Source organism: Pipistrellus kuhlii, unplaced genomic scaffold (assembly GCF_014108245.1).
Source record: "Pipistrellus kuhlii isolate mPipKuh1 unplaced genomic scaffold, mPipKuh1.p scaffold_m20_p_4, whole genome shotgun sequence".
Classification (NCBI taxonomy): Eukaryota; Metazoa; Chordata; class Mammalia; order Chiroptera; family Vespertilionidae; genus Pipistrellus; species Pipistrellus kuhlii.
Window position 1 is genome coordinate 52,046,355 of NW_023425540.1, and position 60,948 is coordinate 52,107,302.

General features: G+C 36.9%; 1 protein-coding gene across 1 annotated transcript; it reads right to left on the reverse strand.

Annotated features, from left to right (window-relative positions):
* Positions 1-3,786: 3,786 nt before the first annotated feature.
* On the reverse strand, positions 3,787-59,461 carry SLCO4C1 (solute carrier organic anion transporter family member 4C1). Its single transcript, XM_036410355.2, has 13 exons — positions 58,940-59,461; positions 52,913-53,176; positions 24,469-24,651; positions 22,689-22,785; positions 21,776-21,897; positions 19,036-19,151; positions 17,590-17,734; positions 17,009-17,204; positions 14,004-14,157; positions 10,310-10,500; positions 9,174-9,238; positions 7,540-7,677; positions 3,787-5,785 (listed from the first exon to the last, which is right to left on the reverse strand). Exons 1-13 carry the CDS (start codon positions 59,274-59,276, stop codon positions 5,625-5,627), a joined length of 2,169 nt encoding a protein of 722 aa, XP_036266248.1. The 5' UTR covers positions 59,277-59,461; the 3' UTR covers positions 3,787-5,624.
* Positions 59,462-60,948: the final 1,487 nt, after the last annotated feature.

A 60,948-nucleotide genomic window follows, 5' to 3' on the forward strand; every position in this document is an offset into this window, starting at 1 on the left:
ACGTGCCGATTTTTAACAATCTGTCCCGTGTCCAACGGCGTTTTAAAAAAGTCCCAATAATCTTTCCAAAAATCGAGACTTTTTTAAATCGCTGCAGGACGCAGGACAGATTGTTAAAAATCGGGACTGTCACGCCCGGTCAGCTTATTTTAAGGTCACCTAGAAGATTTTGTTACAAGTGAATTTAATTGGTTCTGGAAGGGGCTGAACAGGTGACTTCAAGTTTAGGATTGTTGTTAATCACTCAACCCAAACTCTAGTTAATGATTTTCAGAGTTAAAGAGTAACTTTTCTCACTAGAGAAAAAGAAATATACTAAAAGCATAGTGTTATTTCCTTTAAGTAATAGGACACAAAGATAGTAAGGGAACTAGAAACGGTGGAACTCATGCAAACAACCTCATCCCACTGCTACCTCCAAATACTTTCTGTAGCATCTATTCGCTCCACCCCTTGACAACATTCTTGGGACAGATTCCATACCTGTGAGGCCTGTGAAGTATCTGAAAGGTCTTGGTGATCTCTTGCCCCCAGATTAGAACTAACTTGTCCTATTAGAAAAGGGATAATAAACTCACTAGTCCTTCTCATCTTCTGTATTCTCCTGCAGAGGAGTGGGAAAGAGGCAAAAAGCTGACACCACCAGGACTTACATAATCTTCTCTTATAGACCTTGGCTGACCTCCATGCCCTCCTTTCTGGCAGGCCTGTAAAAATGCTGGCTTAATTATAGGGTGCAATTGTAGGTCCATAGTGACTTCTGAAGTGATCAGTTCCCAGACAGGCTGGTGCTCCCTTGAGCTGACTGCTTATACTGATGGAGAATGTAAGACATTTTTTGCGGGGCTAGCAATCTGAGTCTGTGCCAGTAACCTGCCTCCTAGGGCACACTCTTGCTAGCTGGTAATTAACTCCATTGATGCCTGTCCTGCCTTGCAGAACCTGTTTTCCCGGAATACTCCCATTTTACAGAGGCCATAAACCAAGAACCATACACAAACCCCAGAGGTTATCAGAACTGGGCCCAGGCTATGCCTTTGGGTGTGGTCTCATCCCCTATCCCAACTCACAGGGCTTTCCCCAAAGCCTGCAAAAGGTCCAGAAGCCTGATCCTCATTTGGCGGACAGACAAGAAACCAAAGGGTATAAAAGGAAAGCTTTCTCTATATTCACTCACTCAAGATTTGGAAACAGGCTCCCCTTGGTCACTATGCTAGTATATCTGAAAATAAATGGTTTTTTCCTGAATCTCTGAATACTCCCTGTGTATTTTTCGGTCGCCTGGTAAATTCTGTAACAACACACATACTCACACTAGCTCCTGCCTAGACAGTTGCTTACCCACTGAAGATGAGATCATGTCCCAATAAACCCATCATAAATGTAAAATATCACAAGTGGAAAATACATTTAATACACTTTATCTACTGAACATCATAGCTTAGCCCAGTGAACCTCAAACATTCACAGAACATTTACATTAGCCTACACTCGGGCAAAGCCATCTAACACAAAGCCTATCTTATAAAAAAAAAAAAGTGTCGAACATCTCATGTAATTTATTGAATACTGCACTGGAAGTGAAGAACGGTGGTTTTAGAGGTACTCACCATTGACATACACAGCTGACAGCACGCTGGGCCTGAAGAATGTTTGAAGCATTCAACTACAAGACACCCTGGCAACACAGTGCACTGTGGAGTATCAGGGTTTACCCTACTGATTGCCTGCCTCTTGCTTCCACTGACCAGTATCACTAACCTGGGAAAAGATAAAAAATTATCTTCCTAAGAATGTTTATTGCTTTTCAATCCTCACAGAATTGAAAAATCGTAAGTCAAACCACTGTCCAGTGAGGGAGCCTCTGCCGGACCTCACAGTGGGCAGCTCACTTGGGCAGAATCCCATGAGGGCTGCTCGAAAATGTTGTTTCCTGGCCTCTCAGGGCAGAGAAATTCTTGTCTGCAGGTCAATGCAGCTACTCCTTAGGCTTCCTGTCTGGATGTGGTGCTCTCTTGGCTTAAGCCAGGAACCCAATTCTGTGATCCTTTCTTTCCTTAACACAGTGGGGTTCATACCCTTTTCTGATGGGAATGAACTCAGCAAACGTCCAATTAGGGGGGAGATAGCAGCCTCCTGAGAAACATCTTCATCACTGGCATGATCCCCAGCGACGTTTTTTTGTTTTTTTTTTTAAATACTGCTTCTAATATTTCTTCTTTAAAATCAACTTCACTTCGGCATAATTCACTCATAGTAAAAGGTATCATTTTAATATGTAAGTTCAATTTTTTTAAGAAGACACTAACATTGCCACCCCACAAAATAGTTTTGCCATGCCCTTTTGTAAATATGGCATTAACTATTATTCTGATGCTAATTTCCTGTGTTACATCATTGCTCTATGGATACATACATGTTAACATTAGGGAAAGCTGAGTAAAACATAAGAAAACTGTGTGTACTATTTTTAAAACTTTTAATAAGTCTAAAACTATTACAAAATTTTGAAGTCAGACAAATCTAAAAAAAAAACTAAGATTCAATTATTTAGGATGTAAGGTTAATTTATTTTACTAAACCATTAAAATACTCTGATCCAATGTACTGATTCCATTTTTTAAATATAGAATTTTATTTATTTTTCAGCACTCACATAATGTATAAGTTAATGTATATTGTTTGTGGCACCAAAAAAAGACTGAAGGAGCCTGAACGTGTTGTAGTGAGGGGAAAATAACATCTCAAATTAATGTCCAATCTGCTTTCTTTAAAAATTATTACACTATTTGGATAACCCACAATAAATTTAATATAACCTTTCCAAAACATTAGTTTGCAGTGTCAGGTATTTCACAACCAACCATCTGTAACATGTATCCTACTCATAAATCTTATATAGCTATCTTTCATACATGTAAACTACTGGGTGAAGAATTTTAGTACATGTTTCATAATGTATGTGGTTTATATTGAATTAAATACATCTGTTGAGATACCACAAATCACCGGATTAACTAAATCACATTCACCAAGTTCAAAAGTACACTGCTTTTCCCTCTCCCAACCATCATATGTGCATATATTCATAAATAGACAAAGCATATTTCAAAATCTATACCATTTAATAAGGTTAAATATTTAAAAGCAACCAGTATAGTCTCATTTTAAGAAAAGTACACAACTGTTCACAATAAAAAATTTTTAAAAGAAAATAGAGATAAAATTTTATTTATATTTTCTTCTATTTTACATAGCTAAACCAAATGTAAAGTTCTCTTCCTGTATAAAAGTTTTACATTTGGAAGGAAATTCAAATATTAAAATAAAAGTTTAAGACATATGTAATTAATCACATACCAAAATCACAACAGGTCAACTGACAGACTCAAGCTTACTTAAAAATCATTACAAATTTTGAAAAATACATGTTATGCAAAATATTGTTTTTTTAAAAGTAGTATAATACCAACCCGTATAATTTAGGTGAATTCAAAAGTATAATGTTTATAAATTACAGTAGTGTCTATACTGCCCTGTCATGAAAGGAGGTATTCTTTATAAATATATATATATATATATTATAAATAAGAGACTGAGTTCCTTCAAGTGCCAACATTATTTTCACTTTAACCATTATTTAAAAGTTTGTAAAATGTATCAGAAAACTGTACATAGAATAAAATAAAACCCCTGAAACTAAAAATCATTACGAATGCCAATTATCTAGTGACTTGTTCAACAAACTATTTGTACGTATGGGGTGATTTTTTTCCTTCTTTTTATTATGTGGCCTTAAAGGAACATGTTTTCATATTTATTGTTCCCTCTCTTGCTGCTGTTTCACATTTCTATCAATGAGTTCCTTGGAATTTGCCATTATTTTACTTCTATAAATTGACTTTATGTTTAATTCAATTCCCTGCTTCCACATATAGACACAGAGAGCCTAAATTGTCCTTTAGCCTTGGCTCCAACAGGGGCAGCATTGAAAATGTTTGACTGGGTGGAAGGGAAACTGATTCTGAACTGAGGTATCACGTGTTTCTTTCCAGCCTCCCTTGCAATGTCTCTTTGGTTATTAATTTCCTGCTTCCCAAATACCTGGCTTTTTGACTACCCATCTGGCCTCAACCTCTGGTTTTTATATGTCCCTGGTTTAAGTTCATCTGTCTCTCTAATTCCTGACCCTCTGCTCCTCTAAATCTACACCTGTTTACATTCCTTCCTTCTTATATTTCTATACACAAATGCTACTGGTTTCTTCCATCATCACTGGCCACAGATTACCATGAAACATATGCTCTTAAATTCTGTGGGTTACTAGAGCTTCTGGTCCTGGTTTCCTACCAGGGCTTTTCTCTCAGTCTGCTATTGTCTGTTATTTTGGTCACAGTGTATATATAACACACTGCTTGTGAAAAAGCTAACCTTATTAAATTAGTAATCTTATTTCACAAAAATTTCAAGTGGGTATGACTCAACAATTTTCTTAATCAGTAAAACTCCTGACCAGACAGATATTGTTTTGGTTGATGTTCACTGATCTATTTTCTTCACATTCTGAGTAAACAAAGTTGACTCAAGTGAATTGATGGCTGACCTGAATTGATGGAGTGTTACAACGCTATCAGACATGTAAAACAGCCTATCTTTCAAATGAATGGATTGGTTACAGAGTTTTTTTAAATCAAGAATAATAGTGCATGCCTACTATAAGGAACACACTATTTTAGGTGCTATAAGAAATGTACTAGCTAATCATTTTTTAATGATAAAAATTAAAGTACTGAGTATCTAAACATTGATCAAAAGTTTATTAAGAAATCTTTTCAGAGAAAACCAATAAAATGCACCCGTCTTTTTTTTTTTTTTTTTTAAAGAAACCTTTTGTGTCTAATTGGCACTTTTATTTCCTGAAGCTAGTATTTTTCCCAGGAAGATATGTAATTGAATAACACTTTTACAGATTCATATTAAGAGGTAAATGTTAAAAATCAGCAATATCAACAGATTATCTCCTAGATTTCCTGAGTTAAAGTGAAAATATGTATCGACAATGCTGATATTTCTAAATTCACTATATAGTGGGACACAAAGAAGAAAACCTGTGTTATAAAAGTTTGGTAACTTTCTGTGATAAAGGACAGATTAGTATATGTCAATTTCAAAAGAAATTATATTATCTAGCTGGTTCTAAATTCATGGGCTGTCAAAAATAGCTTTGAAAATCACTCATAAAATTAACTTTTTATGCCATAAATTTTAACTAATTATTGGCTATTTTTTCCTGGTTTAGTTTATTAATTGGGAATTTCATACCTAGAGGATGGTGTGTGTGTGTGTGTGTGTGTGTGTGTGTGTGTGTATGTTTTGAGGCATTTGGTGAGGTTTTGAAGGCATAGGTCTGTTTCTTACTTTAAAATAAAACAAATGAGTTCATATATATATATATATATATATATATGCCATAAATATACACAAAAAAAAAACACATTTAATTATAAAACATCAATTTTTAAAACGATTGTCCACATTGAGTAGATAAAGGCCCAATGGCAAAGTGCATTCTTACAAATGGAGGCCAATTCTCCAGCGGTAAAACACTCTCTTCTTTTTCTATTTCATCCTTCATTTCCTGCTTTGTTGAGGTCAAGGTCCACTGAAACAGTAGACAAAACTGCATTCGAATTTTGAAATGACACCTCTGTGTCTAATGATGGCGGATTATACAAAAAGATTGCAAGCCCATTGAAGAAAATGGTGGCAATTTTACAAATAACACCTAAATATAAAAAGAAAAATTAATCATGTATCAGGCCTTTATTACAAAAATCAATTCTCACAACTAGAAAGTCTTCACAACTGGAAATTCATTACTTTAAAAAATCGAAGTGATAGGCATCATAGTTCTATGTTTTAAAATTCTACAACTTTAGGATGAAAAGTGATATTCTTCAATAAAAAGGATACATTTCAATGAACTATCCTGTATTTTCTTTCTAAGCAATAAAAACATGCAATAATTATTTTATTCTTGGTTATAATTGTACATATTTATAAAATAAGTGTTATATAGATGTAATTCCATATTCCGTTTCTAATTTTATTAGTACCCTATCTATAAAAAACTATAATCAAATGTCGATGACAAAGAAAAACAGCTTACAACATCCTTGAACGTGAAATAAAAGTTGCAGAGTTTTCATGTTCATAATGGAAAATAACTCTAAAAATAAAAAAGCTTTGAAGTTCTTAGGAGAAAGCCTCTATGAAAATATATCACATTCAATACTCAACCAAATTTGCTTATAAGCAACAAGTAACAATACGAAACATCAAGATTCACTTCACAAGCTTTCATTTGTTTTCAAAGAACTCAGATTTTGAGCTCAGCTATATTAACAGAAATTAGTTCTGGCCACATCACAAGCATTTTAAGTTCCAGTCAAAAAAGCTAAATGGCCTTACAATGCTGTTTTTGCAGTGTAGTTCCTTTGCTTGTGTTAATCATTAATATTTTGCTCAAAATGAGTATTTGAAAAACAGGAATGCTCTAAGTATTTCTAGGTTTATAGGAAGATTAATTACATAAGTATTGTTGTTACAATGTTTTTGAAAAATGTAAAGGTCTATATGTTTAGGGATAAAATTAGTCACATTTATCACAGAAGGAAAGGAAATAATTTGTTATCTGTATCTTTTGGTGAAAGAGTACAAACATAATCAATTACATTTTTAAACATGAAGACGTTTTGAACATAAAATGCTTTTTTAGCAGGTAAAAGTAGTAGGAAGATTAATTTTGTCTATTCTAATCAATATTTAATTTTCTTGTGTGTGTGTAATTTATGTATTTATTTAGGCAGTCGATGTTTTATTACTCTGTCATCATAAATTCAGAAAGCATACTCTGAGGCTAAGCACATAGAAGAGCAATAAGCTATCTTGATACATATGCCAAAACAACTGCAACCACAATTGCAATAAAAATAACACATCATGTAAATATTTTCTATATATAGAATTTGTTTTAAAATATTCTCATTTCTCAGGTTGACTTAAAATTTTTCTCTCACTCTTACAAACTAGATGCCTTGCTTTATTTCCTTTATCTTAATTTTCATTTATGGTTTAACCAAGACTATGTAAGACAGACTGCCAAAGGTAAAAGAGGTTGAATAACATGGCTAATCTTCTAAACTTAGGAAGAGATTCCCGTAACATGCCTTAGAGCCAAGGACACTTCCCTACCTCAGTTCTATGTGCTTTCCAAAGCCCAGGTACCTAGATGAAAACATTCCAGCATCTTAGAATTCTTCTTTGAGAGAAGTTGTTAAAAGGAAATTAAGCGGTATGTGATGTAATGAAAGCTAGAATGTTCTTCTATCGTAGACTGAGTCTTACAGCCTTTGTAGCCTGCGGAGACTGATCTCTGCTTCAGGAATGAACATTTCAAATCCAAAGTAACAGAAACTTTTTTCTTTTAATCTGGACATCATCCATTTGCTCTGAAGTTATTAAGAAGTCACTACTTACTTATAACCACAAGCATACGGGCCATCCTGATGTTATCATAAATCCAGCAGGCTCCTTTAATTCCACATTCATTAACATCCCAGAGAATACATGAGCTGTCTATTGCGACACCAAAAATAATTGGTCCAGGTATTGAGCCTAGAGGATTGTATGTGAAATACACATAAGTAAGGATTACAGTTTATAGTTACAGGTGTGTTTTTTTCCCTCTCTTTTAAAAAAAAATATATTTTATTGATTTCTTACAGAGAGGAAGAGAGAGGGATAGAGAGTTAGAAACATCGATGAAAGAGAATCATCGATCAGCTGCCTCTTGCACACCCCTTACTGGGGATGTGCCCGTAACCAAGGTACATGCCCTTGACCGGAATCAAACCTGGGACCTTTCAGTCCGCAGGCAGAGGCTCTATCCATTGAGCCAAGCTGGTTTCGGCATATAGTTACAGATTTTTATGTCCATGATTATATATGTATTATACAAATAAGAATAGCATTACATTTAGTTAAGTAAATATTTTAATTCACTGCTTGTCTAATTTAATGTGTCTTTGAAATTAGCTATTATACTTCTAAGGAATCAAAATAAATTATTGATGCACAAAGTAAGTACTAAAAACAGTATGTGTGTTATATGTGTGTATGCATGTGTGTACATGTACTTATCATATTGACATATATGTGGATGCATGAGAATGCATGTATACACACCACTATTAATACTAACATGCTTAGTACTGCTATGTTGAACACACACCTTCCTCCATATGAGGTCAGAAGGCGCAAAAACTTTCACATAATTAAAGAGCTTCCAATTGTTACAAATCAAATATATGATTCGAAGTGGTATTTCTTAGACAAAAGTTTCAGCTACATCCAATCCATTCTTTCATGACCTGTGGCATGACAGAGCACTGGACTGAGTCAGGAGACCATTTTCCTACTCTCATTTGCACCATTAATTGTGTAACTGTAGGCAAACCCGGAATCTCTCTGTGCCTTCATGTATCATCTGAAAAATGGGAAAGTTGGTTCAGGTGACCTCTAATGTTCCTACTTTTGGTGAGTTTTTAAAAAAATGATCTTAATAGTATGTGTATAATATGTTTGTCTTTCTTATTCTTCCTGCATCTGGTACCTTATAAAATTTTCTAGTATAAATTATTTCTTCCATCAGCTCTTAACTATTTTTTCATTATTGATGAAATATAATCATGCCCCAGAGATAAATGCAGGAATAAAAAAACATTACAGTAGTTATAGATAAGATTAGCGTAATTTGTTGGTAATGGGTTTTATATGAATAGAAAAAACTGTCTCTTATTATGCTCTATTAGAAATGCATTAATGATAATATATTATATTTCAAATAAATATGATATACTCTTTAAGGTTATATTTGCGTTTGAATTAGAAACAATAGCCAACAAAGCAGGTAGATAAAAAGTAAAGTAATTATTTTCTTATGTAATATACAAATAATATATACTTAATATTGGAAAATAATTTCTTCAACAGCAATGATGTAGTTTTCTACTGCATTTAAATTAAATACTTTCTTGGCACATATAAATAAATAAATGACACTAATGAACAAAAATAACCAAGCTACTAATGAATTGAGAAAAATGGCATACCTAATAATCGAAGCATCATAAACTGTATTCCCAAAGCTAGAGACCGTTGCTTTTGATTGACACACCTGGAGATAGTAAATACACATGAGGCCAAATGGTTGTGCAGTACATTCACACAGTATCTCAAGTATGTTGAGACACAGTGCTGGGACATGAGAGTCAGAGAGAGAAAAGAGATCAACTATAAACTTGAAGTTGAAAGGTGACATAGATAATTTTTTTCATAAATTTTTAAAAAGCAGAGTCCCTTTTTTCTAAATAACTCCAATTTCCATGTAATGAAATATTAACAGACTCAGTATGCGAAAAGGTAAGTGTCAAGGAACCAAAAGTGAAAAGGGCAAAGTTTATTAGGAGAGAAACAGAAAGGCTGATGCGCTTATGGAAGGGCAGACAGAAAATATTTTTTTTAAATATATTTTAATTGATTTTTATTATTTTTTTAATATATTTTATTGATTTTTTACAGAGAGGACGGGAGAGAGATAGAGAGCTAGAAACGCCGATGAGAGAGAAACATCGACCAGCTGCCTCTTGCACACTCCCTACCGGGGATGTGCCCGCAACCAAGGTACATGCCCTTGACCGGAATCGAATCTGGGACCTCTCAGTTCGCAGGCCGACGCTCTATCCACTGAGCCAAACCGGCTTTGGCGACAGGAAATATTTTTACAATGAGATGTAGGAGGAAGAGCAACCAAAAGTACACAACACTGTGAAGAGCCAGATGACAGCGGGCTTCTTATTAGTGCTGTTCACAGGAAGGCTTAAAATCATAGCACCTACTGTCTAAGGTAGAATGCATGTTATTCTGATTCTGGCATAAATGGAATGCATTGTATTTCCATCATATTCATATATAACTGAACATATTTCACCTTATAACTGAAGCCTCAGAAAAGAAGCAGAGAAGCTGAGTGACAGGTGGACAATGTCAGGACACTTTTCACATACAAGATTTCACTTAAACTCATATGAAGTAGGTTTTTTAAAAGCACCAAACTAATGATCTTGTAAGGGCTGAATTCATATTAGAACAAGGTCAATATAAACCCAACCTTTTTTTTTTTTTTTTTTCTTTTTCTTCATTGAACATGCTGCCTTAGGGAAGGCAAATTTTAAAATACAATACATACCTTAGGATGGACACAGTGACAGGAGTACCGGCCATGAAGGTAAAAACAATTGCAGCAAAGAAAACGCCAAGGAATATGGGCAAGTTTGTACATTGAGTTTCACATTTTCCAGCTTTAGCTTCATAACCAAAACTTTCTGCAGGATGTGTTATTTCTGTTTTCATTTCAATACAGGAACAGTTGTAATATGCCTAGAATATTAGACATAAAAATACCGAAAGTGTTTAATTTGAAAACATGTTTTATCATTATAAATTAGGTAATCTCTAGACTTGGTTCTCTCCTGCAGTCTTCATCCATACACAACAAATAATACAGAGAAAGAGTAATAAGCACTAAGAAATTAAACAAGGGAAAACAAGCAGCCATATTTATGAAGCAGAATCATCTCTATTTGTCTTTTGGGTACATTACTTCAATTTTTAATCTATTATTGACTCAGGATTTGTAAAACAAATTGACGAAATTATAGCAATATGTTATCAAACTCGTTCTACACTGTTTTGAATGAGCATAACTGTTCAAATAATTTACCTGCTCACTTTCTTCATTTCCATTCTAGGACACACAAATAAAGCATCATAGTGACACTCTCACCATTACACTAGTTTGAAATAACAAACACTATAAATAAGTGCTTTAGTAAAATTAACTAATGTGTCACAAGAGTTGGGGGGAAAATTGATGCTTTCAATTAAACCTTTTTACTATAATTTTCTGAACTTATTGAGTTGTTTTATCAAAAGCAAACTGTCTCCCTCTAAGATGACATATTTATGAATATCAAAATCTAGAAGTGATTACATTATCTGGTAGGCTATTTTACATATAAATAACATACACATATTAATTAAAAATATGAAATGTTGAAAGGCAACATATAAATAAATCACAAGTATTGGTTTTGCATGAAAAAATAAGATATTTTAAAAGTTAGTCATGATTAGTTTTTAAAGCCCTTTTACATCTTAATTCCATCCCTGCAATAAATCTTTTTACATATTAAAAGACTCATGAATGAAGTCAGCAGAGCCAGAAAGGTCAAAAGGAAGTGGTGCTTTTATTGTTCTGAAGTCAGAGACCTTTTTGGTTGCTAAAATGTCCTATGGCCAGGGGTTCTGATTCAGGACACCCAAACATACCAATGACACCCCCCTTGGACTATTTGAGATTCAGGAACCAGATGCATCAAACATGAAGTAATGTTACCTTTTAAAATTTTCAGAAGAAAAAATGAGAAGTTTTCTTGTCTTTTTTTCTAAATGTTTGTTTTTATACTTAAAAAAAAATTATCACAGATGTCCTTCTTCCCCCTTAGTCCTTTTTTAGTTTTGTCCTGTTTCTGATGAAACTTTTCAACTTTCTTGCATAAAAAATTATACATTTGCCTAAGTATAGTTGTAGTTAGTCAGCATCTGTTTTTATATTTTGGGCCACTAGTGTTAAATATTAAAATTAATATTTCTGTGAACAAATGTGTATATTTAATACATTATTATCAGTGCATTAGCCTATCTGAAATATTCTGTAAGAAAAAAAATCCCAAGAAAAAAATTAGTTGTTTTACATGGATGGAATATCCTATATATTAAAAGCCTACTATGCAAATTATCCCTTACACTGGGAGTCCAACCACTCGCTATGACATGTGACCACCAGAGGGTGGCACAGAACATGGTGGGTGTCAGTGACACTGCATTGGCTGTGGGTGGCAGTGGGACTGCTGTGGGATGGTGGAGCAGTAGAGCCAGTGGTGCCAGGCTAAGACCGGTGCAAGTGGAATCCAATCACCCTACCAATCGCCTCACAGACAGTGACCAGCAGAGACAAGGAACAGGGCTCCTGCTCACTCCCCGGTGCTGAGGGAGCCAACAGGGTGCCGGCCCCAATCAATCGCCCTGCAGGCAGGATGGTAGAGGGGTTGCGATCTTTTTTTAAAACATATTTTTATTGATATCAGAGATGAAGGGAGAGGGAGACAGAAACATCAAAGATGAAAGAATCATTGATCAGCTGCCTCCTGCATGCCCCCTATGAGGGATCAAGCCCGCAATCCTGGCATGAGCCCTGACTGGGAATCAGACAGGGAATCAAACTGTGACCACCTGGTTCATATGTCAATGCTCAACCAATGAGCAACACCAGCCAGGCAGATTTTACTTGCAATCTTAAATTTATTTTTATAAGGGCGGAAAAAAAAATGCTATTTCACTAGTCCATATTTTAGATACTCAAGATTATGTTCTTTTGTTACCTTATTCATGTGTCCTTTTATATCATAATATATATTTCCCACAGATGTTTTTAGTGTTATCACATTATCTATTATTGCCTAACATATTATGTAGTACTAGAGGCCCAGTGCACAGATTCGCACACATTGAAAGGAAATTAATTAGAAGACACATTTTAATATCACCATTCATCCTTTCTCTATAATACAAGTGTCAACCAAATGCACAATTGACAATGACATATGAAAACACACGCGTGTGATTGGTGCCAGCAAGAGCTTTATACGTATTGTGCATGTGTGAGTCAATGTTTACTTTTAAACTGCTAATGTGCATCATGTGTACCAGCCAGTCAGTCAGTCAGACGGATTGAAAGTTGCTCACTTAGCTTTTTATATATATAGAATAGTAATGTGACTAGTTTCCAAGACTCTTAAATTTAGCTAAGATGAAATCTTTAGATTATATATATATATATATATATATATATATATATATATATCTCCATTAAACTCTATTGGATTTTATTAAAACAATTTGACTACATTTAAAAATAAATATCTAGGTAAAATGATACACATTCCAATACAGAATTTAAACTAAATTTGTATTTGAGATTGAGATAATGATTTAATATCCATATAATAAAAGCCTAAGTGACCCGTTATGGTGAAACGACCAGAATGAAGGGTCACTATGACACATACTGACTGCTATGGGGCAGACTCTCAATGCAGGAGCTTCCCCCTGGTGGTCAGTGTGCAATCACAGGGGTCATGCCACTGAGCCAGAAGCCAGGCTCACAGCTGGCGAGCGTGCAGGCCAGGCTAAGGCCCCCTTCTCTCCATAGTGCATGAATTTCGTGCACCGGGTCTCCAGTTTTTAAATAAATCCATTGTGTATCAAATGAAAGCAACAAATATTTATGATGTTACTACTAAGTACACTGTAGTTAGCAAGAATAGGACAAGTTCCCTGACTTCAAGGGAGGTGTATAGTTGATAAAAAATAAATAAATAAAACAATCAAAAAAGATAAATAACACTTTACTGCTGTAATAAAAGTAATGTTACAAAGATGTATGTAACTGCTAAGTTAATTTTTTTACAACAATTGCATCTCAGGTTTAAAAGAAGGCTCTTTCTCTATTGGTGTGGTCAGATTTTTGGTGTGTGTGTGCACACATGTGTGCACATGTGCATGTTTAAGGTAAGATCTACTATCTTAACTAATCCTAAGTGTACGATACATACTTGTTGACTATCAGTACAATGTTGTGCAGCAGATCTCTAAAGCTTATCCATCTTGTGACTAAAGCCTTATGCCTGGCTTCTGAATGGAGGAGATGGGCCCAGAAGGAAAGAACAGGCATTGTGTGATTCCATAGAGGGACCAAGAAGGCCATCCATACATAGACAAATACACTGCCTCTTTAAGGTGAAGTAGCAGACACAAGTTACCTCTGAACGTTTCATTGAAACAGAACTTTTACAGCCTGCAAAGCAGGGAGAAAAGTATTGGACTCCATCTCTGCCACAGACAGGATAATAATGTGACCGCATGCAGTTACAGTTGGCATTACAAGGAGTGGTCAAGTTTCCCAGGTTTCCTGTCCTGTCAACAAGAAATGAAAAATGGGAAAATTATCTCTGTTGTAATATTTAATGAACAGTCCAGAAGCATTGGTATTTTTTCCAATGTAGTCATTTATTCACTCACTCAGCATATATTTAATTATTAAATAAATAAACAAAATGTAAAAAAAAAAAAAAAAAATTTGCCTTTTCCCATAGTTTAATTTTTGTGGAAGTGAGAAGCATTTGAAACAATCTGTCTATATAAAACTCTAATATGCAAATAGACCAAACAGCAGAACAACCGAACAACAGTAGAACATGGCAGCTATTGGCTGCAGCAGGATGATAAAGCAGGTGAGGAGGGGGAGCAAGACCAAGGTAGAGCTCTGGTAGCTGTCATTGGGGAGAGCCTCTGGTAGTTACTGAAAATTCTTTGCTCCCACACTCCAAGGTCCCACCTAGCGCTCGCCAGCACCAGCCCTGCTCATACCTGCTGCCAATGCCAAAGCCGCCACTTGCACCCACCACTGGCCCCGATCACTAGATGCCATCAGCAGATGCAAGTGGCGGCAGCTGCCAGTCCCAATCGCCCCTGAGAGCATCTCCATCTCCCCCTGCTGCTGAGTGTGATCTGGGCAGCAGCCACTGGTCACATATGCTGCAAGTGCTAACTATGATTGCACCTGCTGCTAGTGGCAACCCAATCACTCCGCACTGTCAGCGGATGCGAGTGGAGCTGGTGCCATCAATGAGTAGGAGCGGTGGCAGAGAGAGTGGGGCTACCGGCAGACAGGGGACTAGGGGCTGCAGCAGGAGAGGCCGGGCAGGGTGCAGAGGATGGGCCCAGACCCACTCCTGTGCCCACCACAGCCTCGAGGCCCACAGTTCCTTTCAAGGTGCACGATTTCATGCACTGGGCCCCTAGTGGTTATATATTATGTCAGTCAGTGAGAAGAAAAATAGGCAGAGTAAGCAAACATAGTTTATCATTTGATAGCAGAGAACTCCTTTTTTTAGAGAGGAGGGGCTGATTCTGAAGACTACGGGGTATTCTGCAGCATCCATCCTGGATGCCAGTAGCATCCCCTTAATTGTGACAACTGAAATGTCCCTAGACATTGCCAAATTTCCCGGGAATACAAAGAAATTTTTAAAGCTAAAAAGATGAGTAAAATCATGGTATTCAACATATTCATTTTAGCAATAGGAAAAATGAAACCCACAGAGATTAACTTACTACTTTCCTTTCTTTGTCAAATATAATACTCCTGGTTCCCAGGCTCAGTGTTATTCCAAGCTGCCTCTGAATAGGAGGCAATATAAAGGGTTACCCTAAGCAAGGAAACCTGTCCAATCCCATATTTATTCATTGACTTAGCCAATTATATTGAGAAAGTGCTGGGCCCTATGCTAGCTATTGGGAATACAAAGCTGAGTACGCAATCCGTTGTCCTCAAATATTTCAATCTGGGAGCAGAGAGAGATGGACACATAATTATACACAGTCTGGTGAGTGTGGTTAAGGTAGAAAATACCAAAGGGACTCACATCTATATCATTCATCTGTCAAGGTGATAAATTAGTGACGTTATCCAAAACTTTTTGTTCTTCCAAGAGGAACATACAAAACAAGTCATTTCTTGGGACAGGTTTGGGTGAAGTTTACAGATGAGAAAGCCAGGTCTGCCCAACTTCCACAGTCCCAGGTATTTTTCTACTATTTCCAGACACAGGACTGAGTCCATACAAACAGGTTCCTGAGCCAAGCCTTCATTTTCTAGCATTTATTGGCTTAACATATCTCCTCTACTGTTCCCTCTTCTAAAATCTTCATCTCTCAAAACTTTTCACATCCTGAAAAGATATTTAATCACATTTTTCTCTTATGCCACAAAGCTTTCCTGAATCTAGTCAAAGGAAACTGAAAAGCTCTCTTTGAATTCCACACCCTTTGTGTGTCTCTCATTACCTAATGCATTATTCATTCACTGTTTTGTTTCCCAGTCTCTCCTTTTACACGGAAAACGCCTTCAGTGCATAGGTTTTTGCAATAAGTTCTGCCAGAGGGAGCAGTCAACAAATGCTGACCATATGCGGTGGAACGGAACTAAACATGGCTTTACAACACTCAGCATCTCATTAATGTAAAAGAATGACAAACATGAGCAGAAACTACCAGTCATAACTGTTAATGGGAAACTTTTCCCAAATATATCTCCTCAGGTTATCTGAACGCCATATCATACAAAATCATGGAGTCCCTGACCTGGAGTATCATCTCCCTCAAAAGTGTCAAACATATAAAATACACTGCCATGCAACCTCCTGAACCCCTGCTCAGGACCTCGGACTTCAGTGTGAAACAAACAAAGCAAAGAAAAGCAGAACAGTTAAACCAGTCATGGGTAGAAGGCACATGTTTATAGATCAGAAGGATAAGAAGTAATTTATTCCACTATAGTAAACCTGAACTTCTAAAGCCAATAAAGCAATGATTAGTATCACCTAGGACTAGCTTCATTTTAACTTCTCTCCTAACCCATTTTCAGCCCACCTAATATAAGACTTGCGCCATAGCGAGGCATCTTCATTTTTTAAAATTCAAATTAATAGGGACATACAATGTGAAAGCCTCCCTACGATGTGAATCCCCTCTGGGCAAAGATTCTGCTATATTCCATCATTATAACCCTGAGCAAAGCACTCAATACAGAATAGTTGCTCTCTGAATAAAACCCAACTTAAAAGGTGCCTATTCTTACAAAAGAAAAAGCTTTTTAGTTAAAACATTAAAAAGCCAATCTCTCATCACTTTACCATATATTTAGAAATATACACATGGTTCGTTACTCCGATATTAATATAAAAAAGCATTGAAACATACTTACCCATTATATGATTCAGACACTCCAGCAAATGGCTCATTTTCACAGTTGGCATAAACAAATACAAAGCTCAACAGAAGTGAAATTAAAGTTGTGTGCAAAGCAAACTTCATTGTGTTTTTACATGTCATCTTGAACTTCGAAACAAGAACTCCACCTAAAATCTGACCCAGAGCAGCACCAGGAATTAAAATAGCCCCTAATGAGAAAGAAGACAAAAAGCATACAAATATACTCAGTAACTCCTGGAAAACATAAAAAACAAATAGCAAATTCTTTTTAACATATGAAAGCATTAGTGATTTAGACACATGAGTAAATGATTTGTTATACTAAGAGATTAAGAAAATTAATGTTTTAAATATTAACATTACTATATAGTCTCCTTAGCTATATAGCTATACAGCCTCTGTACCTATCATGTTCATACAAAATATTGTTTGATGTCAGAAAATCAGAAACTTGTATCAAAATCAGTATAAAGTTTAAATTTCAAGGACTCAGCTATCCAAAAGTATATGCTATTACATTAGACATTTAAATTGGTACAGTAAGATTACGCTAGGACAAAGAAAATGCTTTACCTCCAAGGGTAGCTGCAAAGCTGGACGACAATCCAAACTGGTTTTCTATAAATTTAGGTAAAAATGTAGCAAATCCAGTAGTAACTAAGGCTTCTGAAGAAGTTGATATAACTAAACACATGAAGACAGTATTCCTCATGGACTTCTAAAGAAAAAAATACAGTTCATCAAATGAATAACTATGATACAGCACAGAATGTGCAAAATACAGCACAGAATGGCAACTTTATAATAAAATCCATACGCTTATCCATAACATTTCAGCTTTTTCCTCTAACACAAAAGTATAAATATGGGTTAAATAGCTTTATTTAGACAATGTTGAGAAAATGTATCTGTGAAGCACTTGAGAGAATCGACAAATGATGCATCAGTAGGATGACTGTGCCTTTATCATATGCAAGGGACCTGAAAAAGGAGGTATGAACCACTTGGAAAGCCTACCTTTCCCCAGTCTTATAAAATCTTCATACAATAAATCTGTCCCTTATCTGACATTTTTATTGTGTTCTGAATTGCTATGTCCAGTAAGTGAGCATAGAGAATAGTCTTTAAGTATCAAAGTTGTAGTATTGTTCTGAGTCTATAACTCAGTAGTTCAGAAACTTAAATAGGCAGAGAGCTAAGTCATTTTAAAAAGGTGTCTATGATGTTAGCCTTCTCAGAATGTTATCTATCTATCAGAAGGGAGTGTAAACATTCATTAATTCAATATACTTAATCAAATATTGAAAACCAAAGTATAGTTCTGAAATATTAAATACAAAAAAATTCATAAAACCAACACAATACATACAGACACATATGTGCACACACACAAACACATGAGTCAAAGGCAGATGTGATCTAAGAAAAAGTAAATAATTTCAAATCTCAAAAAGATAAAATTACAAATTTCTTTATGTATAAAATTTTTATAATGCTAAATAGAAAGAATGCTTTTCTACTGAGTTCAAAAGAATAGATCATAACACTTGTGTCTTTAACCTCAAGTTCAAACCAAGTAACCACTAACCTCCTCTTCTTTCACAAGACAAATATTTAGGTTTGGCATTCTCAAATATATATTTACCATTCAGTGATAAATGATTGATCCATTATATAAAGGAAATGGCATGGACTAACAGGTTATTGAGCTAATAAAGAACCACTGAATATTGATATTGCCAATAAAGTAACTCATGTTCTTTCAAACCTTCTATTCTGAAATATTTTTCATTTACTCTAAGTTCAAAGTTAAAAAAAAATTAAATTTGAGGGTTTTTTATAAGAGCTAGAATAATAGTAAATAAGCAAACAGCAATGAATGCATTGTGGAAATAGTCAAACAACAATGCATTGTGGGAATATTTGTATGGATATGTGTTTATGTACATATGTAAAGTATACATATATCTACATATGTATGTTTGAGGGTGGGTGTGTATATAAACCATGTTATTTTACCTTTAGTGCAGCTGGAAAATCTTTAAAACTTTCCCCAAAATTCTCATCTATACGATCTAAGGAACTATTACTCTGATGAGTCTGGGAAATTTTTCCATCTTGAACTTTTGCTGTACCTAAAAAAAAAAAAAAAAAAAAAAAAAAAGGTAAATGTTCTTGCTCTATCACTTCATTCTTCATTTAAAATATACTTTTTAATTGACACATTCTTCTACACTTATATAAATTCCATAAGAATCTAGTTCCTCTTTTTGTAAAAACAAACAAACAAACAAAAACCTGTATAAATATCCAAGTCTGCAATCTGGCAAGCGTTAATATTTAGTATTTTTACAATTAGCTAAGGAAGTTCCAACTGGTCTAAAATTTAAGATGAGACAACCTTCCTCTAATCGCATATTTATTCTCTATTATAAAACTTTCTTTAAAATTATCTCTTTTGCTCAAATGTTTTTCTTTCACGTCTTTTATATATTAAACAAAGTATGTTTGTGGCTTTTTTTCTTTTACTCTCTTTAATTCTAACATACTTTGCAGATGAAACAATGTTTAATATCTATTACCAGGGCCCTTTGATTTTTAATAATGGTTCCATGAATAAATCTGAGAAAACAATTAATATATTGAATAATATAATAAGTTGGATGGTCCAAAGTATAAATAAATAAATAAATAGATAAATAAATAAATAAATAAATAAATAAGCCCAGCCAGTGTTGTTCTATGCTTGAGTACTAACCCCAGTTCAATTCCAGGTCAGAACACGTGCCTTTGGCTGCAGGCTCAATCCCCTGTACAGGGCATACAGAAGGCAACTGATCCATGTTTCTCTCTAATCAGTGTTTCTATTTATCCCTATCCCTTACTCTCTCTAAAAAATCAATAAAAACAACTTAAAAAAAAATAAAAAGCAGTGGTCCCATCTACTTCTACTCTGTCAATATTTGTTTTGCCCATTTCCAAATGGTAATCTTCTATCCTTTTTTAAATAATAGAAACAATACATATGTGTGTATATATAACAACAATGCATTATGGAAATATTCAAACAGCAATGCAAACCCTATCTATCAGTATTATGCAAATGGACTATAACTCCACTACACCCACAAGCCACACCCACAAGTCAATCAGAAGTGAATATGCAAATAAACCCAACCAAGATTAGCTGTGGCCATGGAAAGAGCAGGTGGGAGGCATGGATTTCCCTGGCAATGGAAGAAGCCAAGCTTTCCACCTGCCATTGCCAGCCCAGGCCTCCACTCAATGCTACAGTTTCAATGATAGAAGATAAATAAATCCCAACAAAAATGGTGGCAGCCACGGAGCTGGAGAAAGCAGGAGGCTAGGGTTACCCCCAGAGATGAAAGAAGCCAAGCTTTCTGCCTGCCCTTGCTGTACACATCCTCCACTCAATGATACAAATTTTGATTATAGAAGATAAATAAACCCCAACATAAATGACTGTAACCATGGAGCAAGCAGGAGGCTTAGTTCCACTCAAGGCTATAAAGTTTCAATTATAGAAGATAAATAAATTCTAGATACCAGGGCCTCCGCTTGGGTTGCTGGGAGACTGTGGGCTGGCCAGTAAACCACCACAGGCCCCTAGCCTAGGCCACTCCACACCCCAAGGGAACCCCCACCTTGATCCGGGACACCCTTCAGGGCAAACCAGGTTCCCAACCATGCACCAGGCCTCTGGCCTATCTAATCCTATCTAATAAAAGAATAATATGCAAATTGACCATCACTCCAACATGCAAGATGACTGCCCCCATGTGGACACAAGATAGCCACCACAAGAAGGCCAGCAGGAGAGGGCATTTAGAGGCAAACAGGCTGGCAGGGGAGCAGGTAGGCATCAATCAATTATTATTTTTTTAAAGATGTTTTTATTTATTTATTTATTTATTTATTTTAGGCTGGCAGGGGAGTGGTTAGGAGGTGATCAGGCTGACAGGCAAAAGCAGTTAGGGGCAATCAGGAAGGCAGGCAGATGAGCAGTTGGGAGCCAGGAGTCCTGGATTGTGAGAGGGATGTCTGACTGCCCCTTTAGGCCTGATCCTCGCACCTGCTCTCTCTGTGGCCTAAAGGGGCAGTTGGATATCCCTTGAGGGGTCCCAGATTGGCACTGGGCCTCCTAGAGTGTGTGTGTGTGTGTGTGTGTGTGTGTGTGTGTGTGTGTATGTGTGTATATATATTAGAACTTCATGATTATGCAGAAGCAAAATGTCAGAAAGAAATATTCTCTTCTATTAATCTTTTCTTGTTTTTGAACAGACTAGTAAAAATGAGTATCCTACAGCATATCTTTGAGGATAATTGAAAGAAAAGCACTTGTACTTTTAACAGCAAATAATAAACATCAATGATTTAAAGCAGATGGGCTCTTGAATTTAGTGACTAAATACAAATAGTTTAAAAGATATTATATCTTATATAGATATATACAGGATTGTAGATAACAAATAAGCAACAAATTTATTAAGTATAAAGTAAATAGGTGAATATGTACAGTTTTGCTGATTAAGAATTGAAAATTAAAGGAAACCATGAATATTAAGATTTCTCCCTAATATTTCCAAAAATAGAGAAAGCTATTCAAAAGTTTGCATAGGCCAAAACTGAGATTCTAAAAAACAAATAAATTTTCTATGCTTCTTACCAATCATATAGAAAGCAACACTCAACCTAGAATTGGACTAAAACTTTCTTGTCTTAAAGATATTATTTTTACCTGGTAAATGTTTTGGAAAGCAAGAAAAAGGTATTATTAAACACCAAGCACAAAAACAAGCCATAAGAAATCCAATCCACCATGCTCCAAGCCATCGTGGGTCATCCTCAGTTATATCAGTGCTATATGACAGAAAAACAAAAGGTCAAAAAGTCTTCATTCTCTGCCATATTAAATACGTCTCACAGCATATCTGACCTATGTTAAAAGCCCATACACTGTGCTTCAATTACAGCATTCTTTTAAATATAAGTCTTTGTAAAATGATTCATTACATTTTTACAATGGTTTCATATTTTATAATAGACTCTTCCCCAAAATACTACCTCCACTCCTACAAAACTTATGCAATTCTCCACTGAAATTAAAATGTCCTTTCTTAAAATCAGCTCTCTGCTTTAAGGCTTCCCCTATCACTTATTTCTATAGTCTCTGTATGAGACAAATAAATATTACCTTTTATTTTCCTCCATGTTCAGTTATTAAAACTGCACAATTGTGATCTCTAAGATATCATTAGAGATACTAGATAACTTAGCCTGAGAATCATATACTTTTGACTCTTCAAGCTACCTACCTCCTGTTAAATCTACTAAAATCATAACTAATTTTGATTAAATTCTTTTGAATAATCTATGGCATCTTATATGTGCATAGAAAAATTATACCATGTGACTATTAAATATCCTTATTTGTGAATAATAAATGTTTTATACAAAAAGATGGTATGAATTAACTCATGAAACAATGTAACCAAAACATTACATAAAAATTGTGTGTATTTAGTTTTGTTTCCTGAAAAAAAAATCTTCATAATATGCTAAAGAAATACTGTGAAAATATTTCTGTCTATGATGCTAACACTAAAATAATAAAGTAAATTTAAATAAAAGAAAAACAGATATTGCCTTGCCTTTGTTCCAAACCAATATCAATGTACACGGTTAACAGCTGTCCTCCCAGCAAATAGCCAACAGCTGGGCCTAATATTGACATAGAATAGCCAATTCCTAGAAGGACAAAGACAAGAAAAATTGTCATCTGTACAAGTTTGCTTTAAATGTCTAACAATAGTAAAGATACACATATTTTACTATAGAAAAATCAAAATGGTTAGAATTACATGAAAATTACACATATTAGCCCCAGCTGGTTTGGCTTAATGGACAGAGCCTCGGCCAAAGGCTCCTGGGTTCGATTCCCGCTAAGGACATGGACCTTGGTTGCAGCCTCCTCCCCAGCCCTGGTCCTGGTCAGGACACCTGCAGGAGGCAACAATCAATGTGTTTTTCTCACATCAATGTTTCTCCTTGCCTTTCCCTCTCTCTTCCACTATCTCTAAAGGATCAATGGAAAAATATCCTCAGATGAGGATTAATATAAAAAAAAAAGATACAAACAAAAAAAAATTACACATATTTTCACACACACACACACACAAATGTGATGCCATTTGAATAATATCACTTGTAAAAAACAGCTTAAATTATATAATTTAAAAGCTATTACACTGAAATAATAATTCCAATAACAATAGTTACAATAAATCTAGTTATTATAAATCCATGAGGGTTATATCTTTAACTGGTGACAGGGGTAGTACACTGACTATTATCCTTTATAGATGGTTGTATTAATTATTGTTTACAATCCTTATGGAAAATATAGGAAAGTATAAGCCTTTTCCACTCTGTACACACTACAAAAGCCTTCTTTATTTTATATTACAGCAGTTGATAAAAACCTGGATCTGGTCATTAGTCTGTTTCTTAAAAAACAAACAATTCATTTAGCCACTTGCTTTTAGTGAACCTCCCATTTTTACTTGCAGCAGAATTAAACGGACCTTATTCTCTCAGATATGTAAAAATTCATCATATGTAACATTTAAATTTTGCAAACTAACCCTTCACCAAACTCTGAATCAGTGGGTACTCTGATCTTGGGCTTCCCAGCCTCCAGGAGTTTTAAGAAATAAATACATGTTGTCCATAAGCTAACCAGTCTATGGTATTCTATTATAGCAGTATGAATGGACTAAGATAGTCCTCTACATCACTAGTAGAATAATAAATTGATAAAGTAAAAACTTATGTGCAAATAAATTGCACATTAATTGGCGATAGGGCCTTGGATTGACTGTAGGGCCATATAGCTCTCCCTTGCAGGTACATCTGGAAAGGAATTTGAGATAAATTTATGCTATCAGAAAATCAAATCACAAAGAGCGGGTGGGGTGGGATGAGGGGAAGAATCCAATTATATAACAAAAGTGTTAATCTGAAGTGAAAAATTCCTCAGAGTTTCTGGGCACTACCTCGTGTTTTCTTTTGTTGACTTTAGTCAGTAGGATGTAGTAAGTCCCATAGAGTGGCAGAGCTGCATCTCCACACCCTGTGTAAATCAGCCTGGCATCCAAGCATTCTAGAGAGTCTACCACTTGAACAGCCCTTCCAGGAAGATTGGCATGCCCAGTATAAGAAATAGTGCAGGACATTCAACAAAATTCAATGGAAAGACATGTTATGTCAGTAAATAATAATTTTTAAAACAGCAATATTGCATGTATCTGATAGATACTCTTATGACACTACAACTAATTTTAAATAAGCATATGCTATGTTTTACTTATAAATTTAAATATCAATAAGATGAAATGATACTCAGACATTCATATTACAGAGCAAACTTACCTATATAGAGAGAAGATTTGTGTGTGGGTACAGAGTCATCAAGAAAGGCTGTTCCCAGCGTATAGAGGGGAGTTCCTCCTGCTCCTAGCAACAGTTGTCCCAAGATGAAGACATACAAGAAGTTGGAAAGTGAAGAACTTGAAGAGGTACAACTGGTACTATTCCTTGCTATTGAACAAGTATCTTTAGAAAAGGAAAAATAAAATTGTAAGCATAAAGAAATCCAGAGAAAAACAAACATCATATGGTTTTACTTACATGTGGCATTTAATGAACAAAATAAATCAACAAACATAATAGAAACAGACTCATAGAGAACAGACTGACAATTAAAAGGGGGGAGGGAACTGAGGGGCTGGGTAAAAAAGGTGAAGGGATTAAAAGAAAAAATGAAAAATAAAACTTATGGTGATTATCAGAGGAAAAGGGGAGTGGTGGGAAGTAGGAGAGGGCATAAGTGGTGACGGAAGGATAGTTGATTTGGGGGGTAAATACACAAAACAATATACAGATGATGTATACAGAACTGTACACTTGAAACCTATATAATAGTGTTAACCAATACCACCCCAATAAATGCAATAAATGAATACATGAGCACAGAAAAAAAAAATCTATAAAAAAAGAAATTCAGCCGAAACCAGTTTAGCTCAATGGATAGAGCGTCGGCCTGTGGACCGAAAGGTCCCAGGTTCGATTCTGGTCAAGGGCATGTACCTTGGTTGCGGGCACATCCCCAGTGTGCAGGAGGCAGCTGATCAATGATTCTTCTCATCGATGTTTCTAACTCTCTATCCCTCTCCCTTCCTCTCTGTAAAACATCAATAAAATATTTTTAAAAAAAGAAAAGAAAAGAAATTCAGCTAATAATTTAAATATTTATCTTGGAGAAATGGTTGATTCTAGGACTGGGCAAGAATTATACAGGATGAGCCTGGATCATCTCATAGTGCCAACAAGTAAAGAAGTGTTAAAAACAAACAAACAAAACCACACAATGATGGAGGTCTGTCAAAGGGACACATGAGCCAACTGAAAGGATTCTGATAGCTAAAGCTGGAATAATTTGAGCAACAAAATTAAGCAGTGTTGGAATACACATATATCCACACTGAAAATCAAAAGGCTAAATAAACAAACAAATGTGGGAGAAAAAGACAAGTTTTTAGTTCAGAAGCATGTCTCGTAATTTATGTCAGTAGTCTACCCTCAAAGAGGTGGAGCATAACACCCCACTTCTAAAGTGTGCATGCACATAGTGACTTTCTTCCAAAGAGTATGTGCGGAAGGCAAGAACAAAGAAGAGTGACTTCACAGTGTATCAACCTGAAAAACAGTACCTCAATCAGGTGATCAAGATCATCATCAAGAGTAATAAGTGATGTTGAGAATGTATACCCTTGATGTGATGAAAATGTCATTTTGCCTGGGTGGTCCTCTCCTAAAAAACCCATAACCCCAGTCCAATCACCAGGTAAATTCCAGTAGAAGGCTATTCTACATCTGACTCGCACGTCTCAAAACTAACAAGGTCATAGAAAAAAAGGGAAATATCTGAAAAATCATCATAGCCAAGAGAAGCCAATTGAGCATGACAACTAAATGTTACACAGTACCCTGGATCAGATCCTGAAATAGAAGAGAACATTAGATAAAAATTAAGGAGATGTGAATAATGTATGCACTTCAGTTAATAATTATAAACATTAATGGATGATATATTAACATTAGTTCATTATTGCAAGAAATGTAGCATATAACGTTAATAACAGGGGGAAATGGAAACTATATACTATCTTCAGAATTTTTCTGTAAATCTAAAATTGTTCTAAAAGTCAAGTTTAAAGTACAGAATAAAACAACCCATTATAAAATACAGGCTTAAATGTTCATAAAAATTAATAGTAAGTAAATAAATAATAAAAATACATAATAGCAATTTTAATTAAGCAGATTCCACCAAAAGATGCAAGAATAAACAGAAAAAGTTAAAACAACAGAATTTAATTTTCATCTTTCTAAGTCCAGGAGCACAAATTGTTAAAAATAGACAAAGAAAGAGAAAACCTCTACAATATAATGGGTAACATTGAATTTAGGAAAGCATACCAAATTCCATTCTCTGATTAAATTGTGCCTTCCATTTTTAGGTCCTATGGACAAGTCTAAGAAACACCAACCAAAATATTACAGTGCAAAAATGTCTATATACATTCCAAAGACTAAATGACAATAAAATCTATGATCAAAATAAAACAAAACTAGAAACTTCTAGGCCCTTCTATTGAAAATTCAAAAAAATTTTAAACTAATAAATTATTCTTAGGTCAAAAAAATTTGGAATTACAAAGTTTCTTGAAATGATTCTAGAAATAAGGCAAATCAAAAATTATATGCTAAAACTACTATAATAGTTATAAGAAAGAATCTTATTTAAATAGAAAAAAAACACCAAAAATAAAAAAATCAAAATATAAAATATATAAAAATAAATCACACATTAATGACCTGTGCCTAACACTACCACCACTGCAGCTAGATGAGATTATAGAAAATCTATAGAGAAAATAACACACAAAAGAATACCTAGAAAAACAATGAAAGAGGCAAGTAATTAAGAGGCTTCCCAAAAAACAAACAAAAAAACAGAAATCTGATTAATGGAATAAAAAAAAATCATAATTAACAAAAATAATTTGAAATAATCAGTAAAATATGCCAGTAGCTAAAATAATGAAAAAGAAGAAATAATACACGAAATAAGGAATTAAACTCTAAAGAGAGGAAATTTTTTTTAAATCACAAGAAATTACTTAGAGCAGATTTCTAGAAAATAAATTTGAAAATCTAAAATGATTAATTCTCAAGCCCACATTCAGAGATGAATTTTACCAATCTTGCAAATATTAAGCAATGACAATAATAATGCTACTTAAAACTATTCCAGAACATAGAAAAAGGGTTAAAAAGTACCAAATGTTTTTATGAATTGAATACAAATTGACACCAGCATGTGAAAAAGTTTAACAACAAAAGAAAAATACAGTAGGACTTTATATGTATATTTAATTTCAGACAGGAAGGGATAGAGAGAGAGAGAAAGATAGAAACATCAATGATGAGAGAATTGTTGATGGGATGCCTCCTGTATGCCCTCTAGTAGGAATACAGCCAGCAAGCCGGGCATGTGCCCTGACAAGGAATTGAACTGTGACTTCTTGGTTCATGGGTTGACTCGACCACTTAGTCACACCACCAGGCTCCTCTTCAACTTTTCAATGATGTATTAGAGAGAAAGAGAAAGGAACTAGAGGCTTACAAATTGGAAATGAAGAGGTAAAGCTATCTCAATTTGCAGAAGTTATAATTGTCTTTCTGGAACACTAAAAACAATAAATGAAGAAACTACTAAAAACAATAAGATAATTTATGAAAGCAGTAAAATATAAAATTAACATATCAAAAAAAAAAAAATCAGTAGGCTTCATATGCCCAAGTTAAATGAAAACATTGTTACAGAATGTTCAACAATAACACAGTCCCTTATAAAGTTACTGGATTTTCAAGATGAAGAAAAACTTATTTGAACAGTCAGAGAAACAGTCACACTTAGCTGACATCAGACTTCTCTACAGCAATACTAATCCCATAAAGAAGTAAAGAAATGGCAAAAGTAACCAGTGAAAGATAATATGACTCACAATGTTATGTTCCAATAGTCATAGGAACATAAAGGCAAATGACAAATATTTAAATATATTTAAAATCTCATGAAATTAGCTTTTCCTGGAAAAACAAAAACTACTACATTTCAGAGATGCCATGAGGACCTGAAAACCATACATCACAAGTAATATTAAATAACTTATTACATTGCATCTGTTAAAAACATCTTTAAAAATAGCTAGATTTACCTATAATGTAAACTATGTGGTATTATTTGCTGAGGAAACTATTTGAACCTAGAATTTCAACTTCTAATGGGGAATAATAAAATATCTGAAAATAATATTTACATCACCAATTTAAAACCATCTGATTTGACAATATAACACAAGAGGGAGCTCCTCTGTTGTGTATGAATGTGGAGTGTTGTTAATAATAAAACTGAGGCATAGAACTTCACTAAATGAACAAACTAGTGATCTGTCTGGCCTACTAACATGGATGGGAACTAAAGACAAAAAGGGCTAGGGGGAGGGTTTGGGATGGGAAAGGAGGGATGAGGACAATTATGTGAAACCATAATCAATTAAAAAAATAAGTAAAAATAAAGACAAAAAAAAAGGCAAAATAAAATCTACATAGAAAAATACTTAGCAGTTAAATATCAAGCCCAGCTCAACTCTCACCACCCATTCAGAGGCCCGCAGTCTCCTCTTCCCCAGGCATTTTTCTTCAAATCTTGGAAATTTAAAGGGGCTGTTTTCCTCGGAATTTATTCTGCTGCCTTCACTAAAGCAGAATGTTGCTGTCTGCGATGACATTCCACACCCCCAACAAAAGTTTTGTGAGAGTATTTTTAGGAAGTATCCATATCTCCTGAGAAGCGGAATCGTTTTCTGGGGAATCAGGTCTGCCTCATTGGCTGCACCAGGTACTTTGAGGTGGCTAACTTTAATCAAAAACAGTCTCTTCTGCAACAGCATGGATGGAACTGGAGAGCATTATGCTAAGGGAACCCATGATACATCTGATAATGGATTAATTTCCAAAATACATAAAATCTTACACAAATAATATGGTTTTAAAAATGGGCAAAGGACCTAATAGAAACTTCCAAAGAGGATACATGAAAAAATATTCAATGTCACTAATCTTCAGAGAGATGCAAATTAAAACCACAATGAAATACTCCTCACATCTGCCAGAATGGCTACCATCAATAAGTCAACAAACAAGTGTTGGTGAGGATGTGGGGCAAAGGAAATCCTAGTGCACTGTGGGTAAGCATGCAGTCACTGATTGATGTAGTCACTGTGAAAAACAGTATTGGAGTCAGCAATCCCACTTCTGGGAATATATCCTAAGAATCATGAAACAACAATTAGAAAGAATATATGCACCTATTCTTTCTAATATATGCACCTGAATGTTCATAGCAGCATTTCTTACAATAACTAAGATATATAAATAGCCCAAGAGCCCATGAGTGGATAAAAAAGCTGTGGTACATTTTCACCATGGAATACCATGCATCCGTAAAAAGATCTCTTACCCTTTGAGACAGCATGCAGGGACCTGGAGAGTATTATGCTAAGTGAAATAAGCCAGTCAGAGAAAGACAAGAAACACATGATCTCATTTATATGTGGAATCTAATGGATAAAATAAACTGATGAACAAAATAGAATCAGAGACATGGATACATGGAATAAACTGACAGCTTTTGGGGGGAACCGGAGGGCTGGATGTAAGAAGGTGAAGGGATTTGCCAAACAAACATATATCCATAACACAAAGACACAGAAAACAGTGTGCTGATAGGCAGAGAAAAAGGGTGATGGAGGGAACGTGGAGCTGGGCAAAGGGGTGGAAAATGGGAATGGAAAAAGTCTTCGGGGCAATGGGCTCACAATACAGTGTGCAGATGATGTCTTATTGAGCTATATACTTGAAACCTGTATGGTTTTGTGAAATAATGTTATCGCAATAAATTCAATTACTAAAATTAAAATAAGATTTTAAATTTAAAAAAATAATAATTAAGAAGCAGTATGGTAGTACAGAACAATGCTAAGAAGTCAAATACACTTGTAGTGTATCCATGACAAACTATTTAAATGAATAATAATAAAAAGAACAATAGAAAATGTTAATAGCCAAAGGAGATCATATGTACACATTAGTGAAGTACGTAAGGGAAAGAAGGAAAAAAAATCAACACTAACATAAATGAATAAAATACTTAAATACATAATTTCAGAAAACATCCTTAATATTTAAAGTATGTATCATATTATATATAAACCCATATACAGTACTTCAATATGCATAAATGGGTGTCAGAGAAAGATGACATTAACAGCCATAACTAAGACACACCTTAGTATGGACTTTCAAGAGATAATTACTTGCATAGACATATGGACTACTGAGACTGCTGCATTCTTTTTAGAGTACCAGCAGTATGCTGTATATCAAGTATCACAAGCACTTCTAAATGACTTCAGAATACACAGGTGAACAGAGGCTACTGAGTTCTTAAGTAATGTAAGAATGGGATAAGAAATTCTAAAAAAATCAAATTACGGAAGTACAAAGGAAAAATACTGAACCTATGAACATGAATAGCACCTTCTGAAAAATAATCCCTTAACCTTTAACTACAATAAAATATATCCTATTTTACACATTGCATTGTTCAGGAGGAAAAAAAAAATTATACAAATATTGTTACTCATGGTGCTTCTCAATACTCAAAGCTTTCACAAACATTTCCCTGTCTAACCTTTATAACTTTCTGCAAACATTTAATAAATTAAGAAACTAGAAACCCAAAGTCACATTGTGCAACACAAACCAATAATCTGATTCCCATTCTTCTAGTCCTCCAATGCATTTACCATGAGCTTTAAGCTACAACAAGTTAATAAATCGAACCATCCTCTAAAAGGGTATAAAGCAAGATTTCCCCAAATATATTTTATGAAACCCCTAGGCTTCTGAGAATTTCCCTGAACAAAAGGATTTGACTTTTAGCTTGAAATAAATCCTAGCTCTAGAAATTACATCTTCCTCCCCCTCTCCTGTAGCAGGATAAAGAAAACTTCTTAATCTAGGCTATGTTTCAGCTCCTGAGCCCTAAGGTAGAGTGACCTCTTCGCGGCTTTGCCATGAGAGGGAAGAAGGGACACAGGAACAGACCACAGAGCTGTTCTCAACACCTGAAGAAATGACTCAGCTCCATCATCTCACCTCTGACCAATCAGCCCCCAACAGGACCCCAAACCCCTAATCCACAGTGTCCTGTGCTATTGCCCTATAGTATAGGGCCTATGCAGTCTGTAACCTATGTGCCATCAGGGACTTCAGGCTTTTGAGCATAAGCTTCCCATTCCCCTTCATGGCGCCATTATAATAAAACAACCAATATTCCTCCAATTCTTACTGTCTAGTGTTTGGTTCTGCTAGTAATGGAAGAACAAACTCTCTCTGTTTATTTATTTATTTATTTATTTTCTAGAGGCCCGGAGCACAAATTCATACACAGGTGGGGTCCAGGCAGCCTGCACTGATGGGGGCCATCAGGCTGTTCTGGCAGGGGGATGGGCCGTGGGTGGTTGGCCAGGGTGAGGTGAAGGGGAACCAACTGGGGGCAAGGCTGGCCAGGTGGGGGGCCAATAGGGGCCCAGATTAAGCCAGTTGGCTGCTGCAGTGTGCATCATAGCCACCAGTTGTTCTAGTCACTGGATATATATATATATATATATATATATATATATATATATATATGAGAGAGAGAGATCAATTTATTGTTCATCTATTTGTGCATTCATTGGTTGATTCCTTTATGTGCCCTGACCAGGGACCAAACTTCAACAGTGACTATCTGAACAATGCTGTAACCAATTGAGCTTCCCAGACAGGGTTTTCTGTTCTGTAACTGGTTCTATGGTCAAATTAGTTTGCAAAACACTGTATTCTATTACTTCAACTCTCCTCTTACAGAGTAATACGAATGCATTTATTTGTAGTAGAACAAAGTTTTTGTTTGCTTTTTTAAAATATATTTTATTGATTTTTTACAGAGAGGAAGGGAGAGGGATAGAGTTAGAAACATTGATGAGAGAGAAACATTGATCAGCTACATCCTGCACAACTCTTACTGAGGATGTGCCTGCAACCAAGGTACATGCCCTTGACCGGAATCAAACCCAGGACCTTTCAGTCCGCAGGCTGACGCTCTATCCACTGAGCCAAACTGGTTTTGTCAGTAGCAGGACAAAGTTTTACATACTATCAATCATAGAGCTACCTTTTTTTCTCCATTAATGTCTATCATCTCACAGAACCAGTGCTCTATAAAACACAATTTTGAAAACTACTTGTCTGAAGTATGACAAAGGTATCAAGTAGAGCAAAACAATCCTGGGCAATAAAATTTTTAAAATTTAATCCTTGTATAGATAGACTTAAATCATAGAGAGTTAGTCTTATCAATCAACGATCACTTAATGATTCCTACTGTCAAGATTTAGGATTTTCTCTTTTCACTTTCTCCCTTACTATTCTCTCTCCTTTAGAATAAACATCCACTACCACGGATGTAGAAACTATGAAGATGACTACAAATTTCAAAGTTGAATTTCCAGTATCTCTTATGATATAAAGCTTCATTTTCAAATGCCAAATATCTACCTCTAAAACAAACTCTCTTTCTCACAAAACCAAATTCTCTGATTTTCTAATACCTGTTTATAACATCCATTTTCTAATAAAGTTTAAAAAATTAAAAACCCTTCAATAGCATATTCCTTGCTTATAATGACCACACATGCTTTTCCTACTGAAATTTTAATCATTGTTCAAGCCCAGCTCAAATTACACTTATTAAAAGTTTTTCCCTAAATTGCTCAAAGGGAATTCTTCTTTTAGTGACTATAAACCACATTTTAATTGCCTGTATGACACACCAGATTCTTGCTCATCAAACCAAACTTATCTCTTATCTTCATTTATCTCAGTAGCTATAATTATACTAATATTTACTTCACACTTATCTTAAGCAAGGTCATTCACTGGTATCATTATCTAACCCCCAGAAATATCCTATGAAGGAGTTACAATTACTTTCCTCATTTTACAGACCAGTAAAGTTGGGATTAAATTAACTCCGACAATAGCTCTAAGACTTAAGAGGCTAAGCGTTCAACAGATTCAACTATGATTAATCATGACATAAAGTAAAACTTACAAGTTGCTTAAATAACCTAGGATATAAATTCAAAACATTTCTATAAGGGTTTCTATCAAGATAAAATAAAGAGACAAAAGCTTTTGGCATAAGATTGAACAATCAATCTCCTTTATCTTCTTGAAAATGCAAATTCATGACCTAACCAAGAAATTTGAATATCTCTTAAATAAAAATATTGACCGTAAGTGATACAAAATTTGAATGAAGCCATAATTCTGTAATAAGCTAAAGTGAGACTCAGAAGTCTACCTCTGAAATCAACCTAACTTAAATTATTTTTTCTAGAGAATGTATATTAAAGCTCAATAAAAAACAATCAATTCTTGACTTAAACTGTCTCAATATAGAAAATAAAATAAAAAGTTCCATACTTGTTATAACAGCATTAACACACCCCTGGCCTGGTTGCTCAGTTGAAGTGTCATCTCGTGCACCAAAAAGGTAGCAGGTTCAATTCCCCATCCGGGTATATGATTCCTGGTCAGGCATATATCTGGGTGGAAGGCCCAATCCCCAGTCAGGGTGTGTACAAGAGGCAACATCCAGATTGTAGGTTTGAGTCCCTGATCTAGATGCATATAGGAGTCATCGAATGGCTGTTTCTGACATTGAGGTTTTTCTCTCTTGCTCCCTTCCTCCAAAATCAATAAAACATATCCTCAGGTGATGATTAAAAATATATGTATATTAGCAAAATTTCATTTCAAAACAGCAATCATTTATGAAAAGGAACTTTAAATATTTCTTAAAATATGTAAATTAAAATATGTGTATGGATATTTTTATGTATCAGTTAAGGCTGAAGTAGGACACAAAAGAAATAACTAAAGCAAATTAAACATTTTTTAATGAATGTAGATTTTTAAAAAAATATTTTTTTATTGATTTCAAAGAGGAAGGGAGAAGGAGAGAGAGAGAGAAACGTGAATGAAGAGAGACAATGACTGATTGCTGTCTCCGCATGAACCCGCACTGAAACGAACCCACAAGCCAGACATGTGCCCTGGTCTGGAATCAGACTGTGACTTCCTGGTACATAGGTCAACACTCAGCCACACCGGCCAGGCTGTGCAGTAGACTTTAACAAAGGCAGAGTTTAGAGAACAAACAGTGAGGGCTACTACCACTGGACAGTTACAGGAGCCCTGCAAGTTCCATAGCTGTAAGCAGCAACCTCTGTGAGCTGTGGCCTGAGGTAGAAGCACACAGCAACCTTTGCAACATGTCTCGTGGGGAGCAAATGAGGGAAATAAACACTACAATCTCTTCTCAACATGCAAATTCCCTTTCACTGCACTCAACTGGAAACCAGGAGGCAAATGTGCTGGGGCAATATGGTCCATGGGAAATGATAAAACAAGTGACAAATAATGAATGTCCGATCTGGGGGCATAAACAGAGACTATCCAGCACTGACCAATATTTTCTTTGGTACCTTAGCACCCACTTTTATCTTCATTCAAAGGAAAAAAATGTATCTCCAACACAAGAAATCCACAAAAACCTATCAGCAAAATATCATCCTGGGCAACGTCAATCCAGTTATTCTCCCATCTGAACCCAACACTGAGATGTTAGCCACCAGAGGACTCCACATAAGTGGTAGAGGAAAACAAGGGCAGTAGGACAACTAACAAGCTTCCTTCTGCAGCTGGTCAGAAAGCCTGTGCTGACAATCATTGCTTATTTTCCTACCACGCAGGTCAGGTTACCTTTACTTGACTGGCGCCCCAGGTGGTTAGGGATTTTATGTTGTCTTTACAAGTCTTCAGCTGTTCTATTACTATTGGTTGCTGCAGTTTTCCTTTTAACAAAAAGTACTGGGTGTGGGAGTGTTCAGAGGCACCCACATGAATTCACTCAGTCCAAAATACATCTTCTTTGTCAATATATAAAAGCAACCCAACTTCCTCTTGTTAACTAGGATCTCTCACTTGTGCCAGTTCAGTGACCATCTCTTCCCGATTATTTTGCATGAAGAGATAAAAAATGATCAGAGAACAATGTCAGCTTTGATTCTAAGGGAATAAGGACTATGTTGCCTGATAGAAGCATTCATACTTTGGGGACTAGGACTCCACAAGACCAAGGCAGGAAACAAAATATTCATAAATAAAATTTAAGGTACAGCAGTAAGAGACACTAATCCATAGACACTTCCTTGCTCCCTTAAATATGCATTCTGGCTAAGGAAGAGCCAACAACGTAAGTAGTTTCTGCCTTATTTAACACATATGCCATGTCTTAGATCACTAGTTAAGTATACAATTTTACCTATATGTTCCCAAAAATTCTAGTTTAGCACTTTAGTTGGGATTCAGGAATCTGTATTTTAACAACTCCACCAGGTGATTCTCATCATGAGAGAAGTTTGGGAAACACTGTTTTAAGGGAAGGAAATTATTATTCTGAAAGTTGTGACAGACACCATTCTAGCAAATCAGAGGCTTCTGAGTACTGGGAGACAAAGACAAGCCAATTGCATGAGAACGAGCATGTTACCATATTTTCTTTTTGCTGCAAGTGAGTTTCTTGGTCAGGAGTGATGATATATATATATATATATATATATATATATGTATATATATATATATATGACACAATGAATAAGGCATTCTGTAAGTCGAGCAACTCTGAGTGTGGGTAGAAGCATTGCTGCCAGAAGAAACAAACTCATATCTAGAATATACTCTTATCTCAGGAGGATAAATTGCAACCAGGATAGATATATTTTGGTGCCCTGGGGTATACTGGTTGCTCTGGGGAATGCTGCAATACCAGGAGCTCCCCAGGACTGGCCCCTACAGTTTGTAATCAAGCAATGAATCTGCAGTGGAGGTGGAGGTAATTAGAACAGCCTTAAAGAGGGAAAGAGCATGTTTTTTTGTTGTCTTACTCTGGCTTAGCTTCTTTTTATGCTATTATACGGCCACCTTTAACCTGGCACAATCATATAAGCGCCACAGTGACCAGGGAAAAACACTGACACTCACTGGACAGACCATCTTTTCTTCCTGATTGAGAGCCTTTTCCACAAAGAATGCCCTCAAGTGAGCATTAACAAGTGGCAAAAAAATCTTTGTATTCCGGGCCTATGCCAAAAGGCACACTACATATCTCTTAGCTAGAACTCCTTTTACTTTGTAAATAACTTTCATTTTAGTTTTTTCCCCGAGCTTCTGACTGGCCAGCTTATCTATTGTGTGGTTCCTGAATCAATATGAATCTGTAGTTTATCCCTATCAAAGGGAATTTCCACTTATCACTGCTTTTTTGGGACATGCTTAATTATGGCTGTTACTCAAGAGCTGTCCACTTCTGGTGGGTGCCAACATACCTAACATACCCTCGGTAAACCAGGCTATATTTCTTCCTCTAAGAGCCAGACACAGGGAACTCTGAGGTCCTTATAATAAAAGCATCTAGGTTTTGTGTGTGTGTGTGTGTTTTTTTAGTAAGGCCATGCTAACTTCTGCCTACAATGATAACCTTTTTGCATTTGAAGAGAGAAATGCAAGACAATAAAAATAAGTGGTCATGCCTGGCTGGTTTGGCTCAGTGGATAGAACGTCAGCCTGAGTTCTGGGTTCGATTCCGGTCAAGGGCATGTACCTTGGTTGTGGGCACATTCCCAGTTGGGGATGTGCAAGAGGCAGCTGATTGATGTTATTCTCGCATGGATGTTTCTATTTCTCTATCCCTCTCCCTTCCTCTCTATAAAAAAATCAATAAAATATATTAAAAATAAAATACTAAGTAGCTGTAGTCTGAGATAGATGCCTAAATAGCTACTTGTGCCTTCCAAACCTACCTGTACCTAAGATTTCATTTAACAGTGAAGGGTGCCTTACACATCTAATATTTGTGATTTGTAATAGTAGATACCACATACCTCATGATCGGAGTTCAGATCACAGGGTGTTCATAAATCAGGCTTAATCCCACAAACCAGTGTCAAGGAGCACACCAAGAGTTTCTTTTCAAAAGGAGAATGGTGTAGGCAGAAGGATGATCTTACTATAAAAACTCAGGGTTCTTACTTGAGTATTGCCATGCAGACTTGCCAGAGGCTTCCTATATCCTCCCTGCCTTAATCACAATCTGTATCTGCTGCAAGAACTTCATCTTGCTCCAGCCTTATGCATTATCTGGTAAATGGTTTGGAGCAATGCACGCAGGTGTGGTAGATGATATCTCCCAAGCCCCAAGCCCTCAACAAGTGCAGAGTATACAATATGCAGAGTATACAATATGCAAAGTGGAAGCTGAGACATATGGCACAAGCCACCCGACCACTAAAAACTTAACTGTTATGGTATGACTCTTATTAAAGTTTTTGTGGTGTATCTCATATCTTCTGGTACACACATGCTTTATTATGGCAACTAAAATACTTCAACTCACCAAGTCCAACTAGCTTAATACCTTCACTATAGAGTCTAGCATGATCATGGTACCTGTAGACTAGAGTTTCACATTGACACTATTGACATTTGGGGCGAGATAATTCTTTTTTGTGGGGGACTCTCCTATGCCTTGTAGGATATTTACCAGAGTCTCTGGCCTCCACCAACTAGATGAAAGTAGTACCCTTCATTCTAATTATAACAATTAAAAAAGTATCTCTGGAAGTGAAAAATTGTTCCCAGTTGAGAACTACATCTCCAGACCATCTTAAGATAAAGAATAAGAGGATGTGTGTAATACTGAGATAAGATAGTGATAAGCAAATTATCCACAGAAAAGCAAGTTATCTAGACTGTCTTTGCAGTTGAGAAGGGAAAGAAAACATTTGTTAGATCAACAACCACAGATTAGTTGTCAGGGTCTGTGCTGACTTGCTCCTGAAGAGGAAAGTTCCAAATGTGGAACCAGAGCTATAATTAGTACACCACCTGATTATGTTTACAATGATCTAAAGGCATTTTCTATTCTTTATTCTGCATCTGCACCAAATACATAAAAAAAGAGTGTAGTAGGAATCACCACCCCTGTCTTTCAAATATTTAATGGTATCACTAAGCTCCATAATTCCTTATTGGTCTACTATCTCATACAGTGGGTTCTACTTAGCTCTTCCTTCAATAATATCTCTTATTCCACAAATCAGGAAAAAAATGTGGGGATTCTGCCAGCTGGTATACCTATATCCTTTCTACATCCCCTGATTAGGAAAATAACTACAGGATGGATCCACTGTAAGATAGAGTAGTCTTGGTCCACGTTTATTATTGGAACTCCTTTAGTCCTCATTTTACAAGAGACCATGCAAGTATTCTAGAGTTCCAGAGATCAGATCAGCTCAAAGTCATTATCGAATTACCACCAATGAGTTTGAATACCACACTTTCCCCTCAAACTTGGGAGAAAAGGTGTCAAGATAGGTTTATGGGAAGAGAAACACTATATACTTCTGACTGTGTTGTAAAGTTCTTTACATAGTTTTATCTTTCCTATCTCTATATATAAAAACCTAATATGCAGGAGTTCGACTGGGAGACCGATCACTTGCTATGTCTTGTGCTGACCACCAGGAGGCAGCACGAAATGAAGGCGGTCTCAACCAGCAGCCAGAAGGCCCTGATTGGCCCTGATTGCTGGCCAGACCTAGGGACCCTACCTATGCATGAATTTTGTGCACCAGGCCTATAGTCAATAATAAATTTACTTAGGCCAATAACTGGTTTAAGGGTTGTAAAAACCCACCATACTGATTAAGATAGGGTTCCTGCCCATAACAATACTCATATCTAACAAAATAAACTTAAAAACAAAGGCCAAAAGAGACAAAGAACATCACTATATAATAATAAAGGGAATGATAAATAAGAAAAATATAACCTTTGTGAACATATATGTACTCAACATAGGAGCACCTAAATATATTTTAAAAAACTCTTACAGGACATTATGGGAGAGATCAATAGCAATACAGTCATAGTAGGGAACTTGAACACCCTATTGACATCATGGATAGATGTTCCAGACAAAAACTCAAAAAGGAAACAGCCACCTTAAATGACACAGTAGATCAGAAGAATTTAATTGATAATTACAGAACATTTCACTCCAAATGAGCAGAATAGACAATCTCCTCAACTGTACAAAGAACATTCTCAAAGATAGACCACATGTTAGGATAGAAAATAAGTCTTTACACATTCAAGAAGACTGAAATCATATCAAGCATCTTCTCAGATCACAATGGCCTGAAACTAGAAATCAACTACAATAAAAAAACCTCAAAAACATCCAAACACATAGAGGCTAAAAAGCATGTTATTAAACAATGAATGGATTGCCAATGAGATCAAGGAAGAGATAAAAAAAACTTCCTGGAAACAAATGAAAATGAACACACAACTACCTAAAATCTCTTGGAAGAGGCGAAAGCAGTCTTGAGAAGAAGTTCATAGCACTACAGGCCTACCTCAAAAAACAAGAAAAATTTCTAATAAACTATCTAGCCCTATACCTAAAAGCATTAGAAAGAGAACAGGAAAATCCCAAAGTAAGCAGAGGGGAAGGAAATAGAGACTAAAAAACAATACAAAAGATCAATGAAAACATGAGCTGGTTCTTTGAAAAGATGAACAAGATTGATGAACCTTTAACCAAACTTATCAAAAAACAAAGAGAGATAACTGAAATAAATAAAATCAGAAATGAAAGAAGAGAAGTAACATCTGACAGGCCAGAAATACAAGGATTGTAAGAAAATACTACATATAACAAACTGGATAGCCAGGACAAAATGGAAAAATTCCTAGAAACATATGATCTTCCAAAACTCGGTCAGGAAGAATCAGAAAGCATGAATAGGCTGATAACAACTAATGAAATTGAAGCAGTAATAGAAAAACTCCTGGCAAACAGATGGCTTCACAGGCAACTTTACCAAACATTCAAAGAACTAACACTTATCCTCCTAAACTATTCAAAAAAAAATAAAAAAAATAAGAGAAGACTTCCAAGCTCTTTTTATGAGGCCAGCATTATCTAACTCCAAAACCAGATGAGGTCACTATGAAAGAAAATTGCAAGCCAATATCCCTGATGAGCATAAATGCTAAAATCCTCAACAAAATATTAGCAAATCGGATCCAGCAATAAATTTAAAAAGATCATATTCCATGACGAAGTGGGATTTATTCTGGGAATGCAAGACTGGTACAATATTCATAAATAAATTATATCAAATAAATAAACATGATACAACACATAAAAAAAGGATAAAATCACATGATCATATTAATAGATACAGAAAAAGCATTTGACAAAATCCAGCACCCATTTATGATGAAAACTCAGCAAAGTGAGAATAGAGGAATGATACCTGAACACAATAAAGGCCATATATATATAAAAAAAAACAACCTACAGCCAACATTATACTCAATGGGCTAAAACTAAAAAGGTTTCCCTTAAGATTAGGAACAAGACAGGGATGTCCACTTTCACCACTCTTATTTAATATAGTACTGGATAGCCATAGCGATCAGAAAAAGAGGAAGACATAAAAGGCATCTAATTTGGAAAGGAGGAAGTAAAATTTGTCATTACTCACAGATGACATGATAATTGTACATTGAAAATTCTAAAGAATCCACTACCAAAAAAACTGCAAATAAATAAATTTGGCAAAGGAGGAGGATAAGAAACTGAAGATATTTTTATATACCAATAATGAACTCTTAGAAATAGAAACTAAAAAAAAGCAATCCCATATACCATTACAACAATAAATAAATAAGATACCTTGGAATAAAGTTAATAAAAGCAGTAACATACCTGCACTTAGAAAACTATAGTCATTGAAAAAGGAAATAGATGACAATACAAACCAGTGGAAGCATATACTGTGTTCATGGATTGGAAGAATTAACATCATTAAAATGTACATACTACCCAAAGCAATCTACAAAAGTTCAATGCCATCCATGTTTCACATCTAGAAAAAAATAATATTAAAAAAATTATATAGAACCAAAAAAGAGCCTGAATAGCCTCAGCAATCTTGAGAAAGAAGAACAAAGTTAGAGGGATCACAATACCACATATCCAACTATACTACAAAGCTATTGTAACCGAAACAGCCTGGTACTGACATAAGAACAGGCATGTATATCAACTGAACAGAATAGACACACCAGAACTCAACTGATGCCTATATGGTCAATAAATATTTGACAAAAGAGACAAGAGCATACAAAGAACTCAAAACAGTCTCTTCAATAAATAGTGTTTGGAAAACTGACAGGTACATGCAAAAAAAAAGAAAATAGACCACCCTCTTACACTATACACAAGAATAAACTAAAAATGGATTAGACTTCAAAGTAAGTCACGAAACCATAAAAATCCTAGAAGAAAACATAGGCAATAAAATTTCAGACATCTCACATAACAGTATTTTCACCCATACATCTCCTGAGGTAAGGGAAACAAAGGACAACATAAACAAATGGGACCACATCAAACAAACAAACAAACAAAAACAAAAGGAACTCCCAACAAAATGAGAAGGGAACCCACGGTATGGAAGAACATATTCACCTATGGCACTTCTGATAAAGGATTATTTCCAAAATACTAGTATATAAAGAATTCATACAACTCAACACCAAGAACACAAACAATCCAATTGAAAAATGGGCAAAGGACCTGAATAGACACTTCTCCAAAGAGGACATACAGATCACCAATAGACATATGAAAAAATGCTCCAAGTCACTACTCATCAGAGAGATGCAAATTAAAACCACAGTAAGGTATCACCTCACATCTGTCAGAATAACTACCATCAATAAATTAACAAACAAGTGCTGGCAAAGATGTGGAGAAAAGGGAATCCTAGTACATTGGTGGTGGGAATACAGACTGGTGCAGCCATTACGGAAAACAGTATGGAGTTTCCTCAAAACCTTAAAAAATGGAACTGTCTTTTGACCCAGCATTCCCACTATTGGGATTATATCCAAAAAATCCTGAAACAACAAACAGAAAGAATATATGCACCTCTATGTTCATAGCAAGCATTATTAACAACAGCTAAGATCTGGAAACAGCCCAAGTGCCCATCAGTAGATAAGTGGATAAAAAAAGCTTTGGTACCTTTTTTTTTTTTAATTGTTTTTTTTTTTTTTACAGAGGATGAAAGAGGGATAGAAAGCTAGAAACGTCGATCAGCTGCCTCTTGTTCAACCCCTACTGGGGATGTGCCCGCAACCAAGGTACATGCCCTTGACCCGAATGGAACCTGGGACCCTTCAGTCTGCAGGCCGACGCTCTATCCACTGAGCCAAACTGGTTTCAGCTATGGTACCTTTATACAAATGGAATACTATGGGGCTGTAAAAAGAAGAATCTCTTACCTTTTGTGACAGCAGAGGTGAACCTGGAGATTATTATGCTAACTGAAATAAGCTAATTAGAGGAAGTCAAATATCATATGACCTCTTTTATGTGGAATGTAAATAAGCAAAATAAACTGATGAACAAAATAGGTCCCGAAGCATAGATGCATGGAATAGAATAACAGATCTCAGCCGTAGTTGGTTTGGCTCAGTGGATAAAGCTTCAGCCTGCAGACCGAATGGTTCTGGGTTCAATTCTGGCCAAGGGCACATGCTCAGGTTGCAGGTTGATCCCTAGTAGAGGGCGTGCAGGAGGCAGCCTATCACTCATTCTCTCTCATCATTCCTCTCTAAAATCAATAAATATATATATATTTTTAAAAAGAATAACAGACCTCAGAAGCGGTGGGGCTTATAGGGAAGGGCAAGCCATTAACCAAAGAACATATATGTACACTAGAGCCTGATGCATGAAATTCATGCACAAGGCAGGGGCCATCCCTCCACCTGGCCTGCATCCTCACAATCTGGGACCCCTCGGGGTATGCCAGACCTAAATCGGCAGTTGGACATCCCTCTTCCAATCCAGAATGTTGCATGCACCAGAGACCACACTTTTCATACAGGTGAAAGGCATCTTGCTGTTGTAGGGGCAGCTACATTTTTTTTTTTTTTTGCCCTGATTATAAAAAGTAGTGCATAACATGATCCTTCTGAGGCAGTAGTACCATTTTCCCCATCCTATGGGTGGAAAAATTGAAGCAGAGGGGAAGTTAAGTAATAGGCTTTATCACACAGTTATAAGTGTCAGAATAAGGGCTGACCACAAAATGTGCAAGCCAGAGTCCAAGCATGTCATCGCTGCATCATCCTGTTTTCTCAGTGATAAGAGTAACCTTGCTGGGTTTTAATTTTTAAATCTAAGAGACTGTTCCCAATGCAGGTAGTCTTGGGGACACACATCATTTCGTGGTTACGTCACCATCTCCCATTTACAGTTTTATCAACAACAACAAAAATTCCGTCATTTCGATGTATTTACATATGTGCTTTATGTTTTTCAATTACCAGTATTTATTTACCACAAGTAAAGATCAGGAATTGTTATCTTTCTTTAGAATTTTTTTTACTGTTTCACTTCATTGCTGCTGTGTATGTGCTCCATGTGAGTGATGTAGGTGCTTAAGTGGATGAGTCCCAACTTACAGCGAAAATTGCTTTACATTGTGCTGTAGCAACAAGATCTCCAATGTTACCAGAGGACCTACTATATATAGGGCAGGGTCCCTAGGCCTGCCTGGCAATCAGAGCCATCTGTGGGGCGACTGGCAGGAGGAGCGATTGTGGGGGGAGGAGGGGAGGCCTGCTGGCACCTGCCTTGGCTAGTGGCCTGGCGCTGCCTGCTTGCCTGCCCTGCCCCTCGTCACCATGGTCAGTCGCCCCCCTCTTCAGGGCAACAGGCAAGTAGGGCAATGGGGCTCCCCCTTCCCCCTGCCACCTGCCTTGGCTAGCAGTCTGGTGCCTTCTGCTGGACAGCCCTGCCCCCCCCCCATCTCCGCAGCCAGTCACCTCCCTCTGGGGGGGAGGGGAGAAAGCAGATGCTCAACACAGGAGCTGCCCCTAGTTGGTCAGTTTGCATCATAGGAACCAATTATTCCGCCATTCGCTTGATTTGCATATTAGGGTTTTATTATATAGGATATGCATAGTCCATGTACACAGACAATAGTGTGGGGAAGGCCAGGGATGGGGATGAGGGATAGGTGAAAGGGAGCAAAGTGAGGGAAAATGAGGGACATCTATAGTACTGTCAATAATAAATTTGGAAAAAAAAAAAAAAAACACAACAAAGGAGGGCTGACCAAATAGATAAATTATCTATAAAATGAAATAATATAAGCATATTCTATATGTTTTTTTCATATATAACAACGTCCAATATTATTCTAAGTAAACAAAAAAGTAGAGATCCACAATTTTAAAATCTTGTTTCCTTAAAATATGCATTTGAATGTGTATGTGTAAATGTGATATGATTATATGAGTGTTAGTAAGGGTGTGTGAATAAGATTGTGTGCTTACTATGCAAAATATGTGTGCAATTATCTGATTATTTGTGATTGCTTGTATAAATATTTATATACATTTAAAAGCTTGAATATTAATAGTATATCTAGGTTATATTTTGAGCAATTTTTTTATTTCTTTTTTTTTTGTTGTTCCACTTTGTTTCCTTTTATTCCATTTTTGTTTTCTATCTTCTGAATGTCCTGCAAAGGACATATTAAAAATTTTAAATTAGGAAAAAAGATACAATACTTTAAAAGAGGCAAGTTGCCATTTAAAAGGCAGTATTTCAATATGATTCTTTAGTGCAGTGTTTTTCAACCTTTTTTGGGCAAAGGCACACTTGTTTCATGAAAAAAATCACGAGGCACACCACCATTAGAAAATGTTAAAAAATTTAACTCTGTGCCTATATTGACTATATATAAAGTAATTCTCTTGAATAGGAATCAAATAAACACAAAGAAAGTATTTTATAATTACTTTATAATGAAATATTAAGTAAACAAAATAGTGAAAAATTATAAAATTCTTGTCTTGTCTGCACCTACGGCACACCAGGCAACATCAGTGTGCCGCGGAACAGCGGTTGAAAAACGCTGCTTTAGTGGATCCAATTAATCTGACATACATCAAATAAGTTTATTTACTTGCCTCATAAGAAGAATACAATACTGGAAACATTATCTAAGTAACACCCTTTCTAATATATTATTTTAAAAGTGGTTAGCCTTACTTTGGGGGTATGTCAATATCAAGTGATGCCTACAAAAAAAAAAAAAAAAAAAAAAAAAAGAGAGCCCAGCCAGGGTGTGGCTCAGTGTTTGAGAGTCTACCCATGAATCAGGAGGGCAAGGTTCAATTCCCAGTCAGGGCAAATGCCTGGGTTGCAAGCTTGATCCCGTGAAGGGGGAAGTGTAGAAGGCAGCAGATTGAGGATTCTCTCATCACTGATGTTTCTTTCTCTCTCTGTCTCCCTCTTCCTTCCTCTCTGAAATCAACAAAAACTTATTTTGTTTAAAAATGCACCATATTAAAAGACTTGTATTTATTCATATTAGTTTTAACTACCATTGCCAATAACTAAACAGACCAAAATAGGCAGTTTTTTTACATTAGTATAGCCGTTACTGAATTATCATTAACATCATTATTACTCATTGCTCCTATTTACTGAGCACTAACCACACCAAACACTAGGTTCAGCCTAGTGTACAATCTCCCGCAAGATAGCAGTTTGTATCACCCTCATGATATAGTTGCATAAACTTGTCCAGGGTCACATACCAGTAATACTATTATACAGTGCTAAAGCAAAAATGTAAGCTCAGTTCTGTCTGCCCCTAATATTCCTGCTCTACTACTGCATACTTTCACTTAATATAGTGGGCCAATAGCATTAAAATTTAAATATATATATATTAAAACACACACTGGCTAATTTGTGCATTTCTTAAGAACACTAAGAAAATAGAATTTCCTCATTTTGTTCTTTCCACAAACCACATTTTAACCAACCTTTCTGAGGAAGCTACAAAAAAGCATTGCTTAATCTTTACCTCCCACATACACTACATCTGTATGTGGGAGGGACATGATCTACTTGAATACCCCGTCAAAGCATTCCCTTTTGCTCTATAAATTAAGATAAATAAGGCCTTGGCTAGTGTGGCTCAATTGGTTGGCCATCGTCCCATGCCCTAGGAGGTTGCCAGTTTGATTCCAGTCATGGGCATATGCTTAGGTTGCAGGCTCCATCTCTGGTCTGGGGGGTGAGAAGGATAGAGTGTAGAAGGTAGCCGATTGATGTTCTACCATTGATGTTTCTCCCTGTCTTTCCGTCTACCTCCTCTCTCTCTAACAATCAATAAACTATTTTAAAATAATTAAATAAATAAATAAATAATCCTGACATTTCACACCACCTTAGAAGTACGATACACAGTGAAATCACTATTTTAATAATTAAGACAAACACCAAAAGCTACTCTTTCTGAATAATCTTCTCATTTTAGCTTCCTGTTCACACTGTAAAATTTTCAAATCCTAATTCTTAGCCCAAAAAAGTTCATTTATGGTAAAAAAAAAAAAAAAAAAAAAAAAAAAAAAAATTGCCTCTGATAAAGGAGAGAAAATGCCCCAGATGGAGCTTAAGTACCAAAGACATTGTCTCGCCAGAGCAGAGCAGCTCAGACAGCAGACTTGCTCAGCTAAAGGAAGCCCTGGTCACAGGACTGCCTCACAATCCTGCTGTATCACAATGGAGCTGTTCCACAACCATGCTATATCACCACCATTCTCTATCATGCACTGCTCCTTCTTCACTGCACCCCAGATTGGGGATTCCTGTTGGCATCAATGGCCATCGCTGACAGTTACAATGGAATTAAATCCTAAGAAAAATAAAAGTTATTTTCTTTCATAAGAAGTAATATCAAGAACAGGCCAAGGAAAGTTAGAGCATCGTATATTAAATAACTCTTGAAAAATTAAGATTCTCGGCACAATATCTGTACCAATCTAAGCCAGTATTCCATACTCAAAAAAAAAAAAAAAAAAAAAAAAAGGCTTTGAGAATCCAAGATAAAAGACAAAACAGTAACTAAAAATTAAGTGCAATGTTGAGTTCTGCTCTAATTACTTTCCTAGTTTAACTTTATTAAGTAGTCACCTTGCATAACCATAGTCCTTTGTTGCAAAATTCTCCCTAAAATATCAATTTACATTAGAAATTCAGTGCTAAAGCAAAAAACTGTTGAGAGCTACCTTTTTTTAAGAGAAGAGGATGGGAAAGAGAAACAAGAAAAGAATACAACTTAAGGAAAGTTATTCAAATATTGGTCAATAAATAAAAAGAGCTTTGCCAAAACCGGTTTGGCTCAATGGATAGAGCGTGGGCCTGTGGACTGAAAGGTCCCAGGTTCGATTCCGGTCATGGGCATGTACATTGGTTGCGGGCACATCCCCGATGGGGGATGTGCAGGTGGCAGCTGGTTGATGTTTCTCTCTCATTGACTTTTCTAACTCTCTATCCTTCTGCCTTCCTCTCTGTAAAAAATCAATTAAAAAAAATATATATAAAAGAGCTTTACTGGATTAGTAATTATTCTCTTTAATTCCTTAGTATTTACTAATGACTAATGACACCCAGCCCAAAGTCTCAGAGAAAAGATTATTTTGCTTAACAAGATTAAATTAACACTGATCCAAAAGGAATTAAGCAGTGCTTAGATAAAAAGAAAATGTAATATGCTAAAGATTGATTTATTACATTTTTAAAATATTTAAGTTTTATCAAAATGTTGCATTATGTTAATGTAATGTTAAAATACATCAAAAGTGACAAAAAGATTTACTTGAAAATGTTTTCTGACACCATTTTATCTTTCAGGTTAACATATGCAAAAATTGGCTCTTAGAAGCATTCATATCTCTTAATTTTAATTCTTCCCCTTTTTTGTATACAACAGAAACCATCAAAACTTACTTTTAATAAATGTTTTTATCTCCCTTCAAATTAAGAAAATCACTTCTCACCCTTATATCTCCATAAAAGTGCCCCTTAAATAACACTTTCCCACCCTGGCTCCTGTGACCCAGTTGGTTGAGTATCTCCCTATCCACCAAAATGTCCAGTTTGATGGTCAGGGTACATACCATACCTAGGTTGCAGGGCAATGGGGGCCTGTGTAAGAGGTAACCAATCAAAGTTTCACTCTCATATCAATGTTCTATCTCTCTTCTCCTCTCTCCTTTCCCATCTCTCTATAATCAATAAAAAGCATGTCCTTGGGTGACAAATAAATAAATAAAATACTTTACAAAAGTACTTAAATTTATTTTTTTTTACAAAATAGAAAATTCAAACTGCTTCCAAACACACTTTTCTACCTTTTGCTAAGTCCTGACCTCCTTTTATATTCTCACTCCTATGGAAATGTTAGTATCATACTTCACATTTTGTTTTCTTCTACTTACCAACTATATTATACTACTTTAGTCTCTTCTTACAGAAATTATCTCATCCAAACTGAGCCTGACTTTGACTTAGCTCAGATTCAAAAACAAAGGCCACAAAATAGCACACAGGGAATATGTTAATTCTTTCAAGGACAGTTTCAAATTAAGTTACATGTATGATTTAATTAATAAAATAACTTCTTAATGTTATGTGCTCTAGGCAATTTATGTTATGTTACCTAAGAAAATGTACATCCCCCGGCTTCTAATTTATCTACAGGATGTTTCCAACTAATTTGTTTCCTTTTCCCACATCAATCTTCAGTTTTCTTCTACACTGAATAACTCAGATTTTGGTGATAGAATCCCATATTTGCAAAAGTAGATTAATTCACTTGAGCAGACTATTATGTTTTAAAGGAAGCACAGATCAGCCCTGGCCGGGTGGCTCAGGCGATTGGAGCATCATCTGTACACCGAAGGCTGCAGGGCTGATCGGGGTGAGGCACACATGGGAGGCAAACACTTCGTGTGTTTCTCTTTCCATCTCTCTCTGTGTCTGTCTCTGTCTCTGTCTCTCTCAACTTCCTCTCTCTAAAATCAATAAAGGAATATCCCAGGGTGAAGATTTAAAAAATAACAATAAAGTACAGACCATTATAACTGGCTATTTGTAACTGGGGGAGAAATTATTTAAATCATAAAAATATCTAAATTACTCAATATAGTTTAAAAAAAAAAGCCTACTACGAATAATAACAATTTAGAAAACATTTAACAAAGCATAAGAACTAGTATTAGTTTTGGTTCTTATTGAACATCTATGAAATCACTTTTAAGTTACTTCACCTCTTGTCCTAAAAGTTCTACATCGCAAAAACAGGGATTTCTGATTTCTAAAATTTCTTATGTTCTAAATGTCTGAGTTCCTTTAAATATATAATACAACTTCAGTCCTGAGTTTTGTATCTGTTACAGTGACAACACCTGCACATATATACCAACATATAATAATATTTCCATTAAAGAAATTTTTCAGGTAAAAATTCAAAATAGCAGCTGGCCATTTTCATATTGACTATGGGAGAGTAACTGCTATATTCCTTCCTAAAAGTCAGTGTGACATTATATATGAAAAATTAGAATGAGGAAGCCCTTCAAACCCAGTATTTGCACTTCTAGGAATGAAGACTAAAGAATGACTTGCACATTTACATGAACTTGTGAGTTCACAGATATATATTACAAAACCAGATATACAATACACTGCTCTATATAGTGTTCCACATTCTAGCAAAGGGCCCCAGTAGGTCAAGGCAAATATCGAAGAATCATTCTTCATTCCTCCTTCACAACCAATCCACTGGAAAGTCTGATCTCTTTTTCCTTTAGAATACACTGAAAATAGTCACTCCTTTCGATCTCTTCAGCTAACAACCCAGTCCCAACCACGTGGGTCTCACCTTGACTACTGTAAAATCCACCCGCCTGAGTGATTTCTTCCCACTTAATCTTACCCTTCAGAACCACAGGAGCCAAAATGATCATTTTAAATAAGACCATGCACTTCCCTGTGTAAAACTCTCTCTCACACTTTCCATTGCCCTTAGAGGAAAACCCATGCCTCTGCCTGCCTCTCCAAGCTCATCTCACGCCACGTTCTCCTTTGTTTTGATCATGCTAGGCAAAACTGAGTCATGAAACCTGCCCCGCTCTTTCCTGCCCCAGGTCCCTTGATCGAGTTTTTTCCCATCCTGGAAAGCATCTTTTTTTTAAATATATTTTTATTGATTTCAAAGAAGAGGAGGGAGACAGAGAAACATCAATGATGAGAGAGAATCGTTGACTGGCTGCCACCTGCACACCCCACACTGAAGATTGAGTCTGCAACCTAGGCATGTGCCCTGACCATAAATCAAACTGTGACCTCGTCGTTCATAGGTTGATTCTCAACCACTGAGCCTAGCCAGCAAGGCTGGTTAGCTTCTTTTCTTTTAAGGCTGGTTCCTCATTTTCAGTTATCAAAATAGCCTTCCCTTTGACACATATCTTTTCCTTTTGTACACTACTACTTTATACTATCTGTTCCATTCATACGCTCACCTCAATCTTTATCTTGTTTACTTACTTAATTTTCTATTTGTTCACACTAGTAAATAAATGCAGATGGCATCAACTATTTCACTTCTATTTTTCCAGCAACATATAGTTCATATCAATATTTATTTCACAGATGACAGACTAACATAAGGGCAACCTGAGTTCTTGCTTTCATTCGCCACAGGTAAGCTATTATTTAAAATAAGAGTCTTAGAGTAAAAATTTTACAGACAAGCCAATACCATTATCTAACCTACTTCAGCTAAAATATGAAAAAAATATCAGTAAGAATTTGGTGAAAATTTACACAGTATACAATAATGTACTAAAAGTTTATGATTTGGCTTCAGCAATCTTCTTGGCTTCATCTCTGGCCCATACTGTAACTTGTGACCATTTCCTTGTGGGAAATATAAATTATCCAGATTGTCTGCAACTCTGGGTGAATGGGACAAGAGACAAAGCTAAGAAGATTGCTGAGGACAGATCAGGCTTTTGTACTGGAATAGGTGATTATGGTTTACAGAGTAAGAGGTTTGTCATCAAAGTATGTGTACTACATGAACAAGTAGGGCATCTGAACTGCAAGAGTGTGAGATTAGACTCAGTACAAAGATTACCTCCTACATGCTATAAACATTGTAATGTTCTTACCATCATAAAATCAGTATCGTTTCTTGTGTGACAAACTAAAATTTATTAGATTTCAAAGGTGTTATACTAAAGCCTATACACCCTGTTCTGAAAACTACCCCAGTGAAATTATATTGTTGGCTTTATGAAATATTGTCCAATCTTAGATAATGCACTAGAATCTACAGAAGCCCTTTGGACCTTGGTGCCGCCCCAGGCTGGGGAGGGATGATTTGACATTGGCTCCAGGGTGTGTCCAGTCTGTCTAACCAAGTCCTGCCCTGCTGGCCACCTTCTAATTAATTTCCCTTCAATGTACACAAATCCATGCACTGGGCCTCTAGTCATTCTATAATTGGGAATTTGGTCTTAGGAAATGTTAACATTTTAATATTCATTTTTAATATTAATTCTCAAACTTAATCTTAACTTTTAAAAAGTAATGCCTAAATTGCAGAAGATCCCAATTCTACTTTCTTTTTACTTCACTTACCCAAGGCCCTGAAAGCTTCTGATTTGGTAACCCTCTATTTTATTCTATGTTACTATTAAGAAGCCAGAAGGACAATAGAAATGATAACATCTACTTTCACTAGTACATTCCTCTGGTAATACCATAATTAATTTTCCATTAAAAGTTATATTTTTAGAGAAAAAGAAAGAAAAACAAATAATAAAATTTCTTTTTTAAGACCCTGAATAATACTTTTGCAACTACATATTACTTTTGCACAACATATTATATAACTCCTGAAGTTCTGTGCCTCTGGGGACTCTTTTTTTGTGTGTGGAAGTATTTGTTACCAACTTTATTTGCAGGTGAATAGTACATTGACAAAACATATTTTGTACAATCAGGTCTGCACTTCCCCCACACACTGTGGTGCTAAGGAAGCTATAGTCCCTCCAACAGCTAGACAGTCCCAGATAATGATCTTATGAAAAACACTTTCTCTTCCTCCTCTAGGAACTCTTAAATCCTTCAGTTCTTAGGAGAAGCTTAAGTTCTAGAAATTTCACCTCTTTTTATCTCAAATCAGGAATAAACAAGTCTGAGTACAGAGCTGTAAGCACAGCAAATAAAAGCACAAAGGGAAAAACTATAGGTCTTAGAACCCCAGTGAGGTCACAACCTCAAAAATATGTCATCGTTTTTTTGAGGACTGTGTGTAATATGGGGAATGAGTATCAGAGGACTAAAAGTTTGGAACCACTGAAGAGAAGTCTGATGCACAATCTGTCTCTGTAATCTACAATACTTCACACAACTCCCATCACAACAAAGCACTGAGCAATGGAAGAGACCTTACCTTACTTACCTGTACAAGTGAGTTGCAATATGTAGCTAATGGCCTAGTTTCATACTACTTCTTAAAGTAAAACAAACAAAAACACAACAGAAACTTACCTTCAAAAGGGGACCCCAACTGGTATTTTCCACTAAAAAATTTTGGCAATGAAAATACGAGTGCTCCCAGTCCTATCATAAAAGATGCAAATGCAAGCCATCTTGGTTTGTGTCCTCTTTCGCCAACATATGAAACAAATAAAGACAACAAGCAGAATGCGATATCATAGCTTGATGATATCAGGCCAGTCAGGGAACTCTTCATTTCATAGCGCTTCTCAATAGTAGAAATACTAATATTTACTAGGCCATTTACCACAACACCTAAAAGAGAGAAAAAAAGCATGGCATTACAACTTTATCATATAGATGATTATTACCAGCACAATGTACCAACATTTGGTTGTTTGTTATTTTTTATATTTTTAAATGCACCAATTTAAAAAGACTCAAGGTTTCAAAGGTAGGAAACTCTAAACACACCTGCTCACAAACTCAGTTTGCTCTTAAATTGAACACTTGGGAATTTTCAGGTGTTAAATAAAATTGATGCTTACTACATCCTAAATTGTAGCTAACTTCATTTTTCTTTAAATGACAATCAAAAAGTGAGACTGGTAAAGTCTCATGTGGACAGTTTGCCAGTTTCCAATTGTACCATACTTTTACCACCCTAACTTAGAAGAGTACTAAAGTACAGCAGATTCCAAAGGTCATCTGAGCAATGCTCAAATACTTCCCAAGATATTCAGTCCTTAAACATATTTATATATAACAAGAGATCCTTGACTTAAGTCTTTAAAAGTTGAAATTGAGCTCTCAAGCCTCTTTTTCTTTCTACTGCTCTTGAAGATATCAAAGTTAAAGGTCCTGGAGCAAAGGTAAACATAAATTGCCCTAGCCCTAGCCAGTTTGGCTCAGCGGATAGAGCATCAGCCTGTGGAATGAAGGGTCCCGGGTTCAATTCGGGTCAAGGGCACATGCACAGGTTGTGGGCTCAGTTCCCCAGTAGGGGGCATGCAGGAGGCAGACAAACAATGATTATCATCATTGATGTTTCTATCTCTCCCTCTCCCTTCCTCTCTGAATTTAATAAAAACATATTTTTAAAGTAAAAACAAATTAAGAGCATTATTTCAACCACCGGGATTCTAAATCATAGAAAAAGTAAAATAAAAATAAAAAACCTTACACTTCATCTGTTTATTATAACTATGATGGAGGCATATAATGTAAAGAAGTAAAAGCTGTAAATCCAATTTTGATAGATGACAAAAATATCCTGTCCAAATATTGATTAAATTTAGTTCATACATTACTATAAATTGAAAAAAATGGCATCTGACCAAATTACAAAGTGTTTAATTAGTTATCCCTTTTACTTAAAAGAATATCATGAATTGTTTTCATTTGTTTATAAATAGAAAAAGTATACAGAAGTTATGATGTAATTTTTAAAGATTTTTCTTTATCAAGAAAACTGATAACAAGTTTCTAAAAGCTCTAATATACTTACATGCCAGTTTAAATCTATAAGTAAATTACAATTACTAACATGTCAATGAAAAATAAAGTATCTAAAGTACCTAGGAATGACAATTTAACTGGTATAAGGAGAAAAGAATATGAACACTTTCTCATCTAAAAATCAGCTTCCCAACATATTTACCATACTGATTACAAGTCATTCATTTGAACTCCTTGCCTTTATGGTAAAACTTCTGAAAACGTTCTTTTGTAAACTCTTATGGAAGTACTAGAGGCTTGGTGCACAAAATTTGTGCACTGGAGAGGGTGTCCCTCAGCCCAGCCTGCACCCTGGGACTCCTAGGGGTATGTCCTACTGCTGGTTTAGGGATTGGGCCTAAATCAGCAGTCAGGAATCCCTCTCAGTCCAGGACTGCTAGTTCCTAACCTCTGTTGGCCTGTCAGATTGCTGTAGAGAGAAGCCTGAGATGGCACATGGACATTATTTTAATTCTTATTAGCTGAGCCCAAGGGCACTGGCAGAATCTTTTTGTCAGTACTGATTTCTTATCTTTATCCATGTGCTTGGAATGAGGCACAAATAGGACCTTGACTTACCCAGATCTTGATATGCCAAATCTTGTACCAAAAAATGAAGAGCTTACCCAGATCCTGATGAATAGGATGTGGGCACACCCGAAACTCCTTTTGACCTTAAACTCCCCTTTGGAAACCAATAAATATGCTGCGACTTTCTCTCTATCAGAGAGATGGCGCCGACCTAGCACCCAGCTTTATGAATCTATTTCTGCCTCTTGTCTCTTTCTTTCTCTAATTTCTTAATCCCCAGCTCCTCCACTCAGGAACCTGTCGTTTTCCGTGCGGGACGCAGAAAACAGAGAAATTGCCCACCACAATTGCCCCTAACCACTTCTGCCTGCCAGCCTGATTACCCCCTAACTGCTCCCCTGCTGGCCTGATCGACACTTCACTGCCCAATCACCCCCAACTGCCCTCCCTGCCAGCCTGGTCATAGCAGTGGAAGCCGAGGAGCAGCAGCTGGGACCCCCACCTCACCCCACCCCACGGCTGAGGGAACTCCAGGAAGCCACTTGGAGCAGCAGCCGGGACCCACCCCCGAGAGGCCCAGGGAACTGCAGGGGCAGGCACAGGCACAGCTGGCCCCACTCTGCACTATGAAAGCCACCATCTTGTGACAGCATTATAGCATAAGGGTTAGTTTGCATATTACCACTTTATTATATATTATAGGATGGCACTTTAAGCTATGAATCTGAATGTGAATTTTATGCTGCAGAAGTTCCAAGAACTCTACTTTAAGAAGAAAAAAAAAAAAAGAAATTCTATGAAATACTGCATATTATGCTTGAAGTTAGGAAGTATGCTAGGAAATTATGTCCTAAGAGAAATCCTGTTTTTCGCTGAAAAATGTTGGGTTAAGACAGTGGTCGACAAACTCATTAGTCAAAATGAACCAAATATTAACAGTACAAGGATTGGAATTTCTTTTGAGCCAAATTTTTTAAACTTAAACTATATAGGTAGGTACATTGTTATTAACTTATTTAGGGTACTCCTATACTGGTCTTTGCTAAAACCTCAAGGTTCCAAAGAGCCACATGTGGCTCTTGAACCACAGTTTGCCAACCAGGGGGTAAAGTAAACTCACTTGTTAAGTTTTGGGGTTCTCCTGCAGTTTAACATGTATTCATATACAATGGAAATGGTCTTCCCAAGGATCATGTTTGAGAGAAAAGGTAATAAAGCGGGACCTCTGGGTAGATGTAGCTGCAGGCTAAACACGTTTTAAGAATGACAAGTATATTTTATAATAATTTTTAAAATGTTATATTAATTATAAAATTATGTCATCTGGAATAATATAGAAATTTTAGAATACCTTTTAAGAGAAAACACAAGAATTTTTTTGTTTAGGTCAAACTGTTATGGAATAAGAAGCTAGGAAAACTCCAGAACAAGCATAATAGGGAAACTATAATAGATAGCTACAGAGCAGTTTTCAGCTACACAGTTAAATCCTATTTTCCCTAAACCAAAGATGCTTAAGACTAAACGGTTTATAGCTTAAATCAACCTATTCAGAGAGACAGATAACAGAAATCCAATTAGTGCCTTTTCCCAACCACACCCATGGACTGAGAAATTAAGAGAGAAAAAATCTCATTTTGGTACAAGAGCATTAAGCTGATGAATTTTCTATTGATTCTCCCCTAAGACCTCCCCTAAAGGCCCAGCCTTTAAAACCTCCCATCCCATTCCCTTCCCCCTGTCTCTTCCCCCCAGGCACTATCTCCTAAACTTTAAGGGACCTGAAAAGACTTGCAACCAGGGGTGCAATGGCAGCAGCCGCTCATCCTGGGCTAACCTTCAGAACTTGTCTCCAAAACCCCCCTTTTCTCTAACTCCCCAGTGAAACAGGAATTTGGGGGGGGGGGGTGTGAAAAAGACAGGTTTTAGGAAATTTTAGAAACTAAAAGAACCATAGAAGCACAGGGCTGCAGAGCAGCAGAAGGTGTTATCTCCATAGAATAGGGGAGTGGAAAAACTACAATAGGTAGATTTCCACTGAATGAGGGAGCTGGGAACAGCAGAAGGTCTATATTTACAAAATAAAGAAAAGGAAGCCCTTCATCCAGAAGAAGAAAGCACACCAGGAATAGAAAGACAATAAGGAAGGAGGGTTCCACCTTTGAAACCAGCAGTTACTATAGTAACCAGTCCAAGGGAATAGTGATCAATCTGAGGGGTTATCAAAGCACCAAGATCTGCAGCCTTTATAAGCCACAGGGAAAAGGAACTCAGTGGGACCCTTTTCCCCTCCCCACGTGGGGGTCCGTACTTGTTTAATAAATCTCCACCTTTGCTATACCACCTCTGACCCTGGATTCATTCTTTGACTTCGGCTGACAAAGAATCCAGGTTCCAGTCCAAAAATTCTGCTTCACCAGTGAGCCAAAGCAGCTCAGCTGAGGCTCTCCTGTTGCTGCTGCTGTGCCCTTGTTTCACTGATCTAAGTATATTTTTGCTTTGGTCAATAAGTTCTTGCTTGCTTTTCTACACTTTGCCTTTTGATGGAAATATTTCCTTTAAGGAGACAAAATCCTGCCCTGGCTGGTGCGTTGAGTGGTTAGAGAAAGATCTGAAAGATCTTTCGCACTGAAAGATCTCAGGTTCATTCCCAGTCAAGGGCACGCACCTGGGTTGCTGGCGTGTACAGGAGGCAGCCTATCTATGTGTCTCTCTTACATAGATGTTTCTCTCCCTCCCTCCCTCCCTTTTCCACTCTCTCTAAAAATCAATGAAAAAATAATCACAGGTTTTGGACAACTGAAATCAAGAAATTGACTAGGATGAAGCTATTGAGAGAAAGTGAACTTTGGTGCGGATAAGAAAAGTGGAAAGGGAAATAGCTCTAGCATAAAACTATCTTTAGTAGAAAATCTGAAGTTAGCCCCACTTACAATCAGCAAATACTTAGCACCTAACTTATGCACAGCAAGGGGCAAGGGGCATTATGTTCCTTTGAAATAGGGGAGCAAATATGTTTATATTTATTCTTCTGTTAATCTTAGAAAAGAGAATTTCCAACCCCTCCGCCAAAGTTGCCAAAGTTTCTTCCATCAGTCCTTGCTTGCCTCCTTACACAATATTTTTAAAAATATGTACATATATCCTTAAACTCTAATTAACCTTCAGCATGTCCTTTCACATGCTCCTCCTCAATGCCTACACCTCCTCACTGTGTCATGTTCCTGTGGGTGTCAGTTCCCATTTCTCTCAGGCCCTGCATTAGACCACCCCCCCTCCCCCCCAGCTTCCACCTTCTCTATGCTCCCTGCAGGGAGCCACTCTCCTCCACCCTGATCCTCCACCCTGAGACTCATTCCTCCAAAGCAGCCTTAGGGGCAAACTGAGGGCATAAGCCTGGACTTGACCAGCAACTCCCAAGGGAACGTAAAAGAAACCCCTGAACAAAACGGAGGCTGCATGACTCTGCTGTTAGAAGGACCTCACCCTCCACATGCCTGAAATCTTTGCGAATTGCACTACACACTTGCGCTTTCATATAACTCGGACTACATATATAGCCACAAAATATTAGAACTTAATATCCCACCTATACAATACTACTCTACAAGCTGCTCCTTTGAGAACCAGCCTACCCTCACCTGCAAATTTCTTAATTAATACGTTCCAGGAACTGTAAAAACAAAAATCCCTTCAATTGGAGGTTTAGTAAAATGCATACTTTTGTCCCGTGGAACGAATCCCCCCAGAGATTATGGCTCCGATAATTTCAATCTTCCCCGGAGGGACCGAACCTGCTAAACCGAGGCAGGTAGGACACCAAGGAGCAAATGCTGCGTGCAAAGTTTTACAACATCTTAGCGACTACAGAGAAGCTGAAATGTGGAAGTCTGAGCCTCGCTGGTTACTGTGGACCGTAGCTCCTGCAAGACCGCGGCCCGGCCGCCTCGCGGGGCAGGCGGACCTGGCTCCTGCCCTCGCCCCCCGCCCGCACCCCGCACCCCGCCCCCGGGTCCGCCCGGCCCCCGCCCCCCGCGGCGCGGACCTCACCTTGGATGAGGGCCAGGAGGCAGTAGTGGATCAGAAAGCCCTGCGGCGTGTTGCAGGGCTGCAGGCACCGGGGTGTGAAGCTGCCCCACCCGCACGGCCCCTCCGCCTCCGACCGCGACTCCGGCCCGGGCGACGCTCGGGGGTCCGGGGCCGCGGCGGCCGGCAGCGGGGGCTGCGGGGGCTCCGGCGGCTCGGGCGGCAGCGAATTCTCCGTCCGGGAGCCGGCGGGCAAGGCGGGCACCTCCACGGGAGAGGGCGATGCGGAGACGGGGCGGCGCGGGGTGTCAGGGCTGGAGCTGAGGAAAGCCGGGTTCTCAATGCCTCCGCCGCGCTTCATGGTCCGGACGGGTTCCCTGCTTCAGGGTGTCTGAGCTGGAAAAAAAAGAAAGAAAGAAAAAAAAAAAAAAAAACCAGGTCCCGCTCTGGCTCCTCCCCGGGCAGGTGACAGCGCCCCCGTGCGGGGAGACCCCGCCTCCCCGCTTCCTCTCCGGCCTCGCCGGGGCCGCCGGGCGCCTCCTGCGCCGCCTCCCGCGGGCGGGTCTCACCTGCCGCCGCCGACCCACCGGGTGCGGGGCTGGGCGGCGCCCAGGTGAGGAGGCGGGAGGGGCGGGAGGGAGGGAGGGTTCGCCGGCCCGCCGCCCTGATCCTGGCGGGATCCCGGGCAGCGGGAACCTAATAGAGGGTGTAGGAGGCTGGGGACCCTAAGCTCTCCCTGGGAGCTGGCAGCAAAGCTGTGAACACAGTTGCATCAGGAGATCATTGAAGGAAACATCCCGCGGCTCTCTTCCCGGGCTGCGTGTGGACTCCAGGAACCTAGCAGCCACAGGTACAGTGCTTTGGATTCAGAGAGCATCCTGGTGAGACCTCTACCTGTCATCTCCCTAAAAAAAATTCCTCCCCGCCTCCTCCCCATCGTAACATAGCCGCCTTTTTTCCTTTGACTTCCCCCAAACCGAGAGGAAAGGAATTAAGAAACTTTAAAAAGCAGGCATGTGACTTCTACCTGTGGAATAAATTTTTAAAAGCACACCGAAGAACTGAACACCATTTATACGGTAGTGGTTACAACTGATTCATTCATTCGTGGAAATGTATTTACTTCCTGGGTGCCAAACACTGTTCTAGCCTCTGGGGGGTACACGCGTGCTTAAAAACTGGCAAAGACCCCTAGAATTATGCTGTTTGCATTCTAATGAGAGAGAGAGAATAAGTAATAACTATACAGTACATTTCATTGTGATAAGTGCTGGTGGGTGGGTGTGTGTGTGGGAGGGGGAGAAGAATAAAGCAAGAGCAGGCTGGAAAGTGTGAGTGTGTCCGAGAAGGGGAAGAACACAATGCACTTTTAAATTAGGTGGTTAGGGAAGGCCTCCCTGACTATTGAGCTAAGACCTGAAGGAGGTGAGGGAGAACTGTAGCTGGGGTAGAATGAGATAGCTGGAGAACAGCAGGAGTCCAGGCAGGTAAAGGGGTGCAGGTGGGGTGGAGGAGAAGTGATTGGGGCCAGACTTTGAAGGCCATTATAGGACTTAAGCTTTTATTGTGAGTGAAATACGAAAATGTGGAGCCAAGGAGTGACGTGATCCTGACATGATTAGGTTTTTCAAAGGATCCATTCTCTCTCCCTTTCTAAAGATAGACTAATATATCCCAAATGAGTATATTTGAAACAATGATGTTTTTAAAACTACATATTAAGATCTTAAAATGTTTCTTTCCCTAAATTAAATGTTTATTCCAATAAGGAACATAATAAAACATACACATTCTCTTTTTGCTAGTTTCTCAAGGCTACATACACAAAATTGTCATGCTTCATAAGACTGTACAGTGTTAAGGAACCCACTTCCCCAGATCTAATTACTGGTTATAAAATATCTTAGAACAGGTCTCAGATGTTACTGGATACGATACTGCTATATTACATGTTTTTTCAATACACTACTACTATTATTCACATATAAGGTCCCCATTTTATTAGACATTAGAGTACTTCACTACATATTAAC

Coding starts and splice junctions, on each gene's coding strand:
- SLCO4C1 (XM_036410355.2), bottom strand. CDS start 59,276: ATGAAGCGCGGCGGAGGCATTGAGAACCCGGCTTTCCTCAGCTCCAGC. Junction 53,177..58,939: donor CCTCCTGGCCCTCATCCAAG/GTGAGGTCCGCG, acceptor TCTCTCTTTTAG/GTGTTGTGGTAAATGGCCTA. Junction 17,735..19,035: donor ATTTTCCAGCTGCACTAAAG/GTAAAATAACAT, acceptor TTTTTTCTTTAG/AAGTCCATGAGGAATACTGT.